The 70,213-nt window shown below is 44.3% G+C and overlaps 3 protein-coding genes across 3 annotated transcripts in view; all 3 read right to left on the reverse strand.

The window, feature by feature from the left end:
- Positions 1-10,567, reverse strand: part of rbm20 (RNA binding motif protein 20) — a 44,300-nt gene extending 33,733 nt beyond the window's left edge. Inside the window, exon 1 of the mRNA XM_042104779.1 lies at positions 10,151-10,567. Within this exon, the coding sequence (XP_041960713.1) occupies positions 10,151-10,245 (95 nt within the window). The 5' untranslated portion in view covers positions 10,246-10,567. The remainder of the gene's footprint in view (positions 1-10,150) is intronic.
- A 10,119-nt stretch (positions 10,568-20,686) lies between these two features.
- Positions 20,687-47,999, reverse strand: smc3 (structural maintenance of chromosomes 3). Its single transcript, XM_042104746.1, has 29 exons — positions 47,808-47,999; positions 46,586-46,661; positions 46,455-46,493; positions 46,231-46,298; positions 45,780-45,851; positions 45,605-45,684; positions 45,342-45,420; positions 45,091-45,208; positions 44,694-44,869; positions 44,262-44,342; positions 43,847-44,011; positions 41,661-41,782; positions 41,108-41,321; positions 40,702-40,805; positions 39,034-39,133; positions 38,624-38,784; positions 37,923-38,064; positions 37,130-37,280; positions 36,413-36,565; positions 33,830-33,981; positions 32,953-33,111; positions 29,882-29,989; positions 29,661-29,769; positions 29,238-29,485; positions 27,236-27,448; positions 25,831-26,022; positions 25,002-25,179; positions 24,546-24,652; positions 20,687-21,831 (listed from the first exon to the last, which is right to left on the reverse strand). Exons 1-29 carry the CDS (start codon positions 47,820-47,822, stop codon positions 21,760-21,762), a joined length of 3,654 nt encoding a protein of 1,217 aa, XP_041960680.1. The 5' UTR covers positions 47,823-47,999; the 3' UTR covers positions 20,687-21,759.
- A 2,044-nt stretch (positions 48,000-50,043) lies between these two features.
- On the reverse strand, positions 50,044-55,741 carry dusp5 (dual specificity phosphatase 5). The gene is made up of 4 exons (XM_042105513.1): positions 55,241-55,741; positions 54,269-54,411; positions 53,521-53,740; positions 50,044-51,040 (listed from the first exon to the last, which is right to left on the reverse strand). Exons 1-4 carry the CDS (start codon positions 55,596-55,598, stop codon positions 50,454-50,456), a joined length of 1,308 nt encoding a protein of 435 aa, XP_041961447.1. The 5' UTR covers positions 55,599-55,741; the 3' UTR covers positions 50,044-50,453.
- Positions 55,742-70,213: the final 14,472 nt, after the last annotated feature.

The raw sequence follows: 70,213 nt of genomic DNA on the forward strand, positions 1-70,213 counted from the left end.
TCAAGGATTCCTGAACTTACTGAAAGACCGGGGTAGACAAAACATGGTGGGCATGTAACCCCATATGGAGCATGGAACCATCGTTTTTCGTTTTGATCTGTAGCCCCCCCGCTGGACTGCACCCCCCGAAAGGAGAGTAGGGCAGACACAGTTTTCTGTGAATATCTTGAGAACCGTAGGGCCTAGGATGACCAATTTTTCCCATATGTTTGCCTCCAGGGGTCATGTTAACCCATTCCATGTGTACACATGTGCATAAACAGATACACACGCACACACATACATTCACAGTAATCATACGTATGACACATACTCACACAGTAGACATATGTACGCATGCATGCACATGCACAAACACACATACGCAGGCAAACACACAAGCACGCACGAACGCACGCACGCGCACGCGCACACACGCGCGCACACACGCACGCACGCACGCACGCACGCACGCACGCACGCACGCACGCACGCACGCACGCACACACACACACACACACACACACACACACACACACACACACACACACACACACACACACACACACACATAAACATAAACATAAACATGTACACGCACACAATTCAAGAATTTCTCAGAATTATCAACAGGCAAGATGGGGGTGGGGTTGTATAAAATGAATATTACATGTGAAATCTATGAACTAATCATGTTTTGGTACTTGTTGTCTAGCAGATACCAGTGAGAATTGAGTGTGGATAATGCAATTTAGTGAGACAGTTAGAATCATATAGGCCTTTCAGCGTGATTTATTTTTGAAAAAATGTGCTGGACTGGGCGGCGGTCATATTTTGTACCGCTCTGCGGTACATCTAGTTTCTGATAATGGACACCTCGTCGGGCATTATTCTTTACATATAGTCAACGGTACAAAAATGTGTAATCCCTCCACATTCCGCAACTAAATCAAACCTAATCAATAAAACAGGCAATCGAGAAAGCAACACATCCTTTTACAACTGTTTTACAATCTCACATCATGACCCCCCCTCATCATCTCCTCGTCATGACTGGACTATCATGTCATTGCTAGCACGTTAGCCAAACATCCAGCCGAGTGACAGGCCGATTGGTTTGCTGATGGGGGCTGCGGGCACTCTCAGATGATCCTCTCTGCTTTCACTCGTTTTTCTGATGCGGGCTGGAAGAACGCCAAGCACTCTGTCTGCCGCGTGATCTCACGGCCAGCAGAAAGGGATATTTCGCTATCACCTTACACACGCCGGTTCTGACCAGGTGCTCGTCATTGCAAGTATAGGAGTTTGTCAGCACTAAAGAGCAGCCCAGTCCAATGCTAAATGAACATGCGCCGCCATTTACGAGTCAAGGGGTGACCCACAACATGAACTGTAGCGCTCCTCTTTTTTTTTTTTTTTTTACTCATGTTTTCCTCGTGCCACTTATACCACTTAAGTTTTCCTCATTTTATGAATTAATACATTTTCTTTTTTTTTCTTACAAAGTTTTGCTGACATTTGCTGAGTTCATGTTTTATCATTAAAAATAGAGTTCACCCCTTAGGGTAACACAGTCATAAGTCATATTAAGTTATGACCGGAAGACATATTTGGTTACCACGCTGACCTGTGTAGGCCTACACAGTATTTTATGTCTTAATCTTCATCGTAGGCAAAAGGCTGTTTTGTGCAGTTTAAAGGTCCTTTGACTTAATGGTCCCATGATGACACTGTGTTCTCCACATAATATGTGTACTACCACCACACAGATGCAAGTTATGATTTATCCTGTATCATCCCAGATATCAAATAGATAAAACTTAACACAGTGAAATCCACCATGAACAACCGCACGGCAAGGTGCCTCATTCATACTGTCTTTTATTTTCTCCCTTGTGTCTGATTTTCTAGGGCTGCCCGAAACTCTTCCATCGGGGCGTAACCACATGGAGCAATGCCTTCGTTCAGTACCGTTTTATCTGGCCACATACCACAGCCCTCTGTGGGTAGGCTCCAGCCACTTGTCAAAACACTAGGACTTAGCACATCAGACACTTAGGGGCTTGTGAGACAAGTTGGATCTTTAATAGACAAGTCTTAACCTCAGTGTCCTTTGAAAAGCAGTAAAGGGGGCACGGCAGATACTTGAACGACAGCTTATCCAGACATGCAATTTCTTAATTTGAATGGTGAGTATAACAACAGCTATTCCATGACATAATCTTCCAGGGCCGTCCATTTCCCCCTTGTACCCCATAGACTGTAGGGGTTTCATATAATCCTAATTAGATGATTATCACCCCATGTTTAGTACCCTTGCTGGGTCTTAATGTCTCCATCATATCCATGAAGCAGCCTCTTACCCCACAACAGAATCGAACCAGCCCAGGGGTGAGGGGCTATACATAGCCGAGCTCCTGTGGTTTCGAACGGCCTGCTAGAGGATAGCCTGAACGCACTGTACGGAATTTGCAGATTTAATTTCCTGAAGATTTCTTGCATTTTTCTGGTCTCTTTCATCCATGTTATTATTGTCATCTCTCCTAGGATGAAACAGATTTAGGCATTCGGAACTGCAGAAAGGATTTATTTATTTTTTGTTTAACTTTTTTTTTACGACTTCCTGATGCCCATCTGTTTCGGGAGCGTGCGTGTCCCAGTCATAGAAATTCGCATTAACAGTGGGATTATCACTGCTCTCTAACACATGCTCATTATTGGTGGGAGCCTAAGCCACATGCCTGGGAAGCAATATTTCTTTCTCACACACACTCGAACTAGAAGCAGTCACGACGTGCTGGTGGTTTCCCAGCTCTTTTGGACATTCAAACAAATTCATAGGAGGCAAAGTATATGCATAGACATGTGGTAGCTACACATAGTTTTCTGTGGGATACTGTTCAAGGATGTGTTGGCTAATTCCACCTATGATACTTTGGGCATCTATTTGCTCACTGTTGACTGCGCTTCGCAACCAAAAATGTTGCCCAGTGTCACTGGCCTTTGACTCTCCAGTATCACGAACCTAATCTGCCCTTTCCATCTCCTCTGACCACTATTCCATCACGTATCCGATCTTGAGAATGTAGATGGACATTCTGCCGCCTACCACAGCAGGGGGCCTACACACAAACACACGCGACACTGCCACCCTGCAACTGGTTGGAGCATTAGTGGGGCGCATTAGCAGACTGCCTGAGGGACCATCTCTGTGTGGGTTTCAATTTGATTTCCTGTATACCATTGCACCCACCTCCACCTCCTTCCACCCACCTCCAACCACCCTCCACCCGCGCCTCTCCGGCCACCTCTTTGAAACCAGCACCCACCCCCACCCACCCACAAGCCCTACATACAGATGAAAGCATGATGGATGCCTTTTGGGTGACCACACGTGTCTCAAACACTCCCCAAGTTCAGCTGTTCGCGCGAGGGGGAGAAGGGTGGCATGGACGGCCGGCCGGCCGAAAGCTTTTAGACCCCGAGGGTTTAACCCGCATCAGGGCCCGGGGCCGCGGGAGATTTCCCAGGCCACGGCGCTGCCATGCACAATACGCATTCAGAACATTCCGCGCATTGAAGCATAGAATGGGGGCCGGCTGTGTCACAGACGGCAATACGGACATGTGTCAATTACTGCCACCGAGTTGCTTATAGCCGACCTTTGTGCTTTGTGTGGTTTAGAATAACCTGAGCGGCTTCGATAACCTGATACTGCCCGTATGGTTTATTTGGTACCTGACTATGCATCTCTTTCCGATAAATCAAACTTGAGTGGGATGCATGCAGTATATGGGAGTAGAGCAGTGTTGTGGCATTGAGATCAATCACCACATGGTGTGTAAGCATTGTGTTGAGTGATACTCCATTTGAAAAGAATAATATCTTCCCCCTCTCTCTCTCTCTCTCTCTGTAACATACATACACACACACACACACACACACACACACACACACACACACACACACACACACACACACACACACATAAATAATCCAGTGGCAGGATACAGCGTGATAACCTGCCAGTCAGGAGATGTATGGCTTGCACATGGCTAGGGTCATCTTGATTGTCTTAAATACTGGCCCTTTGTGTACCTTGTGAATTTAACAGTCAAATAAAAGGCTAAAATAAATTTATATGAAGCTGGCATAACCAGAATGTAGTCACCTTGCTTGCCAGGTCGCCACAGATGGACAGTTAATGGCTACTTTAATTTTAGAGACTGTTTACTCTGAGACATTTGCACTGTGCCAGCTTGTCCATGTATATCTAAGTATAAGACTGATGATCGTGTCTGCTATATGCGGCGCCTCTGACCATAACAAATAGTCTAATCCATCTGATATTACACCAAACATGCATTAAGGCATGCAGTGTCGCCAAAATAAGACCTCGGGAGAGGGCAAGTGTAAAGTTATCATGGCCTGATGACCAAGCTAAAAGATTCCAACTTTGGCTTCCCATGTCTGTGTTTTTATCATCCAGAGATGGAAAGTGGAGCACAAGGCTAAGATTAAACAAAAAATATGAAGGTGAAAAATTAAAAATGTGCAATCTTAGATAATTATGCCAGGCAGCTGTATATTTGTCTGATGACCAGGAAAGCGTCAAAGCTTTACACCTCTTTCATCAAGCTTGAATGGCAGTAAGACAATAGCTTTGCAGAGCTCGAGCCCGAGCAATGTGCTGGCAGCATTTGATGCAGTCGGAGGGGCAGAAAAAAATCAGATGTTTGAGATGTCTTTGAACTTTGAGACGCTTAGTACAGTTTCCAATGAAATCCAGAGTAATCTTCACATCTACCTGACTTGGTATGGCTCCTGTGGGACAGAACGCATATAATTAGTTCCAGATATTTTTCTAGGTTAAAAGAGAATAATAACCTGGCGGCTGGTTCCTGGGTCCTGCTTTGAATCTCACATGGCAGGAGATTAGGCACCTGGGAGGTTGTGGAGTTAACCCAGACAGTAATACTCCTGTGAATTCACCATTGTGATTGACAACACATTGTACAGTAATGCCTGTTCATTTAACCAAATAACCATAACCTGTCTGTGTGGGATAGTACCTCCTGTTTTTTTAAATATCAAGACAATATTAGATTAGATGTGTATTAGATATTAGATAACTATTAGATTAGTATCCCCGGCACATTTTCAGTGGGACCTTATATATACAGTCTATGCGTGGGATCTGCACTTCAGTATCAAGCACGCATCACCTCGCATGGACACGCATGACCTCATGACTCAGTATCATTGAGAAAGAAAGTAAATCATCTGATCCATAAACTCACAACAACCAATGGACAAAACCAATTTAATTTACAAGGAGCAAGGACTGTAGATGGAGTCCCAGAAATAGCACAGCATGTACAGTTCCCTACACCATGGCATCTGCTCATTTGACTTATGAATTTACACAGACATCCAAATGAGCCTGTAAACCCAGTCGAGCAAATAAAGTTAGACTGTGAGAGTGATATTGCTTCTAAGAATGCCACTAGGCATAGAACCCTAGCCCCTACTAGAACAGTTCCATTCTGAGTTCTGTGTACCAGCCACAGACCCGTCAGTCATGTAACACAAAGACCAGCCCAGTTGCTGCAACGTGTCAGCATAGTATTGAGTACATGGTTGATGCCATAACCTTATCACAGTGGCAAGCACATCTTTGGGCAAATATGCCAATCTGTATCAAAGGGGCTTCTGTAAGACTGCAAATAGGGTTGGGTAATAGCCAGGGCCACCTCTAGGTGCATTTAGCTCTTTGTTTATCTGTATACATCAGGTACACGTTGTTGGTGTGCTTCTGGCAGTGAATCTACTGATTTAATGGGTAAGCAACCGGTCCGTTCTGACCCATACTATTCTAGGCTTGTTACATGTACTGTTTTCTGTGAAGTTGTTTACGAAAGCATGAATGTACACAAGAGAACAACTCTCGGGAAAAACAACCAAACAAGGTATGCAAGACTGTCCCCACCAGCGGAGTTAAAAGTGTTTGTCCATGCTGATTTATGTGCAAGCTGCTGTTGGACAACAGCACGCCACAAATCAATCTTGGTGAAAGGGCCCTCACTGCACACCCATTTTCACTCTGTCAAAGAGATGGTGCAGTGCGAGAAGTCACACACAGGCCTGAACACAGACACACTCACACACACCTTCACACACACTTACAGTCAGGTGTGATTATATGGCATTTCTCCTGTTGAGGGGATACACAAGAGGCCAAATGGTACAACCACAAGATCAAAGCATCAGAATGTTGCTTAGCCCCACATAGGCACTCAGCCGTTAATTAATTGATAAGTAAAATTTACTTATCTGCACGTCACTGGGAAATGTACTCGTGCTGCCTGGGAAATGTGTTTTAAGTAATGTACATAAAACAATCAAATTGATTAATTTAGTTGTAATAAAGACACTTATGTGACAAAGGACCATTTTGTTATCTGGATCTTTTTAGGATCAGAACCAACATGATTAAGATAAATGATTTGAAAAATCATTTTGAACAATCATTTGAACATGATTTAAAAATATATATATATTTTTAAAAATCATACAAAGCCTTACACAGTTGCAACGTTATCGCAGCGTTACCAAAAATCTGCACACGACAACCAAATAAATAGCGGATCAGGTCTTTGGAAGGTTCACACTATTACAGGATGTCCTTTGTCCATCACCTTAAATGAAATTAAAATCTCAAAATGGTCTGATAGTTCTGATGGGGGCCACATTGTAATTGCCACCTACAGTAGTGTAATATAGGATATATGAGGTAATATTATGCTTAATCCTATTCATGCCATAATTGGGCATAATGTATTTTTAATATTATTAAATCCATTTGATTTTATAAAAATCAAGCGGACACTGGATATACTGTATATATTTTATTACCATGACGCATTTCAAATCTATTCTTTTCATGCAGATCACCAGTATTCCAGAATTTAATGCCAGTTGCATTCTCACGAGTCACTTAAAAGGAAAGGCAGCTCACACAGATAACACAATATTGAAAAATAAAATAACAAAATGCACCAAGGTCACCGGTGAATGGTGGAAGCTCACTGCTGCAGTATCCTACACTCCAGCATAAAAGCCTTAATGATCGGGCACAGGTGCACCCTGGTTGCCCCGCTGTGCTACCCATTATCTACAATCTACACTACACTATTATAACACCAACAAGAAGCTCCTTTAAGCTCAGCGATGCACACAAAACCGCCAATCTCCACTTCCCTCCAAGATTACCTTCGTTGCGGCATTTTCTTGCATGGGTTGGGTCAAAGAAGTGGCTTTCGACCGTAATAGTATGAAAGTCAAAGCGAGTATGACCTGCCGAACTGACTTCAGATAGGAACGTTTCGACTGAAATCTGCTGTGCCCTGGACAGTGCCTGAACTATACACCTAACACCCCCCACCCACTCCACCCCAATCACTGAGGGTCACTTTCCCCCTTTTGGGACAAGCTGCCAGGGTGATATAGAGAGAGCAGCTGGATATGGGCAAGTGAGATGTTGGAGGAAAAGAGAAAGAGATGTGGAGAAAGATGTGGTCCGTGAGTGAGTTTTTGCGTATTAAGTGTGGTGGGGTGTGTGGGAGAGAGAGAAGAAAAATGACCTGAAGAAAACAAACCTCAGTTTTAACACTTAAAATATCCCTGCAATAGTCGGCTAATTCCTTTGACCTCTAGGCTGTTAAAAACAAATCAGTCACAGATGAATGGAGACAGACTGGCACTGTCTCTTGACAGATGAAGGACAGTTTACTCTGCAACTCTTCATAAAAGGCCGACACCTCCACCAATACACACACACACACCAACACAAAAAAGATGGAAAAAACCTAGTGGCAGCAAGTCAATGTACGTTACAGTACAATTATTGAAATGTTTTGATTCATTGAAATCTCAAATTGCATTCATTCGCTTTTCAGATGTGATGCAAGCCACATATCTGTGCATTTATACACATGACTGAAGAGTTAAATTAAACAAAACCTTTTGAAAACTCAGTTGCTATATAACATTGCAGACTTTCAGTCCAACATATCCTTCAAACAAACCTGAACCTTGGTTTCAGTGAACACTGACATTTTTGAGGTACAAACTTAAACTGTATATTGGCCCAGCAGTGTGAACTACAAAATGTCCACTACATATATAGTATATGTCTAATAAACTACATATATAAATCTGTATACATATATAGTCTGTATAAATCTGTATACATATATAGTCTGTACATATATTTCCAGATACATTTTGTAACGTCCATGTTGTAAACCTCTGCCATGCTGCCAAATATTTCAAAATTATCAATATTATGCACTGACACTGTTCACCCTTTGTGACAAGTTTTCAAAATAAATTGTCAAACTATTGCCTCTTGAAGTCTAGAAGACACAAAATCCTGTTGAGATTCATGTCCAAAAGCCTGACTTCTATGACCTGCAATAATGCCACACTGTGAATTTCGAGAATTAATCTTTACATGAATTTGCTTCGGTTTAACAAATAACCAGAACCAAGACCTGAAAATGTGGACACAGTAAATGCCAAATACATTAGTTCCTGTTAAGTTCAAATTGGTTCTCTACAGTATGTCAATGACAACTGAGTGGAGGTAATAGCAATGAAAGATGTGGAATATATTCAGGCAGGAAAGAACTGAGCCATTTGGTTAATATTTACTGTTACAAGAAAATGTTCACATTTCTGCAATATAGCACTGAATTCAATAAACATAGCACTGAATTCAAGATGGCTGATATGTAAAACCACAGTAATTTACACACTATATCGTCATAGATATTACAGAAGGCTATTTATGTTGTAATTTGGTTTTAAGATGTATTTTGTTTTTTGACTGACAGTACACTAAAAAATATTTAATTAGCAAAATAATTCAGTTACCGGTAATTTGTTATAGACACAATAGTGTTTCAGATGTTCTATGATGTAATCTCAAAGTCAACAGAAGACATTAAGAGCAATACTTAAAAACTATACTACAATGCTGTTAATACTATACATATAGGTCATATATTCAAGGATTTGGGATTCAAAGATTGTTGGCATAATTGTACCATATCCATCCATTATATATAACTGTATCCATTATGTTAACATTATGTACAGTATAACCATATCCATTATGTTAACATTATGTATAACCATATCCATTAAGTTAACATTATGTATAGCAATATCCATTAAGTTAACATTATACATAACCACATATCCATTCTGTTAATATTATAACCATATCCATTATGTTAACCTTATGTATAACCATATATTCAGTACCGTTTGTCTAATTTTTACAGTGTTAGATATTTTGCTGACTGTGCAAATATTATATTAATTGAAACTATTTCAATTATAACAATAACAATTTCAAAACATTGTTTCTAATACATTTATGCTGATACACAGCATTATGATGTGATTTCAATATTTCAAATATCGCATTGTTCTGTCAGGGTGTAATTACCTTGTATTTATTCATTCCGAAATTATATTGTGCAGGATATACCAAGTTACAAAAACATACAGTATATCTATAGATTTTTATATCAAGATGAGGAAATGATTTCTTTTCCTGGAAAAACTATTAGTATCTGACACTAAAGTCCATACTAAGTATGGACACGGTTGGAAATAAAAACTATAAAAACAAACAACAGGACCAAATCTTCATACTGTCTGGCACAACTTTGTCTAAAAACTATTTAGTAGGAAAGCAGACGCACGAATCTGTGAGCCAGGACACAGTCACATGTGGACAGCTTCTATCCCACACTGTCAGTCGGGGCCTCAGTGAAATCCATTTCTGGCAGCAACGCTACGCCTACTGTGAAAATCCATTCATCTTTTTTTCTCCTCTCTGGATTTTTGGGAATGTCGTACTTTTTCTTCAGTGAAATAAGCAAGCTTATCCGAAAGGATGCCGCTTCAAATATTTTCACAAATCCCCCCTCAAGTTGGAACCTGCTGCTTAAGTGTGATATACTGTGTATGGACGTCTGCTTATATCCACCCGAAGTTAATTCATTTCTCGCATATATATCCCATAGCGCAAGCATGCCGCGTATGTGCATAAAATTTGTGACGTTTTCCAAGAATTCCAAAGAAGGATTTGCCTTACCTCTGGAAGTGGTCAGCGGAGACTTTTGCTCCCGGGAGTCCTGCATAGCCTTTTCCTGACATGTTTTGATTCTGTCCGTTCCTCAGTTTCTCCATATGGATCTGAAAAGCCCCTTTTTAACCCAGCACTGCTGCTTCACAGCAGAAGAGTCTGTTCCACCTCTTCGGCAGACCACTCCACAAGCCAGCCCTCTCTTCAAAAACAAATAAATAGATTTATATGAAAACCAAATGCAGCTGGTCAGCCACACTACACTAAACCCAGATGGAGACGGGGGAAAAAAGAACCTTAGAAGTTTGTCTTTCTCTTCACTCATTCGTGCTCTCTGTCTCTCTCTCTCTCTCTCTGTCTCTCTCTCTCAGTCTGTCTGTCTGTTAAGCCTCCCCCGTAAAGGCCACGCGCTCACAGGCTAAACTCAGAGGCAGCTCCTGGCCTATGTGATGGACAGCAGCAATGGCATTTGTCCCCCACTCGGTTCCCTCCCTTGCCCTGTCTCTCTCTCTCTCTCTCCCTCTGTCTCTCTCTCTCTCTCTCTCTCTCTCTCGCACTCACTCCTCCTTGTCCAAGCAAAGGGGGGGGGGGGAGGGGAAAAAAAGTTTTCAACAGGCTGCAAACAGGGGCAAAGGGCTGCATGGACGATTGGGAGGATATGACCAAAAGCCCGATGAAAGGCACTTGACCAGTCGGTAAGTCCAGGGAGAGTGCACACAAATGGGAGGAAGGTTCAAAGGGGAAACCCAAGGGTGACTGCTCCCCTTCACACCTCAACCACTTACTCTCCTCCCCCTCCCCCAATAAATGTCTTCATCAGTCCTCCCTCTTACAATTTCTCATGCAGTAATTTCCTGTGTATAAGCCTCATTGTGTATAAGCCGCAGGACAGTGTTTTTTGCAAGTTAAAAGAAACAAAACCATATTAATACCATATCAACTGCCCCCATGTATTAACCTCATAGCTGAAGAAATTTTGCAAAATCAATGTATAAGCCACAGCTAATAGTTGGGAAATTATGGTACTCTCCCCCAACTTTCTCCATGGCTACCTTCTCCCTCTCGCCAAAGTCTCACTGTCTGTTGATGAATCTGTTTCCTGTTTAGCTCCCCCACCCCCGTCTATTCTGCGGGCCAAGGATAGAGTGGAGCAGAGTGTTAAGAATGTCATTAGTCACTTGCTTAGGTGCTGAATCCATTTAGCAGCTGGAAGACTGGAGGGGCAAGTCCTCAGCGCGAGATTGTTCACATTTTGTGGTGGCTGTTTGTCTGTGGTTACGACACACCTGTGAACCAAAAGCCAAAAGCCCTCAGTCACTGCTGAAATAGAACAAAGCACACTTGTTTGTGTGAGTGTTTTGTGTGTGTGTGTGTGTGTTTGTGTGTGTTTGACTGCATGCATCAGTGAAAGTGTGAGAGTTAAATGACAAGCAACCGTGAGCTCAGTCATCCAAAAAGTGTCATATAAATGAGGAGGTGATTCAGGAAAGGTCTGTGTTGTTCTATTCAGTTTTACTGTGACGGTTGGTCTCTGTGTTGTTTTAACAGCATGAAAACCACTGCCAGTGAAGTTGATTTAAAGACCAGCCAAATGTTTACCACAGCACCATTTATAAATATTCCTAATCCCTCATGGTGGCAGTTTTATAGAGACAACCCTGAACAGAAACATCCACTGTGTGGCTTGTTGTAAGTTCTTTCCCATATGGTCTCTAGCCAAGAGAAATAATAAAATCCAAACTACGATCTGAAATATTTTTTTTTTTTTTTAAATCACTTGTGTATGAGGTAGCAGTTTGGTTATTCACAGTTGTAAGAAATATTGGTATAGTGTCTGAATTGCTTCCTGTAACAGATGAATGTTATATGATCACGTGAGTCCTATAATGTCTTTCCCAGTTCATGCCTAACAGAATGAGAGGAGAGCTGCGGCTCATTACAAAACATAAGCATCAGTGTCTAACCCGGGAAACTGATGCTATCTATTTTAATCAGGGATTTTAGCAGCATGTCTTCTGGTTGATGTATGACAATGGCAAAGTGCGTGGCGTAGCTCACTCAGGAAAATATATCTCAGTCGCCATGCACCAATGAATTGTCAAAATGCAAAGTAGTGGCACAGGTGTCACTGCCAGTTTTCCAGTAATCGGACAGGGGGCCAAAATTCAAAACATCTACACATCGTCTACGTAGATGATGAATGGCAGTTTTCGGCAAAACAGATTTCTTGTTGACAAGCACAACTGACCTCCCACCTCTTAACACACAAAGACATATACACTACTGACTCAGTCACTGACGTACAGACACCATAGTTACCATCCCCCACTTCAAAAGACGTGGGTGAGCCCCAGCTCAACAATCTCCATGTATTTTTGGTCCCTGAGAAAGGAGATACACCTAAAGTCATATGCCTGGACAAACTGACAGACAAAGCACTCTCTCTCTCTATACCAACCCCCCCACACACACAATATCAAGTCAACTATATGAAAACAGGCAACATCCTAGGTTTGAATATTATTGTAATGAATCTTATAAATATCTATCTATCTATCCCTCAGATAACAACAGGTCTGTGATTGGATAAATTGTGACCGCAACTCAACTTTACGTGTCTGAACTCTTAACAGCTTCTAACAATAGAACAAAATGTCTCCCATTAGGTGAAGCATCCGAAAAATTTGTTTGACACGTGCCCCTCCAACCAACTCTTTCCCACTTCATATTCACGGCACATCTGATCGAAAAAAAACCAAGAGGCATGTCTCTTTGGGCAGATTTCCCAATTTTCCCCCCAGAAAATGCCGCTAGAACGGCAACAGCTGGGAATGCCATCCCTCAAGCGCTGCTGAGAGGGAGGTCTTCCTTAGATGGCGGAGTGTTTACTCCAAACAGGATTTGAGGCGGGCATGTGCTAAGTCATCCGCCAGGCCGGGAATAATGATTAGAAAAACCCACCTAGTCTTGTTTTGCGAGTATGAATATCTCTCCTGTGGCCGGCTGTTGCCATGCAGCATGGGACAGCGTGTCAGCTGTGAGAGTGAGCGCGAGCGCGCTGGGCGACGGCCAGAGAGTACGCAGAGGCAGAGTTTATCGCACTCGCTAACTCACCGCAGAGGCAGAGTTTATCACACGCGCTAACTCACCGCAGAGGCAGAGTTCATTATTACACTCGCTAACTCACCGCAGAGGCAGAGTTTATCACACGCGCTAACTCACCGCAGAGGCAGAGTTCATTATTACACTCGCTAACTCACCGCAGAGGCAGAGTTCATTATTACACTCGCTAACTCACCTACCACTGAGCGCTCAGGGAGCACGGAGCCCGCTGGAGAGCACTGAGGCCAAAGCTCATTTGGTCTTCCAAACAATAACATTTTGAAAAATTGGTGAAAACAGATGGACGAAGTTCGATATAGTGAGTGGACACTGAGAGTTTGAATAGGTGCAATACATAGGCAGTATTCAGAGGAGGGCGAGGGGTGTTCTCTACAATCCACACACCACACACTTGGGTTAGAAATGCTGCCTAGAAGTAAGACAGAGGGAAAAACTAATCATGAAGAAAAAGTGATGTGTCAAGGAAGGGATTGGTTGCCGCCTAGCGATGTGGGCAATAAAGTACAGTTTTTACTCGAAGTCAGTAGCGGAGATTTGGGGGGGGGCTGCGGCGCGAACAACCCGGGGCCTCGCCGCTAGGGGGGGCCCCCCACTGGTAGGATTTTTTTTTTTTTTTTTTTAATACAGTTTATTGACCACATATCCATTCGGAATTGTTTACTACTTAAATGTTCAATAAAAATATATGTAGGCTGGGTTAGGCATAGTTTTTGTCTGTTTAACACAGCCAGAGAGCTGGCTATACTGTGTGAGGGAACTACCGATTTTGATAGGGGAAGAGTTCGTAAGAAAAAGCGTTTGTGTTCAGATGAACACGCAGATGAGATTTTAGAAGACAGCAGGGACAGATTCAGAGTCGATGTGTTTTACTACATACTTGACGTCTTTGTTTCTCAGTTTGAACATCGATTTGCAGATTTCAAGAGAATGGCTGGAAAATTTGCTGCTCTGAACCCGAAACATTTTACTCTGATGCGCCTGAAAAAGTTAGAGCGCTTGCGGACTTTTATTCACAGGATCTATCCAATGCCGACGAAGTGGTTAATGAATTTGTTACATTTTGTGCAATGTACAGTGAGCTGTGCATGCATTTAAACACCCACAGAATCCTCCCATTTCTCATCGCAAACGACATGGATCGGGCTTTTCCTAATCTTGCCATTCTTTATCGTATTTACTTGACGATTCCAATTAGCAGTGCGAAGGCAGAGAGAAGTTTTAGCCGACTGAAACTCATCTTGCGCTCCACCATGGGTGAGTCGCGGCTGTCAGACTTAGCACTCCTCTGTATCGAGAGAGACATTGAGGTCAATAAGGATAAAGTTATTGACAGATTTGCAAACATGAAGGAGAGAATGCTGAAATTCAAAATAGATTAAATGTTTTTTGCAGTGTGCATGTCCTTTTAGGCCTGTAAAGCTACGTGTCTGTTTTTTCCTTTGTTGAGAAATTCTTAAAAGTGGGCCAACTTTTAACGTTCTTGAGTTCACAGTCGCTCATTTTCTGTTAGGCAAGGGCTATGGGATATTGTTTTCATTTACGTTTCTTTTCTTTAAAAAGGATGGGATAGTTGTTGTCCCTTTAACATGCTAAATGAGTTGAAGTTGTTGAGCAAAGTTGTTGTTTGTTTGACCGGAATAGGGAGCTATGATCAAAGGCTTTATTTTTTATTTTTCCTGGAATAAACATATATTAAATATTTTGGTTGGTTGGCTACTGCATATTACATGTGTGAATGGAAAGGTTGGTGAAATTACGCTAGTGCAAGCCAACGCGACAGTGCGGGGTTACTGCAACAATCAGTGGGGGGGGGGGGGGCAAACATCTCCCGCCCCCCCTCACACAATACCCGAGCTCCGCCCCTGCTCGAAGTATAATCTGCCACTGCACACTGAGGATCGAAACTAAAACTGGATTCTCAGTGATAGGTTTGACTCAGTAGAAGAACCCTTAACATTTTGCTTTGCTTTGTCCACACAAAAGAACCTCTGAAGGTTCCACATTATGTAATTGACTAATAAAAGGTTCTTTGTAAAGCTGCAAGTATTCATTCAGACACCAAAAAAATACAAAAAGAAAAAAAAGCAATGCAAAGAGGAGATCCATTTAATTAAGTTTCACTTGTGAATAACTTTAGTAAATTGCACTGCCTCCACGTTTAGTCGGGAGTGATGCATAGGCTAGCGAGCTTTCAACAGAGATAACAAGGGTGGTCGAGTCTAGGGTGAGACAACATGGACTTCAGAGAGACTGATCGAATGTTGACCGTCTTGCACAAACGCAATGACAAAACCATGACTCAGTAAAATAAATGAGTTTGTTTCTCGATGATGACAGTTGCGTGACCCTGACCCTGAGTTTGTAGTGATGGTACAGTAAGCGTGATCATCTGTGTGTTTGTGTGTGTGTGTGTGTGTGTGTGTGTGTGTATGGGGTTTTGGGGGGTGACAAAGACACGACTGGGAGTTGATGGAGCCGTGACCCCATCCTGATGATGGTGCCGGGGGCTACGTGGCCGTGACTGTGGTGGAGGGGGGCCGTTGGCTGTGTGGCTGCCGCTGCCTGGGCTGGGATTTAGAACATGTGTGACCCCATAAAGCGGGCTTAAAAAAGGAATGGGCAACGAGTCGCCACTCACAACAACAGGTTGTAAATTCCTTTTTTTTTTTTAATACCCCCGCCCCCCAATGCCTCCCTCTCCTTCTCACAGGGCCAACAGTTGCAGTTAGGGCTTTAAAAAAAGTCAAACCTAAAATTATACAATGAGCGCACACAAATAAATTCCCTCTCTTTTGGTTCAGTTATATAGAAGGACAAGGATGGCATCTAAGGAATTAACTGTGAGTTTTACAGACATACAGATTACAGACCAGACTTAACCAGTGATATTTATTGATAAGGTGTTGAAGGAAAACAAACATGCTAGTTTATGCTGTGTTTCTTACATTTGTTATGTGTTATGTTTTTTTTTTTTGTTGCTATGTCTGATATTTATATATTACATTTTATAATCTGCTGGGTTTCATTTCAGCTAGTTAGTTTAGGAAGTTTGGTTTTAGATCACAGCTAATGACAGAAAAAGCAAACATTTTTTTCTACAATGAGAAAGGAGATCTTGTATTTTATTCACCTTTTAATGCACAATATTACTTATCAATACAGAGTCATTACCTGGTGAGATAACGGTTCATCCCGTTTCATCTATAAACACAGTTAGACAGCCTGCGTCAGCAACAGCTGTTTCTGTGCATAGAACGCATGCAGCCCACTAGAGTATTTCTCATATGATGAATGTGATGTCAAATAAATCGCCATGAATAGATATATGACAACCATAATGTTTCTCTATGTGTGTGACTTGGATTTTATCATTGACATGTGACCAACATTTTGCCAAATAAGGGGATCCCGTTCTGCATGTAAAAGACATTTTATCACTACAGGAGAAGGGATTTAATAAGAATGTCACATATCATGTGATGGATGTTTAAGGTTTGTGAGTGTGGTGTATCTTTGTCACATACTCAATCCATTCAGATTATATGCAACTAGCTGAATGTTTCAACGTGCAAAGAAATGTTCGGCCATCTTAAACCATCCTCACTCACAAGGACCTATCAGAGATGCATTTCTTCACCAATTTGAATAGCATTTCCACCCTTTCCAACTCATCTAATTCCCACCGCTAACCACAACACATCCAAGAGGACATAGCGTCCAGAACATGTTCTTAGTTCTATAAGCACGTTTCCACACTGCTTCCTTTACTGGCCTGCATTCTGAACGTGCGGCTTGAGAATGACCCCACTCACACTCTCACCCCAATGCCTACCCCGAGGAAGGTGACCCCAGTAGAGGGTTGATGGGTAAGCAACTGTTGCCTCAACCGACAGCTCCTCATGAAAATGACAAGTTTATTGGGGAGGCCTGCCATGGCCTGGAGTTCGACAGTGAGGAGGGACAACGGTGGAAAAAGCATGGCGAAAGAGAGCGTGTGCATGTGTATGCATATGTATGCAAGCATACATACACACATACACACAGCGAGACCACCACAGCAGAGACAAGGACAGAGTGGCCCTATGTTCGCGGATTTGACGACGCCGGCACCTGTTGGACGGCAAATTAACTTGTATGCGTAACGACCGCTAAGAGGCGGACAGATTTATGCGTGGTTTTATCGAGGCGCACCCGGCCTGATTACGGTCTGGTATAAACTGCTGATTACCCGCTGAGTCACTAGCTCACCAGCGAATGCCTCAAGAAGAGATATTAGCCTACACTCACAAAAGCCATAAGTAACATGCTTTGGCCAGTGTTTGCAGTATTTGTGATGAGACTGTGCAAAATGAATTAATCTCTGTTGGCGATCTGCCTTATTCATCAATTGTGATTGTCGTTTTATAAGTCTGATTAATTGATTTTGTTACAAAAAAAAATGCAACCAACCAAGGAATTGATAATCATCTAGTGCACCAAGTGGCCTGGCTGTGCTGTGTTCTTACCAAGTTTTCTGTGTGATCAGGTACCATTCATTCAGATTTAGAAGTCTATAGCTAGACTAAGGCAGAAATTAAGTGTATCACATTTACTTACATACATGGTTTAACTCTGAGATGATATTTTGAAACTTCTTCCTGGGTGGGACAGGCATAAACACAAAATCAAAAAACTCACAAAGGTAGGTGTCAAGAGCACAATTTCATTTAGGCCAGATTCAGTTTAGTCACAGTAAATGTAGTTTTAAAATGTTTGGCGTGCAATATAAAAGAACGAAGAACTTCACGTCACAGATTGGGCTAAAGACCTTACTCCTGCAACCTGTCTTTTAAGCTCAAAGCACTCTTAAATAATTTCATTCAATGACTTATAATTTTGAAATCCTCAAACATCAGAAAAAGATAGCTTAGCCAAATATCCATGTACAGATGCATCTGAAAAATATAATGGAAAAGTTCATTGTTTTCCGTAATTTATTTTAAAAAGTGAAATTACACAAAGTGAAATATTTCAGTTTACAGCTCATGGAAATAAAAAAAAATCTAGTATTTCAAAATACTGGATATGAAGAAGTCATTTATAATAGATGACCTAAGAAGAGCTCTACTCAGCTAATTAAGTCAAAACACCAGCAATGGTTTCTTGAGCCTTCAATTTCTCAGTCTGGGCAAGGCAATGGACTTTTCCACGATATTCTATTTTTTTTTAGCTGCACCTGTATGTACATACATACAGCATAAGTACAATTCAATTAAATTCAAATGAGCTGTATTGCCATGACAAATATTTTTCTCCAAAGCAAAATCTTAAAACTGCCCAGAGAGACTAAGTTATGCAGTAATTTCCTGTGTATTAGCCGCATTGTGTATGAGCCGCAGGACAGTGTTTTATGCAAGTTAAAAGAAACAAAACCATATTAATACCATATTAAACTGCCCCTGTGTATTAACCTCAGAGCTGAAGAAATTTTGCAAAATCAATGTATAAGCCGCGGCTAATAGTTGGGAATGTAGTTGTAGTTAACAGTGTAACAGAGAGCATTTTGCCTCATCTACAAGGTTTTACATGGGCTAGCTACTCCCCACTGAGACAGTTCATAAAGATGATGCAGTATAGTGTAGTGCAGTTCAGACAGAGCAAGTGTGGGCAAACGGCCTTTTCAATCAGAGCCACCAAATACTGGAATAGTTTACTTAATGAGTTAAGATAGAGCAACATTTTCTTTCAACTTTTAAACATAAACTCAAATCATTGGATTAAGGCAAACCAAATCTGTAATCATGGGTAATCACATCTCTAATCCTCACACTCGTATTCCTTTCTCAAACCCTCAGTATGTACGATGTCTGCATTGTGCTGGTCTTATCAATGTGTTTCACTGTTTTTTTTATTTTTATTATTATTTTCTTTCTTTGTTTACCTGTTTGTAATGTGTGTGTAATGTTGTTTGTGTTGCGTGTATTGTGTAGCCATAGCTGTACTGTACTGTCTTGTCTGACGGGTATACACCTCTCTGGTCAGCTTGCCTACTCGCATGTATTCTTTTTATTTTTATAATTATCTTTTGTTTTGTTTTTGAGTGCTCTTTTATTCTAGGCTGCCTTTTTAAGAACTGGCTTGGGACAACGGGTGGGAATTAGCACTCTAACAGCTAACTTATTTTTCTTATTTACAGCTTTTTGTCTGTCAGTCAATGAGCACTGTCCCTATCAAATATAACAAATACAGTATAGTATTAATAGTTATTAGTATAATAGTTACTAATAGTTTGTTGATAATCTGACCATTTGTAGTGTGTGGGCGGACGGTCCAAATAAAGTGTGGCCTGTTATTGAAGTATAAGTCATCAGTGTGCGTGAGCATGGGATCAGCTGGCAGAGGCACTGTGGCTGTCGATCCAGACAGGAGCTTCGCCAAACAAGACAGGTGAGGGCTCTGCCAACCCTTGGATCAGGAGCGGTCTGTGGACAGAGGGCTGGCGTTTTGTGGGAAGGTCAGCTGAGCTGACATTCAGATAGAGAGTGGTGGTGTTGGGGGTGGGGTTAGACAGTGCCATGCCGTTGGGAGGCAGGGTCTCTTGGGACGCGGAGCCGGCTGGATCAGCTGACGGGTCAACCTGGCAGGAGAGCCAGGGTGAAGGAGGCCAGATGACATGTGAGGCGGGAAGAAGGGAGAGTGACTCACCTCTCAGGGGGGGGATGACTAGGACCTGTGACCTCCTAACTGGCGCGGCGACGTCACGCCCCGGAGAATGCTGGAGCTGGGAGAGAGAACAAGATTGCCGCTGGTGAGTGAGCTCTTATGATCTCTGTGTGACCTATGACTCAGTGTGGGGTCAGCTTTTAGGTAATACGTTGGGAGAGCAGGGGTAAGAGACAGCAGAAAAGTGGACGCCCAACCTGTTTGACATATCAGGGGCCATTGTGTGCTGAAAACGTGGAGCCCAACTAGCCACGTTCATAGAACGGAGTCATCACTGTTTCACGATACCTCGAACACAAAGCCTCTTATATCTTGTTATACATTAGAACAGGGGTCTACAACAGGTAGCGTGTATGCCTCCAGTAGCTCACCTCCTGTTTCTGACTAGCAAAGGGATAAGGATGTTAATAAACAGTCACTTGGTAAAACCTGTTCAAATTCCTATCAAATCAAATTCCCAGTCTACAGAGAAGGCAAAGGAAGTGAAAGGAGCCTTAAAACACATACCAAGCTCATTCAGCTGCTTTGAGCGGTCATCAGCTATGCTACTACTAATATAAAACAGGGATAGCTCTCGGCCATGTTCATTTTGTCAAAGTAGCTCTTGAAGGAAAAAAGACCCCTGCATTCGAAGAGAACAGTGCCACTTAGTGGTAGCTCTAGTACAGTTAACATGGAACAGACGAGTCATGGGGAAGGCTGAATGAGCTTCGAGAAGTGTAGTTTTTAAAAGTTTGTTTATTGTTTCCAATTAATAACAGAGAATAACACAAATTCAAACAAATACAGGATTTAAACTAGCTTCATTATACAGCAGTGGCCTAGGACAGGGAATGCAAAGACATTGTAAACATAACAATGATTCAAAAGAACAAACACCAACCAATATATGTAAATATATATCTTTAAAAAACATATCAAGAGAAGTACTAGACAAAAAAAAAATCAATAGATGTATTATATCGGAAGTATAAAAGGCAATGTTTGACTTGTAGCTTAAATTGGGGTATAATGGGGTATTTTTTTTCTGATATTATAATCATGGCTTTTTAAACAAGGTTAAGTGAATGTTTTCAGATCTCACAGACACTTCTGTCACCAACTACCAACAGAAACCTAAATGTGGGTAACACAAAGCTGTTGTATGTACATGGAGGCATGGTGTGCTGCTCTATTCACATTTCACCTGTCTGTTCACCCCCCAGATACTCTCATTGAAATGTAACACTTTTTAAAATGGGATTAAAAAAGATCTCTTGGAAGCATTTTTTTTTAAAATGGCCAATGTAACTGTGGATAACCTCAGATTAAGAAACAATCTCCACTGGACAGAAGCACAAGGCCAACAGCAAGTTTCTAACTTGGAAAAATCATGCCACTCAGCCTTTTTATTTATTTTATTTTTCTTAAAAAAAAAAGAAACAAAAAACAAATCTCTAACAATATGACAGACAAAAAAAAAGCTAAAATGTTTTTTTTCTTTTGTAATAAAAAAAGCAACTCTTTACAGGACTACTCCCCAAACCTCTCCCGTCATCTTACCAAAAACCCACATCTAAATACACAGTTCTGCAATTCTGCAGGCAAACCCTGTGGCGGCCTGTGATCCTAGAACAGATTTAGGGCTGCGGAACATGTACCCACTCCAACTCCAAAATACCTTTCCATGCTGATCTGTAGATGGAACCATGGGCTCCTACACAACCTGCAAGAGCTGATGAGTGTTGGTGTGGGTTTGGGTTTGAGAAAGAGAGAGGGGGGCGAAGAGGGCACAAGAAAGCCCTCTTGGCCTCTCAACCGTGAGTGGTGTCGTCCTCCACAAAGTCCTTGGCCTGCTCTGCCGAGATCACGTCAATGTGACTCACCTGTGGGGCGAGAGCAAACACACACACACACACACACACACACACACACACAGCCTTGAGTGTCATTCCGTGACATTTCAGTTGACAAGCATATTCACAGGTGCTGCACCACTTATGACATTTGAATTATTGATAAACATTCGCTTCATTCACCACTCCACAGCCTTGGTGCAAAACTGGGCATTTATAACTAGTAAGCATGCAAGCGTATGATAACACTGACCAATGATACAAAGTCTGGGCATTTATAACTAGTAAGTAGGGCTGGGATAAACGATTATTTTTTAAACGATTAATCTAGCGATTATTTTTTCGATGCATCGATTAATCTTAACGATTCATTTTTTCAGTCTGATTTGATTTCGATTCGATTATCTTCCCATTAATTCACTAATAGCAACTTATACTAGGGCTGGGCGATATATCGGTATTACGACTACGACCGATATATTTTTGAAAACGATATGTAGTTGAGACAATATCGTAATACCGGTATTATGTCAAATAATGGGCCATTTTATCAAAGCCACTTGCTCTTCTGTGTTCAGACCATTCAGATAGCCGCAGCTCTGCTCAACTGCGCCCCTTGCGTGTGCACGTTCTCCCTCGCAGCACTACAAACTTTCAAACATGACGGACACGGAGTCAGATTTTGTTTACCTTGATCAGAGGGTGCTGATGCCTATTCCGTCGGCACATCAACGGCTAGACCGAGAATTCTCGTTGTGAAATCAAAATTCCACTGAAGCTCCAAGCGGTTTTGTACACGCAGATTTAAGTTACAACACTGTTTACAGCTCTTCGACTCACGGTAAAATGTAATTTTTGGTATATAGCCTAGCTAATTTAAATACACTGATGAACCGGAACATGCAAAAATGAACGCATACAAAACGACGGTAGCGTCTATCACACTCTTGATGAGTGACTCAGTTACGTTGTTTAAGTAGCCTAATTGTTAAAAACTATTTCTGTTGTTGATAGCAACATGTCTAGGCCATCATAGGGCCTAGATGACAAGCAAATGTAGCCTATCAAACCCTTACAGGTAAAAAAACTGCATTGTGTGACAAAACTGCAGGTTTTTTCAATATTTTTGTGCCCAAAATATTGCATTGTGCAGTACAATGTAGGCCTGCGTTGTCAGTCAGGGTCAACTTTTGGTCTTTTGTTATTTGCACAGCTTTATCAGAGCAACTGTAGCCTATGCCTATTGTAGGCCTATGTTATTGTTTACACTTTTTTGCACAGCTGTGTTAGAGCAGTCTGAAATAATTCTAATTAAAGCTGGTTGAGTGAATACGAAACACTTAGCTCTTTCTGTTTAAAATATCGATATATATCGTATATATCGCCAATCAGCTCCAAAATATATTGGGATATCAGTTTTGGTCCATATCACCCAGCCCTAACTTATACATGTTTATTTACATATCTGAATGAATAAACATGAATTCTTTAACATTGCAATATATGTTTATTGCTCTTAAGATTCCAAAATAAAAGACTATACAAGTGCAAAGTAATGCATTCTTAGTCAGAGGTAGCATTCAATAAAGTTCAGTAGTGTATGTCTAATTGAGTGCCTGTCATTTTAAGACGTTCGTGTGGGAATCCTTGTAATTAACATTAACACAGTTAAAAGGCTGCTGATGTGTGGATGCAATTCATAACGTAGTTAGTTCAAATAACGGTTCGTACTTCTCCTTTGGACAAGCGCTTTTGAGTCTTGGAAAACACTTTTCCATTTACATCGGGATTTTGCAAACATTCAGAGTCAACAAAATGAGCCCTGCATGAGTAACGAATAAAAGCAGCTGCAAGTAAGCATGCTAAACTTGACATCCAAACAGTATTCTAACGTTAGCTTTGAGATACTGCTTGATTGCACACTGTAACTTAACTTAGTTTAGTCTCCTCAATGTACTATGTTGTGATAAGACCTTAGCAGAGTTTACTTTAACTTTAATGCAGCAGTTTTGAACAAATTTGCGCAGCATGGTCACGATGCTAAGCGGATTTAATAGCAATTTAGCCCACTGTGTTCTATGCAGTGCTTCTATGTGGCAACAACAATCCTTCAACAATCGTGAATATTTTGTTAAATGCACATGCAGAGGAGGAGCAGCGGGCTCGTTACGAGAGAGAGCAGGCGGGGCGAGGAAAGGCTGTGTGAGTGCAGCTCAATGAAATTATTTTATCTTATCTTTAATTTAAATAGTATGCCTAGGCCTACAACATAGAACATCAATGTGTGGTGGCCGGTTTTGATTTCGTGGTGCCCAGCCACAGATTAGTCAACGTATCGAATCGTAACGAAAACACTGAAGGTGTAAAATTAAAAATATTTAGCAGCACACGTTATGCTCATATTTTGCGTCGACGTATTTTTCGCGTCGACGTCATCGATTACGTCGACGCGTTGTCCCAGCCCTACTAGTAAGCATGCAAGCGTATGACAACACTGACCAATGATACAAAGTCTGGACATTTATAATTAGTAAGCATGCAAGCTTACGATAACACTGACCAATGATACAAAGTCTGTCGAAAAACGTGCCTACAATGGACTTTTTCTGAATAGACTGTTACAGATTCTTAATGGTTAATTATATGGGTAACAGCTACATATCAATCTGCAATAACTGTTTTCTAGTGAGGTGCCTATACAGAAGCATGCGATTCTGGTGACCTCATTTCAGCCCATTAGTTACCTTGTTTCTAAACTTGACGCCGTAGAACTTGTCGGCCGACTCCAGCAGCTCGGGCCTGAAGGTGGTGGTGATGAACTGGGCATGGCCGGCCAGCTCCACAATCATGTCTGAGGACACGACAGAGAAAGAGAAACCATGATGAAGCTATCGGGAAAACTAGGACATCCAACATGACCATTCAACCATGCACCAATCAGCAGGCAACATTCCATATACTCCAGACAATGCTTTGCTAATTGTAAGTGGAAGGGTATTTTTTTTATGCCATTTAATTACCAGTTCACTCATTAATACATTATAGTATTGAACATGTATTGTAAATCATTAATGAATACAGGTAGGTGTAAAACCGCCCCCTATGTACTTTGCAAGCTTCCATCAAGTACAAATGAATCATATGACTGAGATCAGCCACCCTGGTATCAGACAGTGCGTCAGTGTGAAGGTGTGGAGTACCTGACACAGCCTTTCTGTGCTGGGCGTCCAGCGCCTGGTCGATCTCATCAAACAGGTAGAAAGGTGCCGGGTCGCACTTCTGGATGGCAAAGATGAGAGCCAGAGCCACCAGAGACTTCTGGCCTCCAGACAGCTGCTGCATCTCCCTCATCTCACCCTGCTTCCCTGTGAACGACACCTGGGGGAGAGAATGGGAGAGAGACAGAGAGAGAGGTGGAGGAGAGAGAGAGAGGTGGAGGAGAGAGAGGAGGAAAGAATGGGAGAGAGACAGAGAGAGAGATAGAAAGACAGAGAGAGGTGGAGGAGAGAGAGGAGGAAAGAAGGGGAGAGAGACAGAGAGAGGAGGAGAGGGAAGGGGACAGACAGAGAAGAGGAGAGAGAGAGGGGAGGGAGAGCAGGAGGAGAGAAAGAGAGGAGGAAAGAAAAAGAGAGAAGGAGGGAGGGCGGGCGGGAGGAGAGAGAACATGAGTGGGAGAGAGATGATAAGTGTGCTTTTAGTCTAACTTCCTCCTACTCATATTGTCTAAGATCTAAGACAATTATCCTACAAGAGAGTACAAATGTCTCTTGAAACACTCATAACTACTTTACATGATTCACTTTCATTTCTTTATATAGCGCCACTAACGATTTATATTGTATTATATAAGGCACTGTACAGAGCCTGAACCCCCAATGCTGAAAACTTTAGGCAACAATGACAAAAACTCTTGATTCAGATGAATCACTTGTGACTCGTATCCACTGAATGAAAAGACTAATAAAAACGATCAATAAATAAGACAAGTTTGACTACTCTGCGTACTGAGTGAGTGTTTTGTCCACCTACCCTGATGCCCACTCCAGTGAACTGGTCGACTGAGGGCACGCTGCTCTGGGAGGTGGTGCCCCTCTCGCTGTCGGTGCCGCCCTCGCCCTCATCCTGCGACTGGCTGCCCTCAGCGTCGCCCTTCTTCATCACCAGCGTGGCTTTGCCGCCGGGCACCAGCTTCTGGAACACCTCGCTGAAGTTCTTAGACACCTGGTGTGAACACGGCAGACAAACCAGCTCAGCTCAGTGAGTGTTCAGACCTTTCTAGGAACAGTGACAAAGGACCATTCTGTTTATTCACTGTTTATTAATTTAGCTCTCCCTCTCCTCTTGTCCACTATTGTCCTCTGATGAGCGTCTGCTCTGTCGGCCCTCCATCAACACTAACAGGTCACAATCAAGACTCTGACTCTTCTGTGACATAATTCAAATGTCCTCTTTTGCCTTTTGTCAAGAATGAGTCATTTACTGTATACATTTTTTAACATCATTTATTCATGACTAACGTAGGCTAGGCCACTTGGAAGTTGGAACGAAGAAATAAAATACCCCTTTGTAACATCATAACATCTCAGCACTCTGAAGTTTGCAGGAGTTGTGGTTTGTTATTTTTTATTAAGCTATTTGACTTGACTAAAATTGTTCATTTTAATGTAATGTTTATTGATGCAAGTCGCTAAAAAACATTAACATAAACATGATTTCCATTAACACTCTTTTTTGGCCAGAGAGGTAATTTCAAGCAGGGAACAGCATGGAACGCTTGTTCAACACCCACTGATCTCCATTACAAAAACAGGTCACTGTTTTGGCTGGCGAATTTGGCTCTACCTACGTGTCTATGACTGGCCAAAAGCCCGCTTCCTTTTGAGAACAGAATGTGGTGTTCCTTTGTTCAACTGCATTAAGATGATTAACTTGGTGAGTCTGTAATTAAAGTGATACTGCGAACAGCTGTAGTCAACAGAGATGTGCTGGTTTATTTTGGGAGACTTAAGTATTCTACCTGCTAAGTCAACAGAGATGTGCTGGTTTATTTTGAGAGACTTATGTATTCTACCTGCTAAACACAGAGCTGCTGGAGGGCTAGGGAACAGAATGCTCAAACCAGAGGAACATTCAAATTTGGCAAACATGTTGTTTTCTCTGAACAGTTACATTTGAACGGTGTAGCCTAAACAAATGTTCGACCAAAAACTCATGGAGAGTTTGTACCCCTTACAAGTAAACATCTGCGTGTAGAACTTATACAATAAGGAGAGAGTCAAGAGACTGTACCAGTCTAAGCGCGAGTCGAGAGCTCGTACCTGTCTAAAGGCGAGTTGAGAGCTCGTACCAGTTTGAAGGGGAGTCGAGAGGTCAGACGTGTCTAAAGGCAAATCGAGAGCTCGTACCTGTCTAAAGGCAAATCGAGAGCTCGTACCTGTTTGAAGGTGAGCTGGATGGCCTCGTATTTGCGCAGCTCCAGCACGTTCATGAGCTCCATGATGGACTTGTAGCCGCGGTCGAGCTCTTCTTGTCGCTTGATCAGCTTTTCCTTCTGCTCGGAGAAGTTCACAAACTGGTCCAGGGCCTTCTTGTTGACGTGGCTGTACTTCTTCAGCTCTGTGTTGCACTGCTCCAGCTTACGGAAGAGCTGCAGCCCAGAAACAGCACACATGCAGGTGAACACACAATACAGAACACATGCAAATAATATATAATACATCCATATTTATATTAATGTAAACAACTATCACCCACGTGACCATAACATGCTGCTAGAAACAAAGTGATGTAAACAAACAAACCAGCTGTATCCACATAAAGCACAATATTTTTCATGTTTTCATATTTTTAATAGATAGATAGATAGATAGATAGATAGATAGATACTTTATTGATCCCCAGGGGAAATTCAAGATGACAATCATCTTACAAATGAGGATTGTTTGGGTGTTGTGTCACTGATGTTGTCATGATCAGTTGTCATGATCACCGATATGGTCTCCATCAGTTGGATGGAAACTTTTTTTCAAAACAAGTCAGTCATGCCCCTTGGCCATACACACAATCGCTGTGATCAGAGCACTTAGTGTTTTGTTATTGACGCGCCGTATGTGTGTGTGTGTCAGATCACACAGCACTGACGGTGATGCGCTGGTCAGACCCTCAGCAGGCTGCTGCCCACAGAGCGGAGTGGACCGAATCTGCCCCGCCCCACGGGCTACTTGATGTTGCATAAGGCCTGGAGATATTTCTAGCATCCAAGAGAGAAGGTCAGGCTCCCTCGCTCCCTCCCTCCCTCGCTCGCTGGAGATGTGAACATCCCACTCGTCTCTCTTTCTCACCCACATTTTCACTGGCGCGCACACACACACACACACACTCAAGCTTTTTCTCTCTCCCTCTTTCTCTCGGGTCACACACACACGGCTCTCGATCACTATCTGTATCTTGGTCAAAGAGATGCTCAAGGTCACATGCACTGTCACACACACACTTTTGTATCTCTCTCACTCACACACTGCCTTTCTCTCCTCAACACACACACACACACACACACACACACACACACACACACACACACACACACACACACACACACACACACTTAGGAGCCCAGAGTGAGGGGCAGTGGGGGTCTGAGTCACCCTCGTGTGGGAGGGATGTGACACTGCAGCAGTGCAGCACAGATGATGACTACAGGCAGGAGAGGGGGAGGAGAAGAAAAGTACACCAGAGGAGACGGAGAAGAGAGATGCTGGAGTAGAGGGAAAACAGAGGCGTGGGGTGTGGAGGACAGCAGAGGAGAGGAGGAGGTGAGTCAGAGGAGGAGAGAGGAGGGAGGACAAGATGAAATAGTGAAGAAGAGCTGGCAAAGAAACTCAACTAGAATTAGTTGGGAGTAGAGAGGATGAAACCACTAGAAACAGATAAGGAGGAGGACATTAGAGCAGAGGAGGCTAATGAGGGATCTTAGAATGGAGTCATTGAAAAAAAAAATGCTGTGTTGGAGGCTTAAAGGGGAAAGAGTCAAGACTAGAAAAGTCTATTAGAATGAGAAGAGGAAGTGGTCCTCCAACACTGAGAAAGAGGAAATAAAGTAAGAAAGGTAGCATCCTGGTACCGGCTAAAACAAGAGACCGGTTCAAAAATACAAGGACGACTAAAATAAACAAAAAAATGTGAAGATGTGGATGGAATCTGTAAGCATCACCCGATGAGACAGGTGCAGGAATACAGAAACAAGGACTGGAATGAAACTGGGACTCAAGCTCAAGAAAATGGGAAAAAATGTCAATAAATTTGAACGCATGAAGATGAGGGTGCCATTAGTGCAAATATGTCAGTCCGAATGCACTGATTAGTGCAAATATGTCAGTCCAAATGCACTGACTAGTATAAATATGTCTGTCTCAATGCACTGACTGAGTGAACCCCACCTGTTTGAGCGTGAGCGTTTGGTACTTCTCGAAGGCCTCCTGTGGCAGGGAGCCCAGCTCGCGGATCTTCTTCATGCACTCCTCCTTCTTCTTGAGCAGCATGCCCTGCCGGTTGGTCATCTTCTCCAGCTCCTTGGTGTCGTGGTTGATGGCGTCGTTCTGCTCCTTCTCAATGTTCTTCCAGCGGTCCATGCTCTTGATGTGATCCTTGATCTCCACCTCCGTCTTGTCAATCAGGCCGTCCAAGTCTGGGATGGGTGGATCGTGAAAGTACAGACACTCACAAACCAAGACATTTAGAATGTGTTTTCCCACAGAGAGGGGCCTGTATGCATGTTGCATATCATTTTTGCTTCTGTTATTAAAGGGTAATATGGAGTTAGTAGGAGGTCTTGTGATAAAAGGCTGAGGCAGGTACCGTACCGTCCGAGCGGGCTAAGGTGTCCTTGATGCGCTTGTTGATGCCGTCCAGCTCAGAGGTGGTGGCTGTGAGCACAGTGCCTCCCTCAGTCTCACGCAGCTCATTCAGCTCCTGGGTGCACACACACACACAAACAAACAAACAAAGAGTCACAAACACACACACATAGTCAACACACACAGGACGCATAGCTGATGATGGCCAAGATGGCGGTCCGACTCACCTGCTCCACTTGGTCCAGACGTTTCCGCAGGTTCTCATTCAGGTACGTCTCCACCCTGGTCATGATGCCCTCCAGCTTAATCCTCTCATTCAGCAGCTGTCTGTTATCCTGTCATGATTCACAACACACACACAAACAAGCATTACATAATCCATCATGAAATTCATGTAGAGCGCCAGAGCTCACTGCCAGACAAAGCCCTCCTCCACAAGGCAGTGAGTGAGTCAGGTTCATCTGCCTATCACCCTGATGGCCTACTGACACATGAGCACGACCTGCTTAATTAGCACCTTTCATTAGAGCCATAAAAGGGAACCCGCAGGGCCACCACACACACACACACACACACACAGATGAACTAAACACAGACACACACAGTCAGACTACAAAAAAGGCCTGCAGTTATGCAACTGATCATATTCCGTAGCCTCCCTCCACAGGCCATAAGGAGACAAAGGGAGAGAGTGTGAGGGAGATGAGAGCGGGCCGCGGCCTCTTGCCTCCCACACGCGTCTGCAACAATGAGCTTTAGGTGATAATGGGGCACAGCTGTGTGCGCGTGGACACGCGCGCACACACACACACACACACACACGGTGTTTGGTGGTAAGCACGGGGAGTGAGGCTCAAAGAGCAGTGGGCTAGCGAAAGCTCTCGGCTGCAGAGGCCTCTCCACTCAAACGCAAATCAAAGCAACACAAGGGCTTCCCCCACGCAGCAGAGAGCTTCAAAGACGGCCAGGCCAAGAATAAGAACAGAAAATGTGTCACTCCCCTTTGTAGTGGAAAACTATACATGTACAAAACTGGCTTTCACTGAAGTATTATTTCAGAAAAACTCTTGTTTTAAATACACAGTTTTTCCCTCAGTCGCTTTGTTTTGTTTTTTCGCTTCGATTTCTTGAATCATTATTAAATGTTGATGTGTTGCAGAATAGAAACTGCATTTCTTAAAACTAGTCCAAACTGCACTGCACAGTGAATTACCTGCAAAAGTGTGTAACTTGCTCAAAAGCAAATATTTATGCATTTGGTTTAACTAGAGAGATTAGAGTAGTAGATTATTTTAGATGATTCTGTGCGTCCCAAGATCTCTTAAGTAAAATGTCTTCAATAACGTCCATCAATCTGAACAACCCAACAAGCTGAACACCCAGCCTACGTGAGGATGCTCTTTGTGGATTACAGCTCTGCATTCAACACCATCATCCCAGACATCCTCATCAACAAGCTGCTCCACCGGGGCCTCTCCACCCCCATCCGCTCTTGGGTTTCCTCACCAACCGCTCACAAAAGGGCACAGCAGCGTCTCTACTTCCTGCTAAAGAGAAACAACCAGCCCTCTGCTATACTCCCTGTACACCAGCGACTGTTCCCCAGCTCATCCAACCAACACCGTCATCAAATTCGCAGACGACACCACAGTCGTCGGTCATATAGTAGAGGGTAATGAGACACACACACACTCCATCGAGAGATCGAGAGGCTGGCAGCATGGTGCCATAACAACAACCTCGAGCTCAACACATCAAAGACCAAAGAGCTGATCCTCGACTTCAGGAGGAAGCGGCAGATGGACCCACCGTGACTCCTCATAGGAGGGGTTAGTGTCAAGAGGGTCCACACCTTCAAATTCCTGGGGGTCCACATCGCCAACGACCTATTCTGGACTGTTAACACCTCCACCATCATCAAAAGGGCACAGCAGCGCCTCTACTTCCTGAGACTGCTAAAGAGAAACAACCTAAGGCGTTCTACATACTCGACGCACACCTCTGTTCAGGAGAATATTGCAACTAGTGTCGTGACCACGACGCGCGAGTATAAATGGTTACGGCGCTTCTGTGACGTCACATTGTCGCGCTATAGGTCGGGTGCGTCAAGTATGTGGCTTAAGGGAGACCCTGCTAGTGGCCTTTTACCGCTCTGCCATAGAGAGCATACAGATGTACTGCATCACAGTGTGGTGTGCCATAGAGAGCATACAGATGTACTGCATCACAGTGTGGTGTGCCATAGAGAGCATACAGATGTACTGCATCACAGTGTGGTGTGCCATAGAGAGCATACAGATGTACTGCATCACAGTGTGGTGTGCCATAGAGAGCATACAGATGTACTGCATCACAGTGTGGTGTGCAAGCTGCACTGTGGCACAGAAAAAATCCCTGCAGAGGGTCATCCGCTCTGCAGAAAACATCATTGGCTGCTCTCTGCCCACACTGGACACCATTGCCTCATCCCGTTACCTCAGCAGAGCAGAAAACATAATGAAGGACAGTCTCACCCAGGCCACGAACACTTTCAGTTACACACACAGCCATCACAACTCTAAACACTCACTTACAGAAATAGGCCACTTTCAGTTACTGACTCTGGATGTGCAGGTTCTGACAGACATGTAACACCTTCCTGAGGGGAGAGACAGCTTTTCCCCCACAGCCATCACAACTCTAAACACTCACTTTACAGAAATAGGACTTTATCATTATGAATGACTATCGTGCATTGCATTTGCACTTTCCAGCACTGTGACCTTTTCTAGAAAATAAATAAATAAATCTATTTCAATACTGCTTCTCTGTGACCTATTATGTGTACTGTATGTGTCGGTATGGTTCTGTGTGAGAGTACGTTCTCTCAGACCCCATTTACATTTGCAGGGCTTAAAGTAAAGAAAATGTCTGTGCCTGAAGATATCAAGATGTCATAAGCCTGTAGGCATATAGCCTGTTTTCAATTCTAAAACAACCAAGCCCAAGCCCGTGCCTGAATTCGGGCACAGTGCCTGAACACTTTAAAATTAAATTTTAAAAAAAACTAAATTTGTTTTTCAAATGGGTCTTGGATGATCTGACCCCAAATGGTCAGTTCTAAATACAAGTGTAAACAATCACTAAGAGGCATTGTGATCCGATCACTCAAACCCACTTGCCAAGGTTGTTTGTGACGCATTTGACCACATAACTTTTGAATACATGTGTAAACCGCAACATGTCTTGGCTGACTTGGCTCACTTGTGACTTGTGGAAAAAGGCCCTCAGACAGACACTTGTTCCCTGCTGGACCCACCTGCTGCAGCTGGCGGATCTCGTCATTGAGGTCGTCGACGCGACGCTGGTCCTCCAGACTGAGCTGGGCCAGCAGGTCAGTGCCCAGCTCGGCCTTCAGCGACTCCCGCGTGGACTCCATGGCGTGCAGGCTGGCCTCCAGACTCTGCAGACTGCGTTGCTGTGAGAGGGGTGAGGAGGGAGGGAGGGAGGGAGATGAGAGATGAGGAGAGGTGACGAGAAGAGAGAAGGAGAGAGTGATGAGGGGAGGCAGAGGTGAAGAGAAGACGGAGAGAGCTGGGCACGGCTCGATGTCAGCTGTGTGTGTCTGACCATGGGGTTGACTCTCCACGTAGGGCACATAAGCAGAGGCCTGACAGCTCAGCAGCATGTCTCAAAAGCCTTGTTAGTGCACTCACAGGTCTACAGGGGCTCCGTGTGTCTCACCATGGCTAAAGTATTAATAGTGCAGTGGCATCAACATAATTACAGGGTCCCTGATAAAACTCCCTTAACCTGCCTTTAATCCGCCTTTAATCTGCCCGTATGTGGAAGCCAGCATCTTAATCCACTTAATGTTCCCTTGATAATTTAGCTTACGACTGACTCACACGGAACTGCTGAATGGGGGGTCATGTCACTGCATCTGCAAATCTCTTAACATCCCCTACTGTAATGCTGCCATGATCTGTCTATTTCTGTGTGTGATGCCTGTTTAAGGCATGTTGACAAGATGACTTTAGTTGTGAAAACCCTTGTTGTTGTGGTTCTGAGATTCCACTGGCAGAAAAGCGAAGTGCAAATGACACCCTAGATCATGGAGCTACGCATCTAAATGATCAGATGTAAACGTAACCTAGAGCGCCTCAGACTCCGTCGGCCAATCACGTCTGGCCTACCTTTGGCATGAAGGTCTTTTCGGACTGCTGGCGCTTCTCCTTCAGCATCTTCATCTCGGACAGGATGCTGTCACGTGACGCCTTGAACTTCCTCTGCTGGGTCTCAATCTGCTGCATCTGGTTCATCAGCTGGTCGATCTCGTTGTTGATGCGTGCGTTGGGGTTAAGGGAGAAAACTACACGTCCCATCAGCCAACTGTACAAATGTGAGCTGTGTGAGGTGTGTGCACACAGATGGGCAACATCTTTATTGGAACGTCACATACTACCAACCGTCCTGTATGTCCAACCTCTTACGTGTATGTGTCACTTAATATTCATTTCTATACAAACCAAGACGGCGGATTCCTAAAGAAACGCAAGCACCCACACCATAAGTGTATCTAAATTAGCTATGTACCAAAAACTACATTTTACTATGACTCGAAGAGTTGTAAACAGTGTTGTAAGGCTGCGTGTACAAATCCACTTGGAGCTCCAGTGGAATTTTGAATTGCGGCGAGAATTCTCGGGCTAACCGTTGATGTGTCGTGAGAAAGGTTGGGAATAAGCACCCACCAGCCCAGCACCAAACTCCAAGCGTGGTAAACAAAATTGGATATTTCAGGCAGTAAAAGCCCCGGTAAGAACCAAACTAGATTTTGTTCAAATCTACACACCTATGGCTACTGAAAAATGTAAGGTTCATTTATCAAATGTTAATAGAATTTTCGAACGAAATGGTTGGTAATTAGCACATTTACAATATTTTATTCATGGGGTAAATTAAGACAGAAATGGAAGACTTGGCTTACTGCTGACAATAAAGAAATGCAGAGGCACTAAATGCAGTGTCGCATAAGTCCTGTCTGAACGATTCACTGCACAATCACAACCTAAAAAATGTAATTAATTAAAGGCATTACTGTCTTACAGGCAATAGGAAAAGCCCAAGATGTCAACATCCATTGTCAGTGGTGAAGTAGCACGTATAGCAATCCTATTAAAAGGCTGGTCCAATAGTTTCAAAATGAACATGAAGTCTATGGCCAATAGGAAGCAATGACTGGAGAGATCTTCAGTGGAGCACGGTCAGACCATATTCACTGGATGGATTTAGGTCTGGTTGTACCAGGCTACCCATAATCCATCTGGAATGGGAAATCTACTGCACACCATTCCAAAAATCAACTCCAGGCAAGGAATGACAGTGAGAATGTGACCGAGACTAAGACAGCACGAAAGACGAAAGATGACTGCCATCATGAAGCGCTCGCTTGGGGGGGGCACAGGAAGAAGAGCAGAAAATAGCCCCTGACGAGGCTGATCCCCCAGGGGGGCACTGCCGATCTCAAGAGCACAGGTGTGAAAGAATAAGCACACCACCACCTCACACACACACAGAGGGAGAAGCTTTTAAATAATTGATTGCTCCAGTGAGTCACTGCTGCGATCCACATATGGCAGCGTGTCATCAGCTCGTCCACCCACCCACAGTTAACGACCCACCTGCTCAGAATAGACACGCTATCCACACACTAGCAGACGGCAAACACACACACACACACACACACACACACGTACATGCTCTACACATGTGTACACACCCACACAATCCAAACCACATCCACACATGCTTCCACTCCAGCACACAGCCCCGCTCCCCCCCCCCCAGATGACTCATACTCTACGAGGCTGTCCACCTCCAGCAGGGCACCTGCACTTTGCTCTTTAGCGCCCAAACGCCCTGATGTCATCAGCCTCAGAGCAGGAGCAGCGCAGACCGAACGCTGGCAACAACCCCAACCGCTCCACTCCACTCCACTCGTTCATTAGGGCCAAGGTCAGCCATGTCAAGGGAGGGAGGAAGGGAGGATGAATGGAGGAAGAGAGGGGGGGATGAAGGAAGGGCTGGAGAGAGGGATGAACGGAAGAGAGAAGGAAGAAATGGATTGACGAGAGGAAGAGAGAAAATAAGACTGGATGGGGGAAGGGCTGGATAGAGGAGAAGGAGGGAGGGGTGGATGAGGGGAAGAGAGAGAGAGAGAGAGCGCATGTGGTGAGGGGGCAGAGGGCGTCAATCTGACTCACAAAGCAGATGAATCACCCCTCTGTTTCTGAGGCAGGTTACCATCACACCTGCTGGTTTAGTCAACGCACACGGGCAAGTGCAAGCGCTGTGCAGAGACCAGGACCACCGAAGGTCATCTGGGCAGCCAGATTTACTTTTGACCACAGTGGGTGGGCAAACGGTTTGGCATCACTGCACAATGATGCTCACTGGCTGTGACAAACTGGTCCAACTGTTGTGAGGCAGTCAACAGCCAAATCAATCATTCAGATTTACCCAGGCAGAAAGACCTAACTGACATGAGAGCCACTCCAACTTTCAGTCATTGCTGCATACTGTGTGTGTAACAGACTAAATAAATGAAAAGACTGTTTGAGCATGCATGCATCTGGTCTGCACAAGCATTATGTGATCACACTGCGTGTACACATGTACCTGAACATCCACAGGCATACATACATAACTACAAATTGTGTGTGTGTATGTGTGTGTGTGTGTGTGTGTGTGTGTGTGTGTAATGTGCTGAAGGATATGTTCGATGTTGCGGCGCAGGTTCTCGTTGAGTTTGGCCTCCAGCTCGCTCAGCTCCTCCTCAGCTCTCCTCATGTCCTTCTGCAGCTCCAGACGCGACTTCCTCGTGTCGTAGTAACCGCCTGTCAGCGCACCTCTGCTGCTCACCTGGTCACCTGCGTACGCACACACACAAGCGATATGAGCACTGTATACACAAGTATTTCAATCTTGAATGCATCCATGTAGCACATCCATGTAGTCCATAACCACTTTCAAATCTCACCTAAAAACTCATCTTTTCAGACAGGCCTACTCTCTTTAATGTTTTCTTTCTTTTTTTTCTTTTGCTCTTTTTTTATTAATAGTATTATCTTGTTATTTTATTGCTTGTTTTCTCTGATTGCTTGTCTTAATGGATTGAATGTTTTATTGTTGATTTTGTAAGGTGACCTTGAGTGTTCAGAAAGGCGCCCATAAATAAAATGCATTATTATTATTATTATTATTATTATTATTATATTGGGCCCCAACACTTTCTACGATTACCCTCATCATAGACAACATAGTGAATTTGACGTTTCTCCATTGTTGCATACAGCAAAACAGAATCTTTCTCCATCCTGGTTATGTCATTCCTTGGGTAAACTGGAGATGCAACCCTAAACCTACTGAACACCTTCAGGCCCATGAGTTTGAGCAGAATTCGAGCATTGGCATCACAGCGTATCTGGCCGTACCCTCCAGAGTGATGCAGTCCATGGTGAAGGCTCTGGCCAGCTGAGTGGACACCTCCATGCTGCGGCAGATGAGGGTCTTGCCGAACACGTGCTTGAAGGCCTTGTCAAAGTTGGTGCTGTAGCGCAGCTTGCTGATCATCGGGATGGCATCCTGCAGAGAGAGAAGAGAAAGAAATGCAGTCTTCCATCTAGCGCACACGAATCAACACATTTCTTTATTTTTACAGCATCGAGTCAACAAACAGGTAATCTACTGTTAATCTGTTAATTTATGTTGTTATACTTCATGAGATACCAGACAGGCTCAATTAGGGTATATATTCTGTGGTGTCCACACCAATCGAAAACGGCAGCCTTTACACTGCAAAGTAAGATTAATGCAAGTTTGGGGGAACAGAGAGAAGATCTGGTTTGGGCCAGCTCTGGTTTGGAAATCATTAATACTGCTTTTTACCAGAGCAAAAGGGCATTTGTTATAAACCAGCTTGGATTAAAGGTCAGTGTGTGTGTTTGCATACATGTGGGAATGGTATTTTAGATTAAAGGTAGGTGTGTGTGTTTGTGTATGGGCATGGTATCTTAGGTTAAAAGTAGGTATGTGTGTGTTTGTGTGTGTATGGGCATGGTATCTTAGGTTAAAAGTAGGTATGTGTGTGTGTGTTTGTGTATGTATGGGCATGGTATCTTAGGTTAAAGGTAGGTGTGTGTGTTTGTATACGTGTGTGCATGGTATTTTAGGTTAAAGGTAGGTGTGTGTGTGTGTGTTTGTGTATGTGTTGGCATGGCATCTTACGTTGGTCTCTGGGTAGGCAGTGTCGCGCACGTCCAGCTTGCTGAGGGGCAGGAAGGTGACCTCTCCCGGCAGATTCATCTTGTTGAACTCCATGAGGATCTTGGTACTCACCTCATCTGTCTCCACGATGTGGTAGAACAGCCTGAGCAGGGCACAGAGCGGGAGGAGAGAAACATCGAAAACGAAAGTGTGAAAGACAATAATGAAAGAATGAGGGTGGAAGAAAAGAAAAGAAGAAAAGGAAAGAAAGAAAAAATAAGCTGAAGACTCATAGCCTCTCCTGGGACACAGGAGTCAGAAGATGACACATCTACGGGGAAAGCAACAACGGCTGCACATCCAGTGAGTCGGTCAGTTTAATCAATACACTCAACACAGGGCTACTCAACAGTGTGAAAAATAGCAAACTGGGTATGAGTTTGAGGAAGGCTCATTTTACAGGGAGTATACAGTATTTTAGGGCATCTTTTGTGTAGAATTAGATTTCTCTGCAATGGGTTTTTTGAAACTCTTCATGTAACCTTCATACCCAGACTGATAACCTTTCATATTCAGATTTACAGTATTCAGTCTGCTGCAAATCATCCAATCTTGACTGGTGTGACCAAAACTGAACTTTTTCTTCAATGCTGGCACATAAAAAAACACCTGCATCCACCCAACAGCCCATAATATCCCAAGGGACACGTAACCCTGCTCACCTGGTTCCCGCTGTAACCTCCACACAGGTGTAGAATGCTGGCTCACACTCAAAGTTGTTCATGACGATGCCGTGGTAACCGTTGATGACGTGCTGGTTGATGCCTTTGCGGCGGAAGTGCTCCAGCACCTTGTTGATGCTGTCGATGCCGTTGAGGATGGCCTGTGGGGCGAGAGCAGAGCACCACCCTCACGGTCATTCACTGGCCCTCACTCAACAGTGACAAACCAAACAGGAACCAGAGAGGCCCAAGAGATAACATCACTTTAGAGTGTTTGGAGGTGAACGTGAATGCTTTAGCAGACATGTGACAGTGGTAGTAGGTCAATATGTTTTCACACACATTGTCGACATTGAACCTGACTGATGGAAGTGTGTGTGTGTGTGTGTGTGTTACACGTCTCTCCTGACCTTGCCGGTGGCAGCACGGAGCAGCTGCTGTTTCTTCTCCAGGTCCTCCCTTTTGGCAGCCAGGGCCTGCTGTTCAGCATTCTCCTCTCTCCACAGGTAGCTGTGAGAACACACACACACACACACACAAATACATTAAACACAGGCCAAAATATACCTTTATCAACTTAACAAAAGAATGAATATATATATATATATATATATATATATATATATATATATATATATATATATATATTACTCAAATGATGACACCTTTATCAGGGTATCTGCACATTTTCCAAGTGCAAATTTGGAAAAATTAAGACTATACCACGGCAAAAAGATACATACGACAACTTAAAACTGTTTTATGCAATAGTTTTTTTTTTTCCCCTACTAATTTTAACCCCCACCCCATTTTGGATGTCTACAGAAGTTACCACATATATTTTGGCGAAAGAAAAATAATTGTGTGTGAATTACCTTCACAGCTATAAATGCCCAATGTTAGGGTCTGGGCTGCTTGCTTTTGAAGCTGGCTGTACATATCTGGTTGTGCTTACTGGCTGAGGCTGACTGTTTTTCACCTGTGTCTGTACTTGCCAAAGACATGTCCACTGGACTGGATTCCCTTCAATATTTTTTATTGACTAAGCTATTTAAATATTTTAATAGGCCTACTTTATATAATTTACTACATGTATGTGCATCTATTGTCCCACATGCAACACAGCAAATTAAAGTTAATCAACTCCAAAAAGGACAAATGAGCATCCGGCTTGAGGCTGCGCCGGACAGGACTTTTAAAATCCATAGGCTATGTCCTGCCTAAATTCGAACGCATGGCCACCCTATCGCTAACTGGCTTACCAACTCTTTCTCTACCACTCACGTAGGCTACTTGCGTATGTCTCAGGCCTCGGCTACACCACGAAAACGTCAGGCATATTTGTACATATTATTACCGTTTTCACACCTTTAACCACACCCGTGAAAAACATCTTCACTCTGCAACCACTACACTTCCTCCAGTATCCGTATAGTCACTTATACAATTGCGTTTTAAATACACGAAAAACTGAATGGAGATATTTCACTCGCTCTCTTGCACTCGCTGACGGTCCCATACGCAAATTTAATACCTCCCTTTCAAAAATTCAAGACATCCCAGACAATTTAAGACTTTTTTAGGCCTTAAAAACCGAAAGTTGTACTTAAGACTTTTTAGGACTTTTTAAGGATCCGCGGGAACCCTGCTTTATGCAGAAGACAGAAAAATAGTTCATAGAAATGCCTACAACTGTTCGTAGTACTGTACATCCCCTTATCTTATCAGAAAGTCTTCATCGGTAACAACTTTGTTTGAATCGCTTCTGCTCACACATGCAGAGACGCACGAAGCACCGGTGCCCAGGGTTAAAACAGCAGGGGGAGTGGAAAACAGTGTGCTGCTTCAGATCGACCTTTGATAACGTGTTTGATGTATTCTGAGACTTGAGACATGAGACCTGAGACTTGTTTGTGTTGTTTTTTTTATTTAGAGGAGCATAACCACGTAAACCAAAAAGCGATCGATGGGAGAGAGATGAGCACATGACTCATCTCCCTGGCTGCCCATGTTCAGACAGACAAGCTGACAGATTGGGGGGGCGGGGGGGGGGGGGCGTGAGTCACAGGCAGACTTACTTTCTTTCACTCTGCAGTTCATCCTTGCGGTTCTTCACCTCGTAGTACTTCTTGTCCAACTCTTCCACACGGGTCTTCACCTCGTTCAGATCCTGATCCAACTTCTGCTCCCCAGCAAAGACGAATAAATTGATCAATAAACATATACTACAGAATTTCTAACAGACTGACAAACATGTCTGGCCATGTTGAGTTTGTGTCAACAGTATGAAATACAGACGTGTCCCTCCATACATACTGACTGCTACCTCCAAGTGCGGAATAAAGCTTTTGCATTATTGTGCAAATATTTTATTTTTTATTATGAACTATTTTCTTTTGATGATCTGAATCATTGTGTCCTCAACCTCTACTCTAAGTGGACATCAGTAGCACAGTGCAGATGGTGTCTGTCTGTCGTACGTACGTTGTACTGCTCCACGTTCTTCTCCTTGTTGGCCTCGGTGTCCTCCAGGTCTTTGTGGATGGCGGCGATCTGGCGCTTCTTGTCGTTGATGGCCTGGTCCAGGGACTTGAGCTCCTTCTTGATCCACTTGTCCCTCTCCTCCTTGGAGGTGAACTGGCTACCACGGCCCTGCTTGGCATACAGATCCGTCCGCTCCTGGGTGGCCTGGGCCAACCTGACCAAGGGCAGAGAGGGGATCATGAGTAACGGACAGAAGTCAAACTGTATAAGACAACACTTAATTACGTTTTTTTAAGGACACATCTGGTAATGACATGACAATCACCAAGGCACTATTTTTACAATCCTGCTGTTTTAATCCATTTATTTCTAGCATAAAAAGGCCACACATGTTACCGTATGGAATCATAGACCTCTGACCTTATTCTCTCTGCTGAGCTACAGGCAATTTGCACACCATCACTTAACGTCACTTAAATGACCAACAGCAGTGGACAACTACGGCCAGTGGTCATTTGAGGGGCATCATGTGGCGTCCAGGTGTGGCACTGACCTGGCGATGCCCTTCTCCTCGCGCTCCTTGACGGTGTTGAACTTGGGCTCAGTCTCCTGCAGCTCCTTCTGCTTCTCCTCAATCTTCTCCAGCAGCTTCTGACGCTCCTTCAGCAGACGTTTCTACACCAGCACACAAGGAGATACACAACCGTCAGATGGGGGAGGGACACACACACACACACACACACACACACACACACACACACACACACACACACACACACACACACACACACAACCGTCAGATGGGGGAGGGACACACACACACACACACAACCGTCACACATGGGAAATCAGGATTCACACTTATGTCTGAATTGTTTTGGTAAAGATAGATTAAAAGAAAATAAAAAAAAAAAGTGTTAAGTGGTGTGCAGGCGGCCTTGTGTGTGAGAGATTCACAAAGCGGTAGTGACTCCAGGCGAGTTTGCCAAATTAGAACACTAGATGCAACACGGAGAGTCTGTAGAAAAACAATACACCATGGCGGATTACACAACCACGAAATGAATACTACAAGGCAGGCCCTCTACATACAAATTTGCATTCCACAAAAGAGCCAGTCAAAATTTGACACCATTTCATCAGCTAGCTTTTAACTCCGGGAACAAACTGTCAATGTCTGGTCTTACTTTAACATTTCACTTCAATTTCATTTCAATTCAACATTCCAGCCAAAGCCTTCGCTGCAAAAATGTGAATGGAGACGAGCACAGTGACAGAGAGGGTTATGACATTTTGATGACGCATCTGTCCGGATGTCTGCTTACAAAACTAGGTTGCAGGCCATTTCAAACCCAATTACCCACAATACAGGTTGTGTAACAATAACGTTATCAACCAGGCGACACTCAAGAGGGTTATGTTCACTTGCAATTTCGCTCAAATGAAGAGATCCAAACATCGTGCACTGAGTGATTACGTTAAAGACTTCACATCCAGCCTTTTCTGGATCGGTAATGCCACATATGCCCGCCCCGCTCGACACTGTCCTGGCACTGACGTGCTGGCGCCGCTTGAAGGACCCAACCCTGGCAGTATTTTGGGATACGGGTCTTGAGCGCAGCCCCTGTGCTCACGTCACACATACGCAAGAAGAGATGAAGATAATTGTCCACCCTCTTTCATACACACACACACACACACAACTCCCATGGAGCAAGGCACGTGGCGGGTTCACGTTTGGAAGAGACGTCACGTTCGGCAGAGTCAAAGGGCAAATGACGCACCGGAGGTCCCGCGTCCTATCCCAGCATCCCACAGCACCGCCGCGGCAATAACGGGGCCAGGTGCACCTGCTCGCTCCCCCTGCCAACTCTCTGCCATGGCATGCCTGCTGGCATCTCTGTCTCTCACACACACACACACAAACACACAAACACACACTACAGATCATGGCATGCCTGCTGGCATCTCTGTCTCACTCACACACACACACACACACACACACACACACTACAGATCTTGAGCAAAGTCCACGTCACAGGAGAGAGGGAGAGAGAAAAGGAGACAGAAGGAAAGAAAGAGAGAGGGGGTGTGTGATTGTGTTTGCCCAAGAGAGGGTGAACATGTACATGTCTACTTATGTATGTGTTTGCAGGAGTAGATGCACAATTTGTTTGTGTCTATGTATGTGTGGGAAGCATGTGGGTGGACCAGGCCTCACAGCAGGATGGGCAGTCCCATGGTTTGTTTTGGGGGTTTGATAGTAGGAGGGGGTGTGTTTAGACGCGTAAACAGAACGCAGGTGGGAAACCTGCTGAGGAACACATGTGTGTGTGGGGGTTGCAAACGCCTTCACCCATATGTGTTTATGGACAACCAAAGGAGTTGTAAGCAACCCAATATGTGTAACACAAAAACACTACTATATGAATAACTATGTGTAGGCTATGTATACTGTATTTTTGAAAAAAATACACAAGTATAATTAATAAGACTAGAATATTCAGAAGATAAGGCTCCTTGAAAACCAGCATACTTTACACTCTGTCTTACACACACACAAAATGTATAACAAATTAATTACACACAGCTGTACATGCAGATGTTCGGGATAAACCATTTCAGCTGATTATTCAGTCTGTGTGTTGAACATGGTGTGTGTGTGTGTGTGTGTGTGTGTGTTTGTGTGTTTGTTTGTGTGTGTGTGTGTGTGTGTGTGTGTGTGTGCCCCCGACTCACCCTCTGCTCGCTGTTGCCGGCCAGCTCGTCCTGCAGGTCCTTGGCTTTGAGCTCCAGCTTGGTGCGCTGCTTGATCTGCTCCTGCCGCTCCGAGCTCAGCTGCTCCTTCTCCTCCTTCATGGCGGCCACCTTGGCCTTCAGCTCGCGCACCACACGCTCCGTCTCCTACGGGAGGAGGAGGGGCATCACAGGGGTTACTCCAGGTCAACTTTGCCTTCCAATTCAGTTAGGAGCCAAACACACTAGACACACATTTCCTGTGTGCGGGTACATGAACACAGATGCAGAAGATGAATGTGCTCACTGATAAAAACAAACTTTAGAACCCGAGAATCACTCATACCCCAGAACCCCCCCCCCCATACCCCATAATCGTGCCGTGTGCTGGAGTACGGGGGATTGTTGACGCACTCACCTCGACTTTGTCTCTGGCATCCTGCTGGGCGTCTCGCAGCTGCCTGGACTTGTCTCCGCAGGTCTCCCTCTTGGTGGACAACTGCAGGACAGAACGTTCACCAGTCAGACACAGTGACCTGCTGTGCACTATTGAGGATTCGCTGTTACGCAGGACAAAATAGGACTTTCTACAAGTGAACATCAGATGATTTCAAACAAGAACATCTGCTTTCCCATCAATTTCCCAGAGACAGATGTATCACCAGAGTGGCAACATAAACCTCAGTTCCAAACCCTGAGGGCTTAAAGTAAAGAAAATGTCTGTGCCTGAAGTTATCAAGATGTCATATAAGCCTGCGTATTGGCCGTTATCAATTCTAAAACAACCCAGCCCATGCCTGAATTCAGGCACAGTGCCTGAACACTTTAAGCCCTGTGGATGACGGGTCACCTCGTCCAGCTTGGCGCGCGTCTCGTTGAGCTCCTGGTTGTAGATGGTGTACTCGAGCGCCCGGCGCAGCTTGTCCCACTTCTGGTACTGGGCCAGCTCCTCCTTCTCATCCTCCAGAGTGTGCAGACGCTCCTCGATATACTTCAGCAGCTCGTTGATCTTCTCCCTCTTGCCCTCTGATAGAGAGGAAAATAACAACAAAAACAACAGTTAGGGCTGTGGCACACTGGCCATGCAGATTATCTGTTCAGGACATCACTTTCTTTAACTTCCCAATCATGAACAACGGACTGCAATAGGGCATGCTGTCATGTTATAGATCAGAACACTACACTAAGTCTACAAGGCTTCTATAGGGCTCTGCATGTGAATGTGGTTCTGCGGACTGGTGAGTCACCTGTCTCCTTCATGAGCGAGATACTCTCCTCCTTGCGCTCATCGTAGACCCTGGTACCGGCCACCTCTCGGAGCAGTTTCAGGCGCTGGGAGTCAGGGGCAGTAGCCATCTGGTTGATCTGTGGCCAGAAGACAAAACAAAATCTTATTGACAAACATTTCTCTTTTATATCATGAATATAAAAAAAGTCTGTTGTCAGGATTAGTCATTACTACTAATGTATGTTAATGCAACTCAGTGGCCCGACTTGCCTTGCCCTGCTTGACGATGTAGTAGGGGTTGCTACGGGAGAAGCCAGCACTCTCCAGCAGGTTCATCACATCGTTCTTACTGCAACACAACAAAAGCCAATGGTCAATACAGCCAACCCCCCAGCTCAAAAACACAACTTACTCTCAGCCAAACGCTGCACAAAACTGGTAATGGTACACCCAAGTCTAAGCCCAAAACAGTTACATTTCAGTAAGGACCAAATTAGAGGACAGTAAAAATCTTTCAAAAATGCTTTACTTACGTCACCATTTTTTTGTCTAAGAAATACTGGTCCTTCTTGGCCCCAATGACACGTCGGAGGGACACCTCTTCTTTGTCGATCTTTGGAGGAAGAACATGAGAAAGACGCTCAAATTAACTATGTGAGAGTGAGGGGTTGAACGCTTTCCAAAAGATTAAGTTGTGACGAGTCTTACCGGCAGCCTGTTGTCAGAATTGTCAAATATAATCTCCACAAAAGCCGAGATAACACGAGGGCCAGTCCCTTCCTATTGGGGAAGAAATGCTGCTGTTATTTCAAACATTCCATAGAACTGTGCTTAACCATACAACATTCTAACATCACAGATTAATCTGACAATTTATAATAGGTAGGATTATGCACAGGTACTCATGCATATACATCATATGTTTATAATTTGAACCTTCAGATGTATACACTGTTCTTAACACAATGTCTTTTATAATATACATTACTATTACATTGGAGGACAGAAAACTAAAACATGCACTGAGCATATTTAGTAGCCTGCATGAAAAGGTTTAACCAGGTAATCAGGTTTATATCAGAAATGGCTTTTTACAGAGCTCAGTGTATGGTCAGGCTGAGGGGCCGTATCGTAAGGGGAAGAAGAGAGAGTTTCTTACGTGTAGCAGGGCCAGACGCTGCTCGGGACGGAGATGGCTGAACTCATCACTGAGCACAAACTGAATGGCTGTGAGGAAGATAAGCATAATACACATTAATGACTATGTATACAGGACTATATACACACACCTACACCTAGTAGGCATAGAACACAACACACACAGTGCCATCAACACACCACACAAACATCATACAAAACACCACAAGATGCTGATAGACTTACCATAGAAGAAGTTACTTTTGCCAGATCCATTTCTGCCAACTGTTAACAAAGAGAGATGTTAGACATAAATCCGCAGTACTTTCCCGACTGTTCATTCAAATGGACAGACAAATAATGACAGACCAACTCACCGATGACATTATGCTTTGGGCTGAAAGGGTCAACCACAGTCTGATCCCTGTAACTTCGGAACCCCTGGATAATGACCTGCAGATGAACATGTCCACTTAACAAGAATCAGGAACTTCACCACCACAACAATAATCCATAATCCGCACTAAGGAGGATTAGAATATTACACTGGTGCTAATGTGGGCAGGAGAAGTATGGGTTGAGTTTACATGTCTGACATACTATGACATGAACTCAAACTTGTGTGGTATTGTTTGGGATGAGTGGTAACGTCTCCATGCTCTTAGGACTAGAGAAGTTATTGGACACCTGTACCGTCACTGTTTTCCTACCATAGATATTATGCAATGGCATTCCAAATAAATCGACGTCTAATGTTAGAAAAACGTCTTGAGGTGAAGTGATATCTTAACCAAAGAGGCTTGTTTACTGACCTGCCTCAACCCTCTCTGTTAAATCATACGTCCATCAATATGTGATGTTAACGTTACAGTAGCTACCTAGTTACATTGCTATCGCTAGCTATGCTAATGTCATAACAGAGACACTAATGTTACCCTAACTTAATAAGTCTACTAACTCTCCACTCACAATAGTTAGAATAGACCTGAGATAACTAAGATTGCATGATTGATGAATCCAATCAAAACGCTGGGTGTGCTTTGGAACTGTCAGATATGACAATGTGAGCTCAGTAGCTAGCTAGTGTGCAACAAGCTCCTCAGAAGGCTAACGTTATAGCTATTTGCAGCAGGATAGCTAGATAACTAATCAGCTTGCTTCGTTAAAAGCAAACACTGGCCAGAAATTTAAAAAGATGTATGATGGATGTTGTTGCTAATAACACCCTATGTATTCCATATATGACAAAAATTACCTACTAGGCTGTCTACAAATGAATAACAAGAGGTGTTGCTCGGGTATTGGGTCACCAAATGCCTGAAGCAGCCATGTTTGTACTTAGCAGACGCACGAGCTAGTTAGCTCGAGCCATTTTCCTGCTAGCCGGCTGAATGAACATTAGCATGTTTGCTAATATAATAACTGCGCCTCAAATGTTAATAAGTATATATTCGCCTGCTTTTGGTCACGATTTTGACCAGCATTTGACATTTAGCTCTCAGTCAGTTGTGATATTACTAAACGATTTTGCAGCATTTGACAAGCAGCACAAATTATTTCTAGAAACACGTCTCCACAACATGCAAGTTCTCCGCCTACCTGTTTAATGTACATGATCGTCTATTCAGGGACTTTCCTCAGGAATAAAATTCGAAAATCACCCTCCTCCTCCTCCAAAAGCTGAGAAGAAGGGCAAGGCAAAGTTTTATTTGTAACTTAAGCCTTTTTTGCTATTCTGCTACGTCGGAGATTTGCGAAATATCCAGACAAAACAGAAATAACAACGAAAATGGCGACAGGGGCGGGACAAATAGAAGAGTTCACTGTGCATTTTAGGTGATGTTGGTGTTACAAAAATATATATATATTCTTATAACTTATACATTTGTAGATTTAATTGATGTCTATATAGACATAACAAATTGTTTTGAATCATTCCAAATATTTACATATTTTCTCACGAGATAATGTTTCTAAATTATGATGTGTTTCAACGCCTCTCCCTATTTGTTTGAATTGGTATATTCCTGATGAGGGCGAAGTTGAGCGCCAAAGAGAGATTTGACTTGAGAGACTTCGTGAGTAAGTTGTTACAGTTAGCCTACTGTATCTGAATCTGTATCAATTTGTTTAATGTCTGTCTCCTTAGAGGAGCATCTTATGTTTTGTAAAACATCAGACTTTGCGGTTATGCGCGTGAGATCTATCAAAACTTGAAAGGTATGACGACCAAATACTCAATTTATCCCGCCAACCATTCCTTAGTCTGACAAAATGTCTATCAAATGGAAACCTTACACTGGAAAGGCAACATGGTTCGCTCCAACAACTCCATCATGCCTTTACAATTGTGTGCCATTGAAGCACATGTGTTCTGCTTGTTCGTGGAAACGTTGGCTGACTTTTTTTTGGTTGAATTCGAGCACTGATTTGGATTTGGTTGGTTGATCAGGGTCCCTAGAGTCGACTCTTCTGGGTGTCCCCTCCTTCTTAGATTTATTTGAGACGTTCCCACATTATCTCTGTAGGGGTCACCATTGCACAGTTGCGCGTGACCTGTGCCTAAACCACGAAACGGATGAGAGTGATAGGACCAGTGCATGAGAGTTCAAGAGTGCAGCACGCACATCCAAGTAGTTGAGTACTGGGTGCTGGACAGGAAGGCACAAGCAAGTAGAAGAACTTGTCTGATGAAGGGCTGGGGCCCGAAACGTCACATGTGGTGATATAGCCTAAAAATAAAAAAAAACTCTAGAGCAGCTTCTGGTGTGCGGACTCAACGTTCTTCTACTTGCTCAGTGATAGGACCAGTGTCACTCCCCGATGTGAGTCGCTACCCGATGTGAGTCACGCATGCTCAGATTGATAGGTTTTACGGCATAACGCCAAGGGATCCGACTGAAATCCATAAAATAATTAACTTTTTCTGTTTCAAAAACGTTTTAGCTATCTAAGATTGTTTGATCGCTAACGTTAACAAACGCCATTCAAGTGACACCCTTTGTTGTGCTTGATTGCTTACTTACTTGCCAGCAGTGAACGAACTTCGTTATAGGTCAATTTTTATTGATATTACAGAAGTCTCTCGCTAGCAGGCTACTTCAGCCTCTAATCTAGAACTGACATTAGAGATCATGCCGTGATGAGACGCTAAATAATACATTACTGCTGTGTAGGCTAATGTCATTATTCTGTGGCTAACAGCACTGGTAGTCGCAAAGTAGCAAAGTGACGCATGCGCGACTCACATCCGGTAGCGTCTCACATCGGGGAGTGACAACCAGGATTAACGATGACAGCCTATCACCCAGTTTGTCGATGTGCACGGGACAACATCCGAGCTAGTATGAAGTAGTGGAGTTCTTAAAAGGTTTAGTAGGCTAGCCTATTTGTCCATATAAGTAGGCCTAAATTAATTATTTGTATTTTATATTAGGCTAATCTAGGCCTAGTATGCACTAGACTATTTTACTTTGCACCGTTCACATTTTATGGTAATCACCATTTCCAGTAGGCCACCTCCATTGACACACAGTCCTACTCATCTGTCATATCATATCACTGTATTTAAGCTACTTACTCCACTTGTGACAGTGATGGTTCACTGTGGGATTAGATAGGCTAGACCATTCTGAGTGTTTTCTTGTGTCATTTCTCATGGGGTTAATAAAGTATTTATCTAATCGCTAGAATCTATCTAAAATTGAAATGCTTAAGAGTATTATTCATCATATGCTCTCAGTTCACCAATTTACCAGACCAGGTTATGAAGTTTACCAGTCTGTTATGAAATAGACTAAATTGAATAGTCTAAATGAAAACTTGTTTGCCTATAGAAACTTTATCATCATTTATTGTTTTTATAAAAACACACACTGTTTAAAAAACAATAAATTAATTAAGAAAGCCTGTTCAGATTTTAAGACAAAAACAGTAATACAACAACATAAAAACACGTTGCTAAGGCATGTATTGCAGTATACCGTGCTGAGTTTCATTAAATCCACAAATCAAAGGCAAATAGTATCAGTGAATATCCCTAAAACCACACACAGAAAATGAGCTTTAGGCAGTACTCCAGTGACAATTCTTTTCCTGTTTTCTCTTTCTCCACCTTAGCTAATATTACATTGCTTAACAATGTTTGCCAAGAGGCTTATTTCTTTTCAACTGTTGGTTTATTATTTAGTAATAATATGCTTTATTTTTTTCAAGTAATCTACAAAGGAAATGCCAAGCACTTGTTTAAGGCAGTGCAGTTATTGGGCTGAGCTTGAACTGGTGGACCGGCGACTGGAGGGGCAAGGGCGTCAGGAAGGAGGTAGGGAACGAGAAGACGGAAGACGGCTCTTCCCAGCTCTTGCCCAGCTCAAAGTCATCGGAGAAGAACGGGGAGGGGGCCGCTAGCCCTCGGGGTCCGGGCGTGGGTGGGGGCTTAGTTCCAGCTCCAGACACTTCCGCGATTCCCGCCAGGGTGGCAGAGTCCATGGACAGCCTCGGCAAGGAGGCTGGATCTCGGAGCGCAGGAACGGGCCTGGTGCCATTTCCTGTGAATTCCAACGAGGTGGCAGAGTCCATGGAGGCCCCTGGGACAGAGGAGGAAGGGGAAGCAGGAGGCGGCGTAGAGAGCACCTCAGCCTCGAACTGCAGCAGCTGGCCCATGAAGCTGAAGTTGGGCGAGATGATGGCGCGCTGCTGGCGGATGATGTCGAAGGCCTCCTCCAGCCGCAGCCGCCGGCTCCGCATCAGGTACGCCATGCAGATGGTCGGGGAGCGAGAGATGCCAGCTTCGCAGTGCACCAGCACTTTCCCACCGGCCTGTTTCACACGATCTGAGGGAGACAGGAAGAGAGGGAGAGGGTCAATAAACTGTTGAGGCTCATATCAACAACAATAACAATGAAGAAAAATGATCTTGCAGAGGTGGAGAACCAAAACAGTACTTATGACGCAAATGCTACGGAGAATGGCATAAATAGGTAAGTGAGTGGGTGGTAGGAGGACAGAAGAGACGCAAGTGAAGCGTGGACTGTTGTTTTGACAGCTCCGGGTGCTGCACGCCCTCAACTTTCTCTGTTCGTCTCAAAGCTGCATCCTCTTCGTCATCATCATCATCATCATCATTATCATCATTATCTGTATCATCGCCCTCAACATTCCTCTCCTACACATCTGCAGCCAAACTCCACACAGCCTGCCTGGGCGTATTGACTCCTTCTAACACCAACTGAGTCATACCATGCAGCTGCACCTCAAGGCCCACCTCGCCCATGAGGCCCATATCTCTCCCTATTGCTCAGCCCACACAAGTCCATGTCCTGATTTTGATGTTGGTTCAACAACCAAACTCTGCTGTTGCATTACAGGGCGCAAAGGTGTAACCACACAAATAGAATCAAACATTGACATTTTCAGAGAGCTTCAGCCTTTTCCTCCTTACACTTAGAACATCTTCCTCTGTTCTAAGAACCCACTAAATGCTCCACAGCAGAGCACTATAAAGAGATCTATCTATACGGTTCTGCTCTACAGTTTTCATTTGGCTCAGAACATTTGGTTCTATTTGAAGGTAGTCTAGTATGAAGTCATCATATTGCTTGTCCCCATAGAACACCCCAACAACAGTTCCACATAGAACCATTACGCATTAGATGTTTAAGATGCCACTCGCAATTAGGATGTTGGAGACCACGAGCTGAAATAATTTTGTTAGTTCTACGCAAGAGCTATTTTATTTCTGGGATAATGCAGCATCTCTGTGTGAGAGCAGCTCATCTGGTCCAACAGTAGCTGTCCCTATCCACTGCTGATGACTCACGGTCCAGCCCATCTGGGGTGGCAGCGGGCCCTTCTCTGCATCACCTCACTGCTTTGATTTCACTCACAAGCCTCAGACGAGGACAATGACACACACACGCAAACACACACGACGACGGAACGTTTGTCGGTTGCAGGCTGGCGGGTTATAGCCACGCACTCATCCGCATGCCGCGGCAGCTTCTGGCGTGGGGGCGAGTGACACATCCGTGTCCCTGCGTAACCAAAGTCAGTCACTGACGCCAGCAGAGTTCCGGCCTGGCAGCTGTATCCTGCCCTTATAAATAAATAAATAATCCCAAAGAACATCCCCACTCCCGTTTACTGGGGTTGACTGGACGCACGGTTCACATGGCTATTTGCTTGGACGACATTTGGCTCTGTTTGGCCTGCGGGCAAAGATCTCTGCCCTGGTCTCGGATGTCTATAAATAGCCTTCAGAGCACTTTCCTCCTCCCTTTGTGAGGGTTTTATGGCCTTTAAGAATACCTGCCCCCTTGATGTCCTCCCTGGCCACCCGGCCACCTGGAACCGGACCAATCTGCGAGATCCTCGCTCACATTCCTCCGAGCTGAGCATCCCCACCCCGCCTGTCATTAACGGCTCCCTCACGCCGGGGCACAGCGACCACGCCCGGTCATGAGACACCGGAGGAGAGATTAGTGAGCACACATCCGGTGACAACTGCACCTTGTTAAACTGCCAGGGGGGGGGGGGGGAGGTGTCAGAGACTATTCCTTGAATCACCAAGGATTTGTGTGTGTGGGGAGGGCAGAGTCAGAGGGGGGGAGAAGTAGGATTGGTCGTGAGAGTTTAGTTTATTTCTGGGTTCCTCTGCAGCACCCTGCCAGCAGAGGAAGTCTTAATTTAAAAACTGTAAGATGCGCCACCGAAATAAACAGGTTCTGCGCCTATCTATAGCCTTGCCATGTAACACCGGCTGAGCTCCAAGGAATGTGTGAACGAGTCGTGTGAAAAGCTCTACATCTGGGAAGCAGGGATGTTATTAGAAACCTTAACACCCACTCTAAGTCACTACGAATACCGCAGAAGAAAATAAACAGACTTAAAAACAACCAGAGCCACGCAAGCTTGCAGTGAGCTAACAAAGGATGGAAATATGCGTCTTTCCTCTCCTCTTTGAGAAGGATTGCATGCTGTGTCCAGAATTAGCAAATGCAGTGTAAGGACAATAGCCTTGTGTGTGCTTTAAAATAACACACTGCCTTTGATTTTGACCCCGATGCCATATCCTGTGCCATTGCAAGGCACTTATATACACAAAGAAAGGGAAATCCATCGCCTGTGGTTGACACAAAATACTATAATGTGCAGGTCTTTCCAATCCAGTGGTAACATTTGAATGTTTTGATGACCATGGTTGAATCCTCTCCTCTGTCTCCCTACCAACAGGACCGCTGGAGTGTCTTGCCCAGTCCACAGGCTAAGGTTTATTGAGTGGGGGTGAGGTGACATGATTCATGTGCCCACTCACCGATGAAGTCGAACGCTTCCTGGAAGTGGGAGCTGATGTCGGCCGTGTGGCTGTCCTCCACTGGGATCCACTTGTAGTCATACTGGCCTTTTGCCGGGTGTGTGTCCCGCCTGGAGACGTTGAGCAAGGCTGAGATGCGGCGGTCAGCCAGGTAGTCGTGTCGGGAGGCGTGGTAGGCACTGCCGAGGTAGAGGAAAGGGGTGAGCTCCACCGGCGGACCCTGTGTCAACACAAAAGAGAAAAGAACGTCAGTGCCAAGTCTTTCAGAATCATTCGAATTTAGTGGATTTGAGGTGGATGGGGGTGTTTAAAAGGCTACTTCCTTTAAAAAAAAACATCAAAAGCTTGAGAAAGGTCATGGATGAAAGATAAACTGTGGGGCTGGCTATTTCAGATGTCAGCTGGATAGCTTTGATAACCAGTGGCTTTGACTGGACCATGCCTTTAACATTTAATGTGAGACTTCAGCTGAGTGAGTAGGGTCAGGTTGGCAGAAACTACTGTTTCACTTTAACCAACGTTGCTGTTTTAATTTAGACATTTCTTTCACTGTTTCAGAGCTGCCATTAAGGGGCCACTGCTCAACTGAAAAAGACTAAGAACTAAAATAGTTCTTCTTGTCAGCCTTATCTGTTTTCCTGCAGAGCCTGCTGATGGCAACCATGACAATAATCAGCTTCCATAGGGGAAGCGGCTGCTGTGGCAGTGGGCCAGAGGGGGGAAGCGGCGGGTTTTCTCTCTTCCATACCTGATCGTAATCTGGCTTGAGGTAGGAGCCCAGTTTCTCACAGTGGCTGCCGATGATTCTCTCGGTTTCGGTTCCGGTAGGTTCGACGGCTTTCATCTCAGTGCAAAGTTCAGGGTATTGGGCGTGGAAGTTCTCATAGCCCCCTGTAAAAGACAACATGCATCAAGTTAGCCAACTAACCACTAGAATGATGATATAAAAATAATGTGTATCGGCTTGTTCCAATTCAGTCCTCGAAATATCCTCCTGTATCACTTTTTGTAAGGTATCATTCTCAGTGAAATATAGGTAGGTGTAGTCATGGCACGTAAAGTATCCGCCAACAGTGATAAATTAATTAAGCGGTTACAGTATTTAAGTAGCCCGTTTTGATGAAGGCCACATTGTCTAAAGAAAAGTGATCAGAATGGCAATTCTCCACACAAAATAGCATACGTGGGCTATTATTAATAGATTTTGAATGGCGAGAAAAAAAATCACTGAAAGGAGTGCGCTGCGCCGCGCGCTCTCAAGCTTCCCGAGCCGTGACTCATCCCAGTCCTTTGACGCACGCTGAGAATTTATCTCTCCAAGTGTACAGAAAATACATTGCTTGTGGGGTTGGTTGCTACAACAGCGAGTGATCAAATAAATGACTTAGACTTAAAACGAGTCATTTCACGGAAACCATGAAAGTGCGAGTTTACATTTCAGCCATGAGTGGGAATGATACGTGACATAAGGCTACAGTTCCAAGAAGTGAAAGATGGATTCCCTCTAATTACTAATTTCATGTACTGGTTGCCCAGTATTAGACATTAACATTAATAACATACCTATTTACATTTTAGCCTAGTCAAATAAATGTAGGCTATGTTCCTTTCCATGATTAATCTATATTCGTTATGGAGACATGCACATATTGACAATGTGAGATTATAGCCATACAAGATTATAGCCATACAGTTTAAAATAAAATGGTACGTTTCTCACCTTTCAGAAAGTAGATGTTAGCACCACTCGCTGAGAGTGTATTAATCACTATTTGAGCGACACTGTCCTTTCTGAGCTTTTGGAAATGAGGTGTCCGGTCGTCCAGAGCCACGACAGCCGAGATGCTGCCTTCCCGGAGCCGATACAAAGCTTTCTCATCCGGAATGACAAACTGAAGCGGCACCGGGCCGCCTCGGGATCTCCTGACGACAACGGAATTCAGGTTCACGTTGACCGAACCTTTAATATTAGAGTTCGAAAAAGAAAAGTATGGTCGACAATCCACAATAAGACAGCTTCCACATTCCTTTCTGATAATTTTCTTCAAACGGCGACAATCTATGCTTGAAACCCTCATGATGGCTGGTTGAATGTTGAAATATTTCTATTAGTGTGGGTTGAAATGACAAGGCTACACTTCTTGTGTCTAGGGCGTAGGAGCTACAACAGTTTGCTACACCCGTTCGTGCGTCTTTGCCTACATTGCCTCTAAGGGGATTCCGTCTGAGGAGTTTTATATGAATGAAACCTCCGGCTTGTGACGTCACGAACCATATATGGACTCCGATGAGGTATGATTAGAGTTCTTCTGCCCACAAGCGATATTGCCTGTAGGCTACCTTGAACACGCCTTCTCTGAGGATGAATATTACCGCCTTTGAATCAGCCATTAGTCATGGTTGTCCAAACGTTTCGTTATTAAACACCGTGTCTTTCTCTTTGGCTATTTAAACAAATGTATCTTCCAATTAATTAACTTCATGGACAGATTAGTCATATATCTAATATATTTTGTCCTGACAGGTGATGTTAACTAAAATGATAAAGGTAGCCTACTGTATAGCCTATTTGTGTTTTACAATAGCCTAGTTATTCCCAACAGTGCTCTTTTGCCCCTGTGTTGTGGAAAACGCGTTTAATGGGTATATGCTATTTGTTGTCACAAGAGACAAAATAGTCTCTCCGAGGTGGCCTAACAGTAGCAGATGCACCTGTCTGACACCGCAGTTTGAGGAAAGGTGACTGGACCAGGATAAACTTCCGATTGTCCCGCGTATAGCCACCATGGCCTATATCCGTTTTTCATAATCCTGTAAATCCTAACAAGCTTAAACGTCACATTAGTCAAATGATATTCATGACAAACACTGCGTCAGCTTTGATGAGAGGCTTTATGTGAATTGAATCCTTAAATACAGTTCAATCTACATATGTATTATTTCTTGAACTGAATGGAATATTTATTTATTTATTTTTTTACTTTAATTGTATAGGGGGTTTATGAGAAGATTAGTAAGACATTCCTGGCAGTTGGAGAGGAGAGAGAGAGGTGGGATTCCATCCAAAAGATTGTTAGGGAAATTGTTGAGAGGGGGAGAGAGAGAGAGGAACCTGGAGCATCATCAGTGAGCTGGTTACAGGAAGAGGAGCCTGCTGCCGGTGGATTAGAAGCAGCAGGCAACAAGCCATATGGCCCAGGCTTAATCTGGGAGAGTGACATCACTCACAGGAGGGTAAGCAGCACACTCCACTGCGTCACCCCCACACAGACACACACTCACATGCACTTCATTTCTTCTCGCAAGGTGAATGATGATGTGATGTCAGAGCCAGTCCCCCATGACAGTTTTGTGAATCTAACGAGATGATTGTGTGGCTGTCTTTCTGGTAACCTGTGTGTGTGTGTGTGTGTGTGTATGTTTATGTGTGACTCCAGGTGTAAGGAGTAGGGTGTTGACATGCTGACACATAAGGCCTTATCCCATCCAGCAGTTCTGGCATGACACACTTGAATCATACTTTGGATGTTAGAAGGCAATTGTGTGCAGCTGGTGACAGGGGTATGTGTGTCTGCATATCGAATTCTGTGTGTGAGTGAGTATGAGTGTGTGTTTGTGTGTGTCTGTATCCATGTCAGACTCTGTGATTCCCCTCCCCCTCCATCTCTCTCTCTCTCTCTCTCTCTCTCTCTCTCTCTCTCTCTATCTATCTATCTATCTATCTATCTATCTATCTCTCTGTCTGTCTCTCTGTTGCCATTCCGCGTAATGGGATTGGCTGCCTTCATTCATGCCCTCCCCCGCTGCAGTGGTAATGTGTTTAGGAGGTCTGTGACTCTAAGCTCTCCATCTACCTGTCCAGATGCAGCCCGCTCACCTTGCCCTGGAGGCACACAAACACAATCCCCGGCTTTCAGGAAGCCATAAGTCTGCAGTCACGTGCCACTGCAGTAAGCTGAGGTCACATCTCCCATGCCAGCAGTATGGAATACCATGAGGCACACTGCCTCGGGCAGCAAAGAAAAAAGAAAAAACGGGAAAAATGACCAAGTGTGCAGAAAGGTTTTGGAGCCAATTTGGCTGGGTGTCAATTGTAACGTTTTTCCAACTGTTCATTTTCCCTTTTCGTTAGTGCCATGAGCTGTACAGTGAGAATAAGAGGAAGATTGATTGGCACAAATATGAGTTTGGGCCTTGTTTTTGTTTTGTTTTGTTTTGTCAGAGTGCTACATCTAATGTCAGCGCTTTGTTGTTCTGTTGCCGTAGACAAATATGTAGGAGTGCTTATTTGTGTAACAAAATTAGCTCCTTGGCGTACAGGCTTTTCTACTCTCTGAATATCACACCCCTACTGTGTTTACAGTGGAGCTCACATTGTCTTTACTTGGCACCATGTGCTCTGTGGACCTCTAGTGACTTCCTGCCTCAAAAGCACAAGCATTTTTTTTCAGTGAGACAACACAAACATACACAATGGCAGCCGAATGGAATAGTGCGGGGCCTTTAGGCTAAAGCAGGTGCTTCCTGGATTCCTGTCAGCCGAGCCAGACCAGATTCCAGAGCTCTCGACAAGCTTCCAGAATGAACAGAGATTAGTCAACTCAGCTGACCGTCCACAACAGAATCAAGTTCACTCTCCGAGGCTCTTTCATAACCTGAAGTAGTGGTGGTGGGGGTTAGTTTAATCAGAAGAGGCTGCTACAGTTGGCCAATACCTCCCCTGAGTGTTTTTGGAATGAAAACAACGATCCGTGGGGCCTTGTCACAGGTGACACACTGTTTCAGAATTGAGGGGGTCCACACAGGCACAGAACATGTGGCTGTTTGGAGTGGCAAGAACATTCCACCCGGTGTGTAGAGTGTCACTGACAGGAAAAGATTTCCAAACTCTTCTGAGAAGTTTGGCCCACACGCACACTCTCTCTCTCTCTCTCTCTCTCTCTCTCTCTCTCTCTCTCTCTCTCTCTCTCTCTCTCTCTCTCTCTGTCTGTCTTTCTTTCACTCTCTTTCGTCTCTCTCTATCCCCCCCCCTCCCCCAGCCTGCACTCTGACTTTCTGGTCCATCTTTTTGAAATGTCTCAGATGTCTTTTTCTAGAACTTTCCATGGCTTATTGCTGACAGACAGATACACACACACACACACACACACACACAGACTCCTCTCATCTGACTCATGACACCCACTGTAGCTGACTCCACACCTTGCTCATCCCGGTGTCACAACACCGCAGGGCAAAGCACACAGTCAAGGTATGGAGCGCAGAGAGAAGTAGTGTGAATGATGGAGGACCAGAGAGAGAAACTGAAGGAGGAAGAGAGAGAGAGAGAGAGAGAAAGGGAAGGAGAGAGAAAGTAGCGCACGCAAGTCCTCTGCAGCTGGAGGGCTTGAGAACAAAGCAGTCAGCCTGCCGTTGCTGCTGCTGCTGCTGCTGCTGTATAAATAGCATAAAGGCCCCAGGTGGTGGCTGACTCCTAAACCCTGAGCCGAGCCTGCTCTACCTGTCTGTCTGGAGCACTGCATGATGAAGGAGACCACGGGGAGCTATTTTTAGCCTGCGGGTTTCTGTGCTACTTAATATACATATAATATTTTTTTTTAGGTGCCACCAGTCTCTCCTTAGAGTGTGATTGTTGTATGTTTGTACATTCTCTCTCTCCCTCCCTCCATCTCTTATTCTCTCTCTCTCTCAATCTCTCTTTCTCTCTCTCTCTGTAGGGAGGTACATGTGTACATATTTATCTTATAGCCTTACCTTACCTTACTATCTGTCTTCTGCCTTCAGCATGGCCTACAAAGACCTCATGTGCTACATATGCATAAGTTGTTTATAAGCTCCCTTACCATTTAAATGGCGGACAGATTTAGCGGTGCAAAACAGAAGCCTGTGGTCTATCAGCAGAAACACCTGGGTGTTTCCCTTCTCTCCATTGTCTAGAAAGGGGAACGGGGAGTACCAGTTCTCACTACTGGAGGTGGTTTACGCAGGAGGAGATGATATCTAGTCACGCTAAAATATCTCTCTCAATGTGTGTGTGTGTGCATGTGTGTGTGTGTGTGTTTGTGTGTACAGTATGAGTTCCAGGTGCTCATTTAGTCCTCTGTGGTTCTGTATTTAGTCAAAAGGAAACTCGGGGAGGAAGTGTTGCCTCTCTGTCGGTAGAAGGTCACAGTGAGTAACGATCACATGCGCCAGTGTCACCACCACGGCTTTGAGCAGAAGTCATCTGGCCAACTGAAGTCCCTCTCGATTGGGTGAAACTGGTTAACAGTGTGTAACAGGGCACCCACAGAAATCTTCACAAGGATGTAGGCATACCCATGCATGCACACATACACATATGCAGATGCTGTCTTTCTCCCTCTGTTTCTCTTCCTTTCTCTCTCTCTCTCTCTCTCTCTCACACACACACACACACTCACACAAACATGACACTGTGTGCATCAGCACTAAAGCGATTTGTTCTTCCCCACATTTTCCCAGCTTAACAGGCCGCATAGAGCAGCACATAAACAAATATGATGGCCAAGCCCCTTCACTGTGACTCAGCTGGCAAGCTGGCAGGACGATCACCCTCTTCGCCATCATCCTCTTCGCCACAGGCTTACTGTAAGATCGCCATCTTACAGTAAGCCTGTGGAGTCCATGCTTCTTTTCCCCAGACGTGCACTAAACTAGTGCGACAGAGCGGATGTGCGCTCGCTGTAGGTGACGATTCATAGCATTGCAGATTATAGCCCATCAGGGAGGGATGAGGATACATTAAGTGTGCGTAGAGGACGCAGTACTCCAGGGATGGGGATCATAAATCTATTCTTAACTGCAAGGATGCTGCCATGTTTTGCCTGCACCAAGCACTCTGATCTCCTCCGTTAGTTGTAGTCCATGGCTCATGACGTACGCTCATGATGTGGCAACTGTTACGCAGGAGAAGCACACTATTAAAAAATCCTGTGCCATCTTATCTGCAAGACTGAAATGAGCAAACCCTCTGTAGCTGATACGTGCTCAGATAGAGAGCTTATTCGTTGACTGTTTAAACACTAGCACAGGTCAAATGGTTGCTGGGTTTTGATTCCTTCACTAATGGCCTTGCAGGTGAGGTGTGCAGTTGGGTGGGGGTTGGGGTGTAGGAAGCTTGTACAACAAGAGGAAACTTCATTTAAAGCCTATTTCAGTCAAGCACTTCCTGAGTGTTGCCACGGACACACTCTGTTTGTCAAGGAAGTGCTCTCTCTTCTTAAAAGCGCACAGGCAGCATTCTTAAAACATGAAGATGGTGTGTGTATGTGTGTGTTTGCATGTTCATGTGTGCCCTAGGGCTGACCTAACACCCCCAGATATAGGACAATGATGACTGTAACTATGAAATGATTTAAATATTTAACCAGGAAAACATGTCATGGTGGGGGATTTCCCTCCCTTTCAAAACAACAGGGTGTGTTTATGATTCAGACATCCACCTGTGCTGCAGAACAGGCTCTGATTTGGACTTTAAAAACTGTACACCACAATAGTACGTAGTAATACAGTACGTAGGCACAATGTTAACCGTAATGTTTATATGGTTAAGTACAATTACGGAACAAATGTCTAAGGTGAAAACTACGGCAGCTTCATGGGCTGTAATTACAAAGCTTACATCACAAACAGGTGTAATTATATAAAAGTAGCCATTTAGCTTACATAACATGGTCTTTACTCTTTACTCATGGTCTTGTGGTCTTTATTCATGGTCTTTACTCATGGTCTTTACTCGTGGTCTTTACTGATGGTCTTTACTGTTGGTCTTTACTCATGGTCTTTACTCTTAATTGGGCTTTTCTGGTGTATTATCTATTCATTTTCCTTTTGGGGCATCTAAATGACATTTCATACATTTCTAACAATTTCTAAGTATATTTCTCACATCAGCATTCTCAGTGCAGCTTGGACATCTTTTTGCAATGCACAGGAAAATGTCCCACTGAATGTCATGTGACTGCACTTAGAGCTGCAGGCCCATTATAAATCCCAGACAGCCTGGACCTGAGTGGTTCACACTTGGCTCAGCGGTACTTGGTGCAATGAGCTGCAAACAACTGACCACTTTGCACCAGTAACCTTTCATAAGGCTCAGTGTGTTGACAAAGCATCATTAATAAGGGCCAAGGCACACCGTGAGTTTCTGCCCTTTGGCCTTTGTGTTTGACCGTGGGTAAAGAGACAGCCACATACCATTGCCACCACACACACATACCAGAGACACATAAGAGGGATGTGGAAATGGACGCCAAGCAGGAAGTTCTCAAACAGGAAGTTTCCGTTCTTTAGATGCAGGATTTGTCCCAGGCGAACAGGAAATACCAGAGATCCTTTAGGTGGAGGACTTCCCCTCTGTGGTCACTTCGCTGGGGGTTGTTTGGTCCCTTTTGTTTAGAGTCAAACCGCATCTCATCTCTAAAGAATGAGCTTGCTGTAAAAGTGGATTAGACCAGAAGAAGAGCTAATCATTTATTGCAGCTACTTGCTCTCAACCTTATCTCAACCTTATCTCAACCTTATCTCAACCTTATCTCAACCTCATCTCAACCTCATCTCAACCTTATCTCAACCTTATCTCAACCTTATCTCAACCTCATCTCAACCTTATCTCAACCTCATCTCAACCTTATCTCAACCTTATCTCAACCTTTTGTTTGGAAATGCTGGCGTGACCTCCAGCTGCCCCAGCTGCTGTTTCAACTTCACCCTGATTTGAAGACTACTGGTCAGAACCTCAGTGGGGAGACGCATGTTTGTTGTTCTGTGTGAAAGGTAATTAGCGACTCCCTTCCTCGGGCAAAAGAACCTTGAGGTTTTTCTTGCCATTGTTACCTCAGACTAATGGCCTGGATGAGTCAGAAAAGTCCTAGATAACAGACTTCCTAAGGGCTGTCACGAATAGCCTTAGCCACGGCCAACGCAGCCACCACACACTGGTATTGTTATGGTCGGATAATCCACACATTGCTATTCGCTGTCGCAATCCCAGCATTGTCCCAGCAGTGGCCACGGCATAACAACAGACGCCTGTGAAGAATGTAGGCTTGGCCAGGAGACGTCAGCGAAGGGGAGAGCTAAGCTCCTTCCCTTGATGTTAAGACAGACAAGTGGTCGTCATCTTCTTAGAGTCACCTGTTATCACCCCCCCCCCCCATATAATCATGAAGCCAAGCACGCCTGCGAGCCAGAATCTCTGCTCACCTGACCGATGAGGAGACAAATCCGCTCACCTGGATTTGTCCACCACGGCCTTGGGCTGCCACTGACCTTTGCCCCTGTAGTGGGTCTGTTTACAGCCGCTAAACTGCATCACATGACATTTTGTTTTCAAACGCTGCATCACAAACACTTGCTATACATGAGCAGTGGCATTACATTTATTTCTCTTGGGGAATTCTGCAAGGCACATCTCAGAATGACAAGACTCCATAGCTCTGGCTGAGTACACATGCAACACACAGTGGAAACGGCCTTGTTTGTTTTATAATGCACAAAAGAGGAAGTTGTCGTTTTGGAGTTTAACTGTTGGGCTAACATTCGATGTGACATATCAGCTGAAGGGTAACAGCCATACAGTCATTTCTGGACTGCAGTATGGAATTCTTGTTACCCTAGACAAAGTAGAACTGATATTATTTTGGCCAAACAACACATTCATTTACCAATGGAGCAGCACATTTGATGTCAGCATATTTAAAAAAAGTTGGAACAGAGGCATGTTTGTTATGATGTTTGTTTTATACCAAATCATAATTCCAGTTGATCTAATTAATTGTGCATTACACAACTTTCCCAGCCTTCTGTTCCCCCATCCCAAGTTTTTTATGATGTGTTGATGTCATCAAATTCAAATGGAGCGTACATTTTTTTATAACATAGTACAACTTGTCTGTTTTAACATTTGATATGTTTTCTATGTTTCTTTTGAAACTAAATATAGGCTAATGGGATTTGCAGATTATCACATTTGACTTCCACAAGCTTACAATGCGAAAGATTATGTCCGTTTGGTTCCTTGCAATGATTGTAATGTTTTTCTACAGGCCCAAAAACCTGACCAAAAAGTCCACATGACATGTTGTCTCCTCCTCTCAATTTACAACATACTGTACTTCTGCATGCTTTTGAAATGACCTAACTAATACCTGTATATGATCACAGCCATGGAGATGACACACTGACATCATATACAGTAATTACAGTATAGCCAGCTTGTCAGGTTTTCATTGTGCACGCAGAGGGAGAGACACACAGACACACAATCCAAACAATTAAATTTAGCTGCCATTGTGGGCGTTGGAAATGAGAGGGTTTCCACTTGAGCGTGTTGGTGTAGTGAGTGATGAGCTTCTGACATTTCACTGCATGGCAGTCTTAATGAGCTCATGAGAGAACGAAGAAAAGAGACAAAAAAAAGCAGAAAGAGAAGCAGAGAGAGAGAGAGAGAATGCTAAGCAGTGAGAAAGAGAGAGAGAGAGAGAGAAGCAGTGAGAAAGAGAGACAGAGAGAGAGAGAATGCTAAGCAGTGAGAAAGAGAGACAGAGAGAGAGAATGCTAAGCAGTGAGAAAGAGAGACAGAGAGAGAGAGAAGCAGTGAGAAAGAGAGAGAGAGAATGCTAAGCAGTGAGAAAGAGAGAGAGAGAGAGAGAGAAGCAGAGAGAGAGAATTCTAAGCAGTGAGAAAGAGAGACAGAGAGAGAGAGAATGCTAAGCAGTGAGAAAGAGAGAGAGAAAGAAAGAGAAGCAGAGAGAGAGAGAGCAGTGATCCGAGGAGAATGACTCATGTGTCGGTATTCTTTATCTCTCGCCTGCTTTTTTTCAGACGCAGGGGGTTTGGGGGGGGGGGGGGGGGGGGTCTCATCCTGTGGGTTTATGACTTCCCTTTTCCCTACCAGGTATTAGAGATGTGAAAGCTACTGTAGCAGAGGAGGCACATCCTGTGGCTGGAGGTTTTCTCCACCCCTCCCTCCTCCTCCTCCTCCTCCTCTTGTGGTGACACTGGTGAGGCACTGGCCCACTGCCTCCATTTCAGTTCAGTTTCTGGGACAGAAGGCTCACCCACGACATGACAACGCCGCAGCAGGGTGGAGGTGAGGTGGGGTGAGGTGGTTCCATTAGGGGCTGACGCTGCGCTAGCTGAGGAAGTCGTGGTCCAGTTCAGACGCTGCATTGTGGGTGAGCTGGTCCATCCGACGGTAGATTTCATAACATCTTACAGCGTGTGTAGAGTGTGGAGTCATCACAGCTTTTCACAGCTGCTAAAGGAAAGACAAAAATAATACATAATAGACATTTGGGGAGAGATATGTGTGTGTGTGTGTGTGTGTGTGTGTGTGTGTGTGTGTGTGTGTGTGTGTGTGTGTGTGTGTGTGTGTTTGTGTCAGGGGCAACTTGTCTCCAATTCCCTGTGGCCCTAGACATAAGAGGTCCTATAAGTGTGAGTCATCCTACCCAGAATCATCTGCAGGGAGAGAGATAGACAGAGAGAGAGAGAAAAGGAGGGAGGGAGGGAGATGGGGAAGATAAATCAGCAGCATCAGAACACAGTCCAGAGTCCAGACACATGTAGGCCAGAGCAGTCAGCGTTCCACTGACAAACTCAGTCCAATCTTACATAAGGCCAGAGCATCAGTCGCCTCTATTCACAAACTCAGTCCAATCTTACATAAGGCCAGCGCATCAGTCACCTCTATTCACAGTTATTTTAATTCACATAGAAGACCCAAAGAATTTCATTGTACTTGCTACTCTGTGCCTTTTTTAAATATGACAATAAATTGAATCCTTACGCATAGCAGTAGTGCTGTTATTATCATAACAAGTTACATAAATGTGAAGGTGAAAGGCTCATGGTAATGCTGTGTGGTAATGTGCCGAGACACTACTAAGTAGCCCACACAGACATCGACTATCCAGAGACACCACTATGAAGCCCATACGCACAGACATTGACTATCCAGAGCTTTGTGCAAACTGAACCTGGTGAGTCAGGCAGACGCTTAAAAGCAAATACCATAACTGAGTCACCTGAAACAGATAAATATTTGCTAATTTCAGAGAGGGTCTGATGTCCACGACTCCACGACTTGTGCCCCCGTAGCGCAGCCGAGTGGCGGCATGATTCAGTGCAAATGATAACGGCTCCATTTTCCCACCACCTCCTTTCAGTCCATCTCCGTGTTGTCTCTTGGGTGATTGATTCACTGTGCTTTTCACTGGACAGTCCAAGGCTTTCAATGTGTTACGGCCCAGGCCGCTGTGTCCTAACTCTGCCCATTGGCACTGACGTGCCTGGGTGCTTGTTTCCCCTGTGTGCCCAGGTGTGCCTGATTGGGAGTGATATTTAAGATCGGCTCAGTCTGCACTCCAGGCGGTTCTCCTCCTCCCGGCTTGGCATTCATTTTGTTGCGTTACCTTCTTCTCTGTACTGACTTACACTTCACTTTTGCGTAACTAACACTACACTGATTTGCACCTCATCCTTATCGTTATTCCGAAATATTAGTTTATGTTTAACTTTCTTCAATAAATGCATTTATTATTATTTCAACACTGCGTTGGTCTCCCCTGAATGTACATACTCCGAGCCAGTGTGTTACAAATGGAAGTGTGGTAATACCTTTTGTTAGGGTGGGAGGGCTTCTGACATCTCAAACATGGACACACACACACACTCACACACACATGGAAACACTCATGCATGCTTACACATGTGTGCACACACACACACACATACACATACACACACACACAAACACACCACGCATATACAGTATACATACACAGATTAAAGTTTAGCAAATGTGTTGTGTGCGTATGTTGTGTCCTGGGAAATCACCAGAAAACCCAACAGGATGCCATTGCTATCTGTTATTGGATGTCTGCTCCAGTTGTTTTTGTGATATTTCTCTGTGATCCCACTAACATACAGTACATATAAAGAAGAGGGCACCTTACCCTGTCTCTCTCTCTCATGCACACACACGCACACACACACACACACAGACACAAACATACACATATCACATCACATTAACGTTGAGTTGCCATGGCTGTAATGACTCACAGGACATCTCAGACAGTCAGTTCCTCGTCGACAGTTATCAGCTGTCGGACCAGGAAGACAGTTGTGCTGACCTCAGCTCTACACATACAGTCACACACACACACACACATGCACAAGCAGAGAGAGAGAGGACACACACACAGAAAGACACATACACACACACTCACACATACACACAGAAAAACCCACGCACTAAGATACACATGAGCACAAACAGACACACTTAAGAACAGGAGCAGCAGTACTACCCATGCAGCAGTTGTGTTCAAGTCCTGTCAGCATTTGAGGCTTGGCACAAGACTGGCCATATCGCAAATACCTCTTGTGTTAAGGTGTAGGAACAAAGAGATCGACCACCAAATGTACCTAATCAATGTCCTTTTCTTTTATAAAGAAATGCAAGTAACTGGTAAATTGTATTGTAAAGTACTGAAATTGGTATTGACAGTTTATTAACAGAATATTTGCACTGTTGCACTTGTACAGTTCAACATTTAAATCCTTTGAACTCTATCATGGGACATGATTTGGCTTCATTGTTCTGTCACTTCATAGCTACATCTGCAGCATGTTATTACTGGTGCTATATGAACCCACAGATTTGAGCAGGAAACACATTTTCAATTTTCAACTGTGTGTAATCAGTGAAATTATATAAAAATACTCATTTTTATTTTTGTCCCGACCCCCTTCTTCTCACAATGTTCTTCTCACTAATTGAGACCCTGAAGATCACCAAATGACACTTAATGAGTGCAGACACAATCTCCAGGTGAAGCGCAAGGCTAAACGAGATGGCGGTTCTGTTCCCCTGGACTGCGTGTTCTCGTCTGGAGAACAGCTTCCCGTCACATGCCCCCCATCCACCCCGCCGGGTTTCCTGCCGCAACTGGCAACTGGTGACTTCCTGTCGGACAGGAAACGGGAGCAGCTCGGCCGGGCAGGATGCTGAGTCTGAAGACACCGGAGTGCGGCGGGGGCCTCTGGGCAAAGTGCTGGTCAGTGCATTTTCCTCTCCGCTCCACGGACCGCCAGACAATGCTCACCGCTACATACCACACATCTGCAGTCTTCAATGTACAAAACACTTTAGGAATAGTAGATTGGGAATCTTATACGAGACATTTATGTGAACCTTCACACAACATGAACTTAACTAACACTTGTGTTTATTAATGTAATATATAACGCATTGTTCATGCTGAACTGTTGTATTTCTCTTTCTTTTGACTAAAAGTATGTTTTGGAGAACTTCCAAAAATGAAGTTGAAGTAAATGTTATTTTAGGTCACACAACAGTTCCTTGCATAGAGAATTTTTTGGTGGCACGCAATCTGCAAATCATAAAGTTTACAGCAGAAAACCCTCCAGAGGCTCCAATCAACTGTGTGCACTATCATTAAGACAGCCCTCTGCAGTGTTTGTGGGCTTGGAGGCTGTTACTGTAATATGGGTCATTAATCTGTGAATGCCTGGTCACACCTTTTTCAGGAATAAGACAAACCAGCACGAGAGTGAAACGAGCAGTCACGACGCAATGATACTAGAGCCCAGAAATACATTCTTGCTGCAAGGTGTGGTGGTGTGGGAGGTATGCGCATGGAAAGGCATGTCTTTGTGTGGTAGAGAGAGGGAGAGAGAGAGAGAGAGAGGGGAGCAAATCATCTCACATTGCAAGCAGAGCATGTAAATGCGTGCGTAGTGGAACTACCCGTGGTTGTGTGTGTGTGTGTGTGTTTGTGTGGTTGTGAGTGTGTTGTTGTGAGCGTTTGTGAGTGACTACTTGAGGAAATGCCAGCGAGCCAGCGCTTGTTGCCTCTCGTCGTGAGCACCTGCTGAGGACACACACATACACACACACACACACACACACACACACACTCACACACACTCACACACACACACACACACACACACACACGCATGACACACCTTAGCAACTAGCAACCATCATTTCCCCTCAACAGACCCAACCTACACCCACAATTTTAAAAGAGGAAGAAAGTGGTGCACTTGAGTACACTGATGTCAAGACCATGTCAGATGGCACCGTGGGAATTCATTTCAGTAACACACCACCAAGGCCCAAACAACTCCCTCAGAGCAGCAGATGACTGGACAGTTGAACCTTGGAACAAAGGTCGAGTTCTGTAATGTTAGGTAGAGTTAGGTTAGGTTAGGTCGAGTTCTGTAATGTTAGGTAGAGTTAGGTTAGGTCGAGCTCCGTAATGTTAGGTAGAGTTAGGTTAGGTTAGGTCGAGCTCCGTAATGTTAGGTAGAGTTAGGTTAGGTTAGGTCGAGTTCCATAATGTTAGGTAGAGTTAGGTTAGGTTAGAGTTAGGTTAGGTCGAGTTCCGTAATGTTAGGTAGAATTAGCTTAGGTTAGGTCGAGCTCCGTAATGTTAGGTAGAGTTCCTTAATGTTAGTTACTAGGTTTGGGCAGCCGTGGCCTACTGGTTAGGGGTTTGGGCTTGTAACAGGAGGGTTTCCGGTTCGATTCCCGACCCAGTAGGAAAAATGTGGGCGGGGGAAGTGGTTGAGCTCTGCTCTCCCATGCCCACATCCACGGCTGAAGTGCCCTTGAGCAAGGCACTTAACCCGTCACTGCTCCTCGAGTGCTGCTGTAGCAGGCAGCTCACTGCTCCGGGTTAGTGTGTGCTTCACCTCACTGTGTGTTCACTGTGTGCTCTGTGTGTTCACTAATTCACAGATGGGATAGATGCATAGACCAAATTCATTGTACACACAAGTATACTTGGCCTAGAAATCTGATTTACATTTAACATTCCGTAATGTTAGGTAGAGTTAGGTTAGGTTAGCTGATGGATGAGATAATACTGTTGGGGTAATCAGGTACTTCTTGTACCATACATCATCGGGTTCATTTGGAGGTAGATGTAGTTTCATTGGTCAAAAACAGAGATCATTGCAGACTTCATTCACTAACGTAATTCAGAAGGCTTTCCCCTCACTATTCACATCAGTACATACAATTGACTTCACTTGGTTTTATCGCATTATTTGTACAAAAGATATCAATGACAGTATGGACCTGAAAGGTTTTGTGTTCCTGAAAATGAATGCACCATGCAACACGAGTATGGATCAGGCAACATAACATGGGAAGGGCCAGAGATTTCCAAATGTATTAGATAATTAGATGTGAAAGGAACCTGAAAGTCTATCTCCGCATGAGTGCGGAATATCACAGCAGGCCTGTGATGGCCATCAGAATTTAGGAACAAACATGTTTGAGCAGCTCAGCAGAAGTGGCGTGTATTCAGTTTTCAGGATGAGAAGGAAGTGATTTCTCCCCCTGGGCACAGCATTGTGTGTGTGTGTGTGTGTGTGTGTGTGTGTGTGTGTGTGTATTTGTGTGTGTGTGTGTGTGTGTGTGTGTGTGTGTGTGTGTGTGTGTGTGTCGGGGGGGTGGGGGGGTGATAGAGAGGGGACTCCTGCCCCGGGGAAGGTAACTAGAGTGTGGATGGAGAGGTTGGCCGGAGATGGACGGAGGTGGTGGTGGGAGGGGGGGGGGGGGGGGGGGGGCAGTATGGAGCCTAAGAGCGGCTCCTGTTTATGCAACATCCTGCCAACAGCCTGCGTC

Source organism: Alosa sapidissima, chromosome 9, assembly GCF_018492685.1.
Source record: "Alosa sapidissima isolate fAloSap1 chromosome 9, fAloSap1.pri, whole genome shotgun sequence".
Taxonomy (NCBI): domain Eukaryota; kingdom Metazoa; phylum Chordata; class Actinopteri; order Clupeiformes; family Clupeidae; genus Alosa; species Alosa sapidissima.

What these genes read in the sequence shown, in the direction of transcription:
- dusp5 (XM_042105513.1), bottom strand. Translation starts at nt 55,598, where the DNA reads ATGAGGGTTTCAAGCATAGATTGTCGCCGTTTGAAGAAAATTATCAGA. An exon ending in TAACATCTACTTTCTGAAAG is followed by an intron (nt 54,412 to 55,240) that starts GTGAGAAACGTA and finishes TGTCTTTTACAG; the next exon opens with GGGGCTATGAGAACTTCCAC. An exon ending in TCAAGCCAGATTACGATCAG is followed by an intron (nt 53,741 to 54,268) that starts GTATGGAAGAGA and finishes GTGTTGACACAG; the next exon opens with GGTCCGCCGGTGGAGCTCAC.
- smc3 (XM_042104746.1), bottom strand. An exon ending in AGCGTCTGGCCCTGCTACAC is followed by an intron (nt 45,852 to 46,230) that starts GTAAGAAACTCT and finishes CTTCCCCAATAG; the next exon opens with GAAGGGACTGGCCCTCGTGT. An exon ending in CGCGCGCCAAGCTGGACGAG is followed by an intron (nt 44,343 to 44,693) that starts GTGACCCGTCAT and finishes TCTGTCCTGCAG; the next exon opens with TTGTCCACCAAGAGGGAGAC.